This window comes from Lissotriton helveticus, chromosome 3_1, assembly GCF_964261635.1.
Source record: "Lissotriton helveticus chromosome 3_1, aLisHel1.1, whole genome shotgun sequence".
Taxonomy (NCBI): Eukaryota; Metazoa; Chordata; class Amphibia; order Caudata; family Salamandridae; genus Lissotriton; species Lissotriton helveticus.
Window position 1 is genome coordinate 871437950 of NC_136061.1, and position 72089 is coordinate 871510038.

The following is a 72089-nucleotide window of genomic DNA, read 5'->3' on the forward strand; positions in this document are numbered from 1 at the left end:
CTTTTTTGCATTGGTGTCTCTACCAGACTACTGTGCCTCCTAGATGTTGCTGGGCTAGAGGAGAGTGTGGGCGCTACCACTGCAGTGATGCTGCCAGTGGTACTGTGTGTACCAGAAAAAATGTCTCTTGGTTCTTCACCTCCCCCCTGCACGATCAGCTCCTCGTCATCAGATGCAATATCAATGGATACATTTGGATTTGTACTTTTGGCTTTCTGGATGTTACTTAGGTGCGCCTCCCACTGGATAATGTGGTGTTTTTTTAGATGACCTCTCTGGCCTCCCGTACCATAGTTGGTACCAAGCTTACCCCTAATAACTACTTGTTTACAAATCGAACAAATGACTAGGTTTTCTGCCTTTTTGCTAATACTAAAGAAGTCACAAACTGGGGACTGGAGATTTCTGGTGGTGGTGGAGGTGCTACTTTCAGTTTCAATGCCAGATGAAGGGGAGGATAGGCGTGGCGGAATTTGACTCTGTTGTGCACTTACAGCACCACTACTTGAGGTAATGGAGGTCAAGCTGGATGGAGGTCCCTGCCGGCCCTTCTGATGAGAAAATATGGAAGCTGTAGGTCGTGTTGGTGTAGTAGTTAGTGTTACCTGTGTTGATTGTGGTACCAGTGGTGCCGCGCCGCACACATCCTGCACAGCAGCATTTTTGGATAGGGTACAAATGTCTGCCTGCTGCATGCCCGCGAGGGCTGGAGTGACGACTGTGATGGCTGGGTCGTCATCGTCAGACTGTTCATCAGCAGCAGAATACACCACTTCTACTTCTTCTCCGTCGTCACCCGTAACTGAAAGCCTTGCGGGAACCTTCCTTTTACCTAGCTTTGTCGGCTCATGGTGTGCCTCCCTCTCAGACTGCATTGGTGGCTGCCAATCAAGATCTAGATCATCAGAAGGAAGGGGGCTTAAAGAAGAACTTGTACTAGCCCTCCTTGACCTTTTCCTTGCTGGGGATCTGGAAGACAATGGATCATCAGGAGGAGTGGCTTGCTTGGCTGATACCTCCGCATTAATCTTGATTTCCTGATGTGCTCCTACTTCTGGAGGAACAAGCATTGTGGCCAGTTGTGCCTCTCCATGTGCCTCTCCATGTGCCTCTCCTTGCACCTCTACTTGCGCCTCTACTTGCGCCTCTAATTGCGCCTCTCCTTGAGCCTCTCCTTGTTGCACCTGTGGTTGTCATTGCGGCTGCGGTTGAACACTCGTCAGATGAGTTACACCCTGCGTTGATTGGATGCTACTTTGCGATGAGTCAACGCCAACATCACTGGTCGATGGTGAAAGAGCAATTAAAGAGGCTGCCTCTTCGGCACTCATGGACTTGGGCATAACTTGTCGTGGTGCCACAGAGACCAATGAACCGTAGGTGCTGCTCCCCGCTTGGACCCCGGCAGACACCGCTGCTGCAGGTGTAGTTTTTTCCCCCAAAAAAGTGACTGTCGGCACACCAGTCTCCTTGGTAGATGGCGCCACTTGCTTCTTCTGCTCCTTCTTACTGGCAGTGGCACTGGCAACTTTCTTGGTAGAGGAGCTACAGCCACCTTTCTTTGGGCCCATTTTCTTCAGATGTCAGAACAGCAGGACACAGTTGTGCAAGTTGCAGAGTTGTCTGTGGCCACAACACGTGACGTCACGTGACGTTGTGCACACACCGCAGCAGGACTTCTTCCTGGCACTACAACAAGTGATGATGATGAGGATGATTCCTGGTTGTCAGTCTTTGAGCACCTAAAGCAAAGGAAGCCAGAGAAACATCAGTTAAATAACGGTTGCATATGTTTTGCTTCAATAATATTTGCAACTAGGCATTTATTATTATTAACACAACACACCCAAAAACAGAAAGACCCAAAATAAAAATTGCAATTCTTATCCAAAATGGATGTTTAAATAATTAGAAGAGAGATCACACAGAAAGAGTTGTTTCATGCACCACTGAGTACCCCTGGGCATAATGGATGAAAGCAAGGCAGACTGGGTGCAGGCCTATGGCACAAAGCACTCTGCCTGGCTTCAACATGGCCCCTAGACCCCCACCCACATGGCTAGGCCCTGGACCAGGCCTCAAAATGGCCCCCACCCACATGGCCAGGCCCTGGACCAGGCCCCAACAACACCCAAAAATCGAAATACACACAACAATCACCCTAATCCAATGGCATCCATGCCCTAAATGATGTTTAAAATCAAGAGAACACACAGAAAGAAATGGCCCATGCTCCACGAGTACCCCTGGGCATAATGGATGAAAGTAAGGCAGACTGTGTGCAGGCCTATGGCACAAAGCACACTGCCTGGCTTCAAAATGGCCCCTAGAACCCCACCCACATGGCCAGGCCCTGAACCAGGCCTCAAAATGGCTCCCACCCACATGGCTAAGCCCTGGACCAGGCCCCAACACCCAAAAATCGAAATATACACAAACATTACCCCAATCCAATGGCATCCATGCCCTAAATGATGTTTAAAATCAAGAGAACACACAGAAAGACTTGGCCCATGCACCACTGACTACCCCTTGGCATAATGGATGAAAGCAAGGCAGACTGGGTGCAGGCCTATGGCACCAAGCACACTGTCTGGCCTCAGAATGGCCCCTGGACCCCCACCCACATGGCCAGGCCCTGGACCAGGCCCCAACAACACACACAAATCAAAATACACACAAAAATCACCCCAATCCAATAGCATCCATGCCCTAAATGATGTTTAAAATCAAGAGAACACACAGAAAAACTTTGCCAATGCACCACTGACTACCCCTAGGCCTACTGGCAAGTGTGGCTTTAACACGCACCCCAAAATTACAAAAAACATCCACATAGATATAATAACAGTGAGCTATTCAATTCCATGCCATCCATGCCGTAAATGATATTTAAGTTCAACAAAACTCACAGAAACATTTGTATCATGAACCCATGACTAACCCTGGGCCTACTAGATACGGTTGCTACCCACAATATATTTTAATTATTTTTTTTAAAGTTGTGAAAAAGTTTATAAATTGTAGTTGCAGCAACTGCAATGCCCCAAACAAACAACACTAACTTACTTGTAAAATCTCAACTCCAAAAGTGATCCAAACAAAAAGTCCTCAAATACAAATATCGAGCAGCAACCACAAAGAGTAATCCTTCCAGCTCCAGATCCAAATGAAAAGTGACCAGGACATTGACAAAGCAGTGGGAGGAGCCTGCTGGACAGGAACAGGAAGTTGGAGACTCTGGGACACTTCTTTCCTCCCAACCCCCCAAAAATGCTCTCCTTGCACAAAAAATTGCAGCCAAATGTCAATCTGAGGAGTTATTCTGATCCAAATCATCAATTTCAGAAGGTTTATGCTACCAGCGATAGATTTCTTGTGCAGAATTGCAATTTTTGCTATTTCGGGAAAGCGAGATGTTCAAATCTCCCGCTGGATGTCAGCTGCGCGGCGAATCTACGTGTTCGTAATTGTTTACTCTCGTGATGTGTGATCGCAGGTCCTTATGACGTATTCGCGTTCTTAAAGTCTCACAGTACAAGATGGCGGGACGTTATGATGTACTCGCAGTTGAAAAGTCTTGCGCGATCACGCCATGACGTACTCGCAGTCGAAAAGTCTTCCTCAATCACGCAACAAGATCGAAAATGGCGCAGCGCATGCAAACTGGGAGGAAAACAACTCAGCGATCTCAGAATTATGGTAAGTCAACGCCGCGCGCGCGAGATTGTATTTTTGAAGCGCGACCATGCAAAAAAATCCTCCAACTCGCGAATTGCGAATTCTTTGACCATTTCGCGCGATTCGCGGACCGCGAAATTGCAAAAAATTTGCAAATTCCGCCAGCGGAACGGATATTCAGCCCTTGCTTACTCAGCAACAATTCATGCTCAACTTAAGGCTCAGTGGAGTCTGTCATCTAAAGGCTTTGTGACAAGTCATTGATGTCATGAGGCCATTGGTGATGTGCTATGCTTGCGATCTTATCAATTGTGTCATTTGTTCTCACTCTGTAAAATACTCAGTTCCAGTACTTACCAAGATATATGGGCAAGCTCACCTATGTTGTAGTTCCCATAAAATGTGTTTTCCCTATCAGAATACAACCCATTAGATGGTCTTCTACAAGACAATTGAGATTCTAATATTGACATACCAAACTATTGTGTCGAGAATGAAAACTGCCATCACTTTCAGAAGGCAATTATATGTAGGGAGGTATAAATGTAATATTCTTAACCTCACATACATGTACCTTGACAATATAATATCTTCAAGTACATAGATGTGAAGCAAAGAGTAAATCTAGACTAACGTACCTTCACAATATCCTAGCATTCAATATTTGGGCAACGGTATTTTAATAGGTCGATATGTATTCCCCGGATAGCCTGACATGCAACCTAATAACTCATGGGTTAGTAATTTGGAAAACCTCACTACAATCGTAGAATCTAATGGGTAGTCTATGTAATTTTTTTTGTTCACATATTTTATTAATTTAGCAAGATATAGACAAAATTTGCATTGGACACCAGTACAATTTTAAATATATCTGAATCGCACAGTAGCTATGTCATAAAGATAATTAACGCACTTTTAGCGTATAGGCTCCACAACTGAGTGAATATTTAATCATATCTGCTTTATCATTCTGGATGTCACAATCCCGTAAGCAGTGTTAATAATGATGTTAACGGTCCCTGCATTCAAGCTGTCAGAGGAGATCATACTTCATGTCGATGCTGTACGAAATGGGAAAAGGGGGAATGTCCGGAGTGGGGGTCCTAACCAGGTCAGCCACAAACCCATGTTACAGAATTAGTCAGTGTCTTCCCCTTGTGCTGTAAAGAGTTCTAGTATGGCATTGCATGCCGTAGCTATGGGCTGCTTGTGGAGCTCCTGGAATTCCTCACTGCACAGCAATAAGATCTCAGCAGTTCCACATTGCCAAAGCTCTTTGCGCCAACCATTCACTAAGGGCTCTGTGGAGGACTTTCAGTCACGCATTATCTGTCATTTGGCAAGGAGAAATGCTAGGTCCACAAAAGTATATTTCATTTTTCAAGGATTTGGGTGTAGGGTATAGTCCCAGGATGCAATTTTCAACTGTGTTCCAGTGTGTTTGTCCGGTAATGGACTTGCGAGATTCCCTAATTTTCTTTTTACCCAATAAGGGAGCAGAGGGGGACAGGTCCACAACATATGCAGTAAATCTGCACCTTCGATTCAGCAGTGGGGACATGAAGAAGGGATTGCAGGGAAGAACCGGTGCAATTTGGAGTGAATCAGGTATGCCCTATACAGCAGTGAGAACTAAATGAACTTGAATCACGTATTGCGGGGTGTTAAGCTGGGTTACTCTAGCAAGAAGCTCTATTCCTTGTCATGGAGTGCATGGCCAAGGTATGTTTCCTAGACCCTTAGTAGTGCAAGTGAGATGTGTAAGTGGGAGCATAAGCCCTTATAAAGCCATTTGACTAAATGTCTGCAAGTTCCCATGGTATGTGCTGCCTGAACAAATCCATGTGTGGGAGGCTCTGAACTTGACAGTGCCCAACGTATACAAATATAATGCATAATGTTGGCATGTGTGATGGAGAGAGCCCCTGGTAGCCAGTGAAGTAGCATTAAGTTCTGATGAGGTAGTAGCAGGCCATCTTCAAAAAGGTGACCAACTGTAGTAACCCCCAATGCCTCCAACGGTGTCATACTTGCAGACATGAGCCTGTCCAGTGGGGTAGGCAAACCATAAGGGGGCACAATAGGCATAAGGCGTGGTGTTGTGCATGGAACAGAATGCAATGGTCCAGTATAGTAGGGCGTTACGTAGGATTATAGAAAGGCTGGGAGGAGTAACAACTCCTTGCAGCAGTAGCTTATGTAAAGACCAATACGTAGCATGGGTTGTGTGTAACCAGTTTCCTGTAAATGTTTTCCTGCCAGCCTTTGGGAGAGCCATTATAGTTGGGCTGCAAAGCAACTAGATTGAAAATCAGGGTTTCCCACTCCACCATCTTTGGTCGGTAATTGTAGTTTCTAGAGGCTAACGCTTTATCTACCAGGGCCTCAGATAAGGTCAAGGAGGAGGAAATCTAGAATATTAAAGATCACCCTTGGGATAATTACTGGTTGATTGACAAAGTGATATAATAGTTTGGTTAGCATAACCATTTTTGAAAAGGCTAGTCAACCTCTTAAAGAGAGGGGCAGTGTGTCTCAGAATGTCATCTATGCCCGGAGTGCCGAAATGGCCATAAGTAGGTTCCTGTTTAACAGGTTAACTGGACCTTTAAAGACCTGAATGACGAAATATCGTGAATGTGTGTCATGGGTCTGCATACCTATGCTAATTGTATCTCTGGGTATGGCATCTCGCAAGGAGAAGGCACAGGTCTTGACATGATTTATTTGGAGGCCGGATGAGGCCCTGAATGAATGCCGTATGGTGGTGACCGGCGCAAGATCCATACCAAGACTCCAGGTGTAGATAAGCATGGCATCTGCATATACGGAGACTGCATAAGCCTGGGGACCCTTCTGGTAACACCAAACTGCCACTTCCTGTACCGGTTTTTGTGGCAGGGTCATCATTGACAGCACAAACAACAATTGTAACAACTGGCACCCCTGTTATGTGCTTCTACCTACCTTATACTTCATGGAAATGTTGGACCCGTTTTTGCCTTGGGCGTGGCAATGGCATATAATAGTTTAATTTATTTATTGAAGGCGGGGGTATATTTAATATTCACAGAACTGTAAACATATAATCCCAGTCTAAAGAATCAAAAGTCTGTTTTAGGTCTAATGACAGGCAACCAATCTCTGTTTCCATCACCTAATATTAGTGTCTAATGTTAAGTGAGTGGCTCTGACGTGGGACAAATCCACATTGATCACCATGGATCAGGCCAGAGAGCAAGGGGAGTAGTCTTTGGGCTAACACTTTAATAAGAAAAATATATTTAGTAGTTAGGAGGGAGAGTGGCCTATATGACAAAAGATCTTCAAAAGCCCGGCCTGGCTTAAGTAGTGAGGTGACTAAGGCTTGTTTGGTGGTCAAAGGCAATGTTCCTGCTCAAAGGGATACACTGTAAAAAATGTACAGTTGCGTGACCAGTGGGTAGGCAAAGGTAGAGTAAAATGTGATGGGCAAACCATCTATGTAGGTGTTTTATTGTGCGTCATCTCCTTTATGGCATAGCACAATTCCCCTAGTGTCAGCAGGGCTTCCAATGCCTCAAGCACCATTGGAGTGATCTGCAAAAGTCTCAGGTTACTCAGAAAAGTGTCCCTGTCTGAGAAGGGGATGGGTTGGGATTTATAGATCTCAGTGTAATAGGAGTGGAAGACCTCGCTATTGTCCACTTGCGTGGAGCACTGTATTCCACATGGTGATATCATTTTGAGGATTCGGGTGGGAGACATTGGCAGTCGTATCATTTGAACTAACAATGTTCCCACTCTATCAACTCCAGAGTGTATCTTCTGTATGTATGATCTATGTTCAATTAGTCTCAGCTGATCTAGGAGCTCGGCATGTTCTGTTCTAGTGTTTTGAAGGTCTTCCAGTTGTGTAGGGTCATGTGCTGATTCTTGTTAAGGTGTCCTAACAGTGTTTCTGTGAGTTGCAATTCCTGGAGAACAGTGTGTCTAATGCCCATTGTAGTAGCTATGGATACCAATCATATCACTACAGTGAACGCTTACAACCCAATAAGGGGCATAGAGGATGTTCCTTCATTATCTGCAAAGTATGAGTCTGTAGCAGTACCAAAGGTTTCACAGAATTCAATGTCCTCAAGCAGCGTGGGTTATATCTGCAATGGTGGAATATGCACTGGAACCTTCACCCATTCATGTCTGGACAATCTCCAGTGGATTATGGTCCAAAAAGATCTTCCCCAGATGTGTGGTACGAGTGAATTTTCCAACCATGTGTGATGTACATAACATACAGTCAAACCGTGTATGGAGGCCAGGTGGAGGGGTAAAGATGAAGTATTCTCACACGCCTCTATTGTGTTCCCTCCAAACATCGAGCAAGGACCAACTTGACACCCAACCCGCAAGGCCCTTAGCATGTTTGGTCGCTCCTGTATGTGGCGGGGTGGAAATGGTCAAGGTCAACATCCTGGACTGCATTAAAATCTCTCCCTATCAGCCAACTTAGAAGAGACCATTCCGCTAGAACTGAGGACATTCCCTGGAGGAAAAAGTCTTCATCGGCATTTGGCGTGTGTTGGACTTGGCCCTTTTGGCAGGTTCACCCCGACACATTTTGCATTCTCCCAGCTTTTTTCTGAAACCTGCTGTTAGTGATTTTAGGCCTCTAAGCACTGTAGCACAGTGTCTCAGTGTAAAGTGTGTGCACTCTCTGTGTACATGTGGTGAGATTGGCTTCGCCAGGAATGCATTGGGGATAAGTGTGTCCATTGTAATTCCTGTTATGAGAGGAGTGCAGGGTCGAGTTTGGTATGTATGAACTTGTGAGGATAAATGATGCACAATGGTGTGCGCAGATTTATGGTGACTGGTAGAGAAATGTCAATTTTTTGAGGTTGGCATTTCTGTGTGCTATGTTTCTGTACGCCTGATGTGAATTGCATGTCTGGCTTGTGAGTGACAGGGGGTGAGAGGTGCGAGTAGCTCCAGGAGGGGCAGGGTGAATCAGCGCTGAGCTGAATGGGACACCTGGGGGATGAGTGGTAGGAGAGGAAATCCCCTGATTCTGTATAGGATGGTGCTTCCCTAGTGAAAGCTGGCTCCGCCCCCCCTGTGGTGTCTCTGATGGCGAGCCCCCACTTGACAAAGGGGAACAGGAGCTTCGCAAAAAAAAGTGGTCCAAATCCCTCCTAAACCAGTTGTGATCGCTATCCCCAAGCCCTGTGCTGATACACAACGGGAAATGCTGATATAAATATAGGTACAAAAGGGGGTGGTGCTTGCGCAAGGGATTCACGTCTGAGCATACCATTTTGAGCAAGGGACTCACGTCTGAGCATACCTTTTTGAGCAACGGACTCACGTCTGAGCATACCATTTTGAGCAAGGGACTCACGTCTGAGCATACCATTTTGAGCAAGGGACTCACGTCTGGCATACCCTTGAGCAAGGGACTCACGTCTCAGCATACTTATTTCCGGGGCAGGGAAGGCATGGCTTGGCAGTTTGGGCTGGACTGTTCCCATGAGGCACAGGGTCAGACTGATTTGCATATGGCCATGTCTGAGCTGGGGCGGCAGAGTGGGCTAAAGAACGGTGATGGATTAAACCCAGATCTGTTGACTGGGTGTGAGTGTTTGATTGGTTCAGATGCTGCGTCCATCACCACCCCCTTTTGTACCGCTTTGGTTGCCATAAGTTGGCAGGGTATGCTCAGACGTGAGTCCCTTGCTCACTTTCTCACTGGATTCAAGCAAGCCTGGCTGAAGATGGCTGAAATGCCAGAAACCAGTCCTAGGAAGCTTGTTTCCGGTCCATGGAAGGCATGGCTTGGCAGTTCGGGCTGGACTGTTCCCATGAAGCACAGGGTCAGACTGATTTGCATATGGCCATGTCTGAACTATGGTGGCAGAGTGGGAAAAAGAACAGTGATGGATTAAACCCAGATCTGTTGACTGGGTGTGAGTGTTTGATTGGTTCAGATGCCCCGTCCATCACCACCCCCTTTTGTACCGCTTTGTTCGCCATAAGTTGGCAGGGTATGCTCAGACGTGAGTCCCTTGCTCACTTTTCCACTGGATTCAAGCAAGCCTGGCTGAAAACGGCTGCAATGCCAGAAACCGATCCTAGGAAGCTTGTTTCCGGTCCAGGGAAGGCATGGCTTGGCAGTTCGGGCTGCACTGTTCCCATGAAGCACAGGGTCAGACTGATTTGCATATGGCCATGTCTGAACTGGGGTGGCAGAGTGGGCTAAAGAACGGTGATGGATTAAACCCAGATCTGTTGACTGGGGGGGAGTGTTTGATTGGTTCAGATGCTCCGTCCATCACCACCCCCTTTTGTACCGCCATAAGTTCCCCCCCTTCCTATCTGCGGCCACCGAAATCATCTGCGGCGTTCCTCAAGGATCCTCGCTCAGCCCCACCCTTTTCAACGTCTACATGAGCCCCCTCGCAGCCATCGCACGCCAACACAACCTAAACATCATCTCCTACGCTGACGACACCCAGCTGATCCTCTCCCTCACCAACGACCCCGCCACCGCCAGAGCTAGCCTCCAGGAAGGAATGAAAGACATCGCGGAATGGATGAAGCTCAGCCGTCTGAAACTGAACTCAGACAAGACGGAAGTCCTCATCCTGGGACCATCCCCCTCTGCCTGGGATGACTCCTGGTGGCCCCCTGCACTGGGCACGGCCCCCAAGCCCACAGACCATGCACGCAACCTGGGCTTCACCCTGGACTCTTCCCTCACGATGACCAAACAAGTCAACACCGTCTCATCATCTTGTTTCAACACCCTACGCATGCTCCGAAAGATCTCCCGGTGGATCCCCACCGAAACCAGGAAGACGGTCACCCAGGCCCTCCTCACCAGCCGACTGGACTACGGGAACGCCCTCTACGCTGGAACCACAGCCAAACTACAGAAAAGGCTCCAGCGCATACAGAACACTTTTGCATGACTCATCCTGGACATCCCCCATCACAGCCACATCTCTGCCCATCTGAGAGACCTGCACTGGCTCCCCGTCAGCAAGAGGATCACGTTCAGACCACTCACCCACGCACACAAGGCTCTCCACGACAGGGGCCCCAAATACCTCAACAGCCGCCTCACATTCTAGGCACCCAGCAACCAGCTCCGATCTGCCAGCCTCGCCCTCGCCATCGTCCCACGCTTTCGCAGAGCCACCGCCGGAGGAAGATCCTTCTAATACCTGGCGGCCAAGACATGGAACTCCCTCCCCACCCACCTACGGCTGACCCAGGACCACCTCTCCTTCAGGAAACAACTCAAGACCTGGCTGTTCGAGCAGTAGCTGCTCCCCCCTCCCCCCAGCGTCTTGAGACCCTAGCGGGTGAGTTGCGTGGTCTACAAATGTTGTTGATAAGTTGGCAGGGTATGCTCAGACGTGAGTCCCTTGCTCACTTTGCCACTGGATTCAAGCAAGCCTGGCTGAAGATGGCTGAAATGCCAGAAACCGGTCCTAGGAAGCTTGTTTCCGGTCCAGGGAAGGCATGGCTTGGCAGTTCGGGCTGGACTGTTCCCATGAGGCACAGGGTCAGACTGATTTGCATATGGCCATGTCTGAACTTTGGTGGCGGAGTGGGCTAAAGAACGGTGATGGATTAAACCCAGATCTGTTAACTGGGTGTGAGTGTTTGATTGGTTCAGATGCTCCGTCCATCACTAGCCCCTTTCTTACCGCTTTGTTCGCCATAAGTTGGCAGGGTATGCTCAGACGTGAGTCCCTTTCTCACTTTGCCACTGGATTCAAGCAAGCCTGGCTGAAGACGGCTGAAATGCCCGAAACCGGTTCTAGGAAGCTTGTTTCCGGTCCAGGGAAGGCATGACTTGGCAGTTCAGACTGGACTGTTCCCATGAGGCACAGGGACAGACTGATTTGCATATGGCCATGTCTGAACTGGGGTGGCAGAGTGGGCTAAAGAACGGTGATGGATTAAACCCAGATCTGTTGACTGGGTGTGAGTGTTTGATTGGTTCAGATGCTCCATCCATCACCACCCCCTTTTGTAACGCTTTGTTCGCCATAAATTGGCAAGGTATGCTCAGACGTGAGTCCCTTGCTCACTTTGCCACTGGATTCTAGCAAGCCTGGCTGAAGACGGCTGAAATGCCAGAAACCGGTCCTAGGAAGCTTGTTTCTGGTCCAGGGAAGGCATGGCTTGGCAGTTCAGGCTGGACTGTTCCCATGAGGCACAGGGTCAGATTGATTTGCATATGGCCATGTCTGAACTGGGGTGGCAGAGTGGGCTAAAGAACGGTGATGGATTAAACCCAGATCTGTTGACTGGGTGTGAAAGTTTGATTGGTTCTGATGCTCCGTCCATCACCACCCCCTTATGTACCGTGATATAAATATAGGGGCTGTGACTCCATGAAAATGCTCTGTTTTTTATCACAGGGCGTGCTGCTGCGGGGGGCCTAGGGGGGGGCTGCCAGGAGGGCTTGCCTCCCTGGACCCTGCTTTGCCCCTTCACCTAAAGACTGGTGTTTTTGGCTGCAGGACTTTACTTCTAGCGCAGTGCCAGCACTTTATTTTACTTATTCTCCCAGCAAAGGAGCACAAGGGCTTTGGAGCTACAATCGTCCTGAGGGAATCCCGATGTGGGGAATCCCCCCCGGCTAGAGGAAAGAGCGGCGGGTGCCCACCACGCTTAATGTTATATTTAAATAGTCGGTTCCCACCCCACATGGCCGCCTTGTTAACTGATATTGCGGGTGCCCACCCCACGTTATCTTCCTTTGCCGGTTCCCACCCGGCATCTGAGCCGGAAAGAAGACTTCCGATTTTGCGAGGGAAGTCCAGCATACGCCGCACTGGTTAGAAGATGCCAGAGCGAAGTGGTGACGCGGGGCTCCCATGCATGAGGGAGAGCCCTGTGGTGGCAGTCAAGGAAATGAGAAGTCCTGGGCCCCAGGAGGGGGTCCAGGTGAAGGAGAGAGAGAGAGAGAATCCAGCGCAAGGGAGCCAGAAGAGCTGGTGAGTAACAGCTTGGCGTGTTAGTGCCTGTTGGGGGCACAGAGGCTGAGCGGCCTGACTGAGAGTGGGCCGCTCCAACGAGGGGGTCCAAGGCTGTCGAGGGCCCAGAGGTGCCCATGCCCCCCTACCTAGTTTCCTTCGTGAGTCAGAGAGCCCCAGAGGGCCACAGTTCTTTGGGGGCAGATTGAGGTGCATTGTTGGCGCCTGGGGGGTCCTGCAAGAGAGTGGGCCGTCTCAACAAGGGTGGCATGTCTTGAGAGCCCAGTGAGGCCCCCGGTGGCACAGTTGTGCCAGGGCCTAGCATTGAGTCACAGCTGCGCCGCACCAGCGCGGGCAGCTGCACCGTTTTGCATAATTGATTCAGGAGTCTCTGCGGGGGACAGTAGTGACACAGTGGTGCCAGGTCCTTCATTTGCTTCACAGCTGCCCAACAAGTATCGGGCAGCTGCAACATTTAGACCACAGTTCTTTGGGGGCATGTTTTGGGGAAAGGAAAGAGATGCACTCCTCGGCCTAGCGCAATGACACGCTTCTGGATATCGCTGCCTAGGCAGCAGCCCTGACATTCTGGACGCAGGGCAGTTGAGCCCCTTAGAAAAGGCCAGTTGACCAGGGGGTCAGTGATTTCTACGATGTTAGGAAATGTGATGCTTTACTGTGATTCATGCGTCTAAATGCATTGAGGGACAAGATTATGTGCGTAATGTGTTTATGCTAGTGAGATTATTTCCTAATGTGAGTTATGCTTAGGAGGTTAGGGTTTAATGCGTTTAGACTAATGAGAGGATTGCATAATGAGTTTATGCTGGTGAGGTTGGTGCAGAATGTGATTCTCGCCTAATGTGATACTGTGCATAATGTGGTTTATATTACAGGCTGCGTACAGTGGTTACCTGTGATTACTGGTTGTACGTTTATGATATGTTTTACTTTTACTAAGTTCACTCTGTAAAGGTTCTGACAGTGGTCCAGTGAGACCTGTCAGGTGTATATATTCCCTTCTAAATATGAACTAGTGCCAGGTTTGTAGCCCAATCGTTTGTGTCTTGCAAGGGGCCGTCCCGCGTTTCGGTGCTGGGCTAGCAAGTAGCCATCACCTTCCTCAGGGCACTTAAAATGTAAATCTATGAAAAGAGCATTAGGGTGGGGAAGACTAGGCAACAATGGGTGTTTTCACTGATGTTGTCTGGATATAGCCTGGATCCAAAATCTACATAATTCATGTACAGCAGCTCCGAACACACTATAAAGCAAGAATAACACAATTAGAAACATGCTCCCCTACGCATCAATACATTTTTAAAAACACACAGTTTTCAAAACCAACCTCACCTGGAAAAGATAGTGCACATAAAAAGATACATGGTTGATAGGTTCCAAAATACCAGAGAACTCCGAAAAACAAAAAAAGTGCCCTTAGATGGAACAAGAAATGTTTAGGAAGAAACCAAAAAAGACCCAAACGGTCAAAAGAGATCCTTTATTGCTATAAAGGCTAGACCAAAGTAAATCTACCCGCATAGCTGTGCTTCATATATATTATGTGTGTAAGGATTATTGGTGAAGTAGAAACAGGCAGTGAATAGCTGATATAAGCCACAAGATGGAGAACAGGCCCCAGGCTTGTAGACACAGACTACCATCATTGGGCCACCTCCTGTGTCTCCCCTCAGGCTAGCTATGAGAGATATAGAAAAGTTTGGGAAAAGGGGAGATACAAACAATGAAAGGGGGGAGGAGCACAGTAGAGGAGTTATCTGAACCAGCTGCCAGGCAAAGCAGTGGGAACAACAAGACAAGCTGAATCTACAACAGGGTCAGTCCAATATATCAGCAGTTTGTGGTGTCACAGTGGGGAAAAGTGCCAGCTTGCATTTGATTCTGAGTCCAAGTCAGCACTGACTGGGGAGCTGGAAGACGGTCATTGATACTGTGAACCCATTGAGGACATTGTTGCCAGGACATCCCTCTTGCCTTCCAAGGCTTGCTGCGGGGATGGTGCCACTATGGAGGTTGCCTTGTGTGTCGATTCACGTCTAGGATAGTGAGAAGGTGCATGTGGTTTCCTCTGAAGACGTTCCGTGGGAGGAGGCTGTTTCATGTTTGAATAATGCTGCTCCAGCCAGTCCATTGTAGCATTTGGAGAATCAAAGAATATGGATTTCTGGTTATGCAGGACTTTCAATTGCGCCAGATACATCAAAGCGAAGGTGAGACCCTCAATGCGAACTATCTTTTGAATGCCATGAAGGAAGCGCTGTGTCTTTGCACTTCCAAGGTATAATCTGGAACCAATAACCCTGTGGCATTAGCCATCATTATCGGTGCCCTGTAAATTAAGAATCTGCACAATCATGGGGTGCGGCGGTGACTCAGGAAGAGGCGCCTGGTCGGCATGCTCCATAGCAAACAAGGTAAAAGAGCCCCTGGGGAGCCATTGATGTCTGGAGTCATTGTTAAATGAATAACATTGTGCTAAAGCTCTCCACACCCTCTGGCATGCCTATGATATGCACATTATTGTGATGTGCGTGGCCTTCCGCAACCTCAGCCCCCTTATCTAGGACAATGAGCTGCTTTTGAATTTCAGAGATTGTTGTGAAATGCAAAGCTTGCAGTGGGGACAATGTAGACAGCGTGGTTTCAGCTGCTGTCACTTTTTCTGAAAGGTTGCAATGATCATCACTTAGAATTCTAAAATCTGCAGACAAGGCGCCAATGCAGTGTTTAAATGCAGATCTGAAGTCGTGAATTTCCTGGAATATCGCATCTAGTTTGTCCGATGAGGGTGCTAAGTGTTTAGGAAGGACACATTTCTCAACAGTATAGGTGGAAGAGCCATCAGATTGGCTATGTTGAGACAGTTCCCCACCTTGTTGAGAAGCCAGATTGGTCGATTTAGTGAGTGCCATGTTAGTGTCTTTAGGAGAGTTGCGTTGTGATCAGTGGTGCTAGAGGAGGTAGGCCTGACGGTCAAGTTCGAGTATATTGATTCAAAAAGCAGGCCACACTGCCCAGAGGCAGCATTCAGCTAAAGACCGCAGCGCCATGATTTAACAGTCAGAGAGCACAATGTGCCGATTGATCTAGGCATCTTGCATGGGCTTAAACACGCACCTGATGAGGGCGCTGGTGCAAGTCCAGCACCTGGTGTGTGGGAAGATAACTGTTTTGTCAACCTTCCATGCCAGATGTGGGAAGGGAGGACGCGAGCAGCACTTCGGGTCAAGATGTGGCCCATTGCCAGTGAGTGTAGTTCCGTAGCAATTAGGCTAGGTCTTGAGCAGAACTCTGATTCTTAAGGGAGTGGGGTGATGGCTAGCTCCAACTCCCAGGATCACACCCCACCCAGCTGTCCTCGTATCCTGGTCACTGACGGATCAGGAGAGGTGAACAGTTAGGCATGAGGGTGGATTGTCGGTCCTGCAGCCCATGGGCCCCAGCAGCGTAGTCAGTGCGGGGCACTCCATGTAGATCACAATGTCTGGAACGATACTTGGGCACCCATCTATTGCATCATGACTGCCCTAGCCGGGATCCCGTGTAGAGACCCCTCGGACTCCAGCAGTCCTCATCCTGGTGGTCTGACCCCTAAGATCATTGCCAGAGTCCGTCAAGATATATCCTGAGGCCTGGGGGTAGGAAGGATGATGGACTGGTGATTCTTCCCAATTGCTGCCTCCATATGCTGTGGATGGGCCTCAAACGCGAGGATGCCAGTTCCCCTGTGCCTGCTGCTCCTAACCTCTTGTGTGCCACTATGCGTCCTCCAGCTGCATGGCTAACAACAGCCACCTTGGCTTGCACCCCCATGGCTGGTGGTGCTGGCTGGCAGCATAAGCTCTGCACCACCACCCATGTGCCCCTGGGCCACAGAGTTCGACACCTCCACCTCCTCAGCCCGGAGGAGCACAGGGGTTTCCAGGGAAATTTTCATGGCTACTGGGGGGGACCTCCATCAAGTCAGCTGCTCCGCGATCAGGCAGACACTCCCAGCTGAGCAAGAGAGAATGCCATCTGAGTGCACGGTCTACAGTAGTTAGGCTGCTGCGAACCAATCCAGCATGTCAGGATGATCTGCGCGACATCCACTCAGGCGGATTTCCTAGCAGGTACCTCAGTGGTTGACGGATAAATTGCCCTTAATTTTGAGGTTTAGGGGTTCATGATTGTGTAGGCTTAGAGGCGGATCAGGTTACACAGGCGCGTCCATTGGGGCGTGGGGGCGTAGCCCAACCGCCCGCAGCTCCCTCGGCGTCTTTGAACTTAAGTAAACTGAATCCGTTTACTTAAGTTCAAAGACACTGAGGGAGAACTGACAATCATGTCAGTCAGCATGAACGCCCACCCCCTTCAGAGTCTGAAGGGGTGGGCGGTCTGGCATCATGTTGACTGACATGATTGTCAGACCAGTGGGGGGAAACAGGCAGCAGCACAACACAAGTGCACATGAGTGGGGACGGAGGGCAAATTTTTTGCCCGTGCCCAGTCATGAGCACTTGTGTTTTCACTTGTTTGCGCATGCCCAGTAGGAGCCTTTCGGTATCCTAATGGGCAGGCAGCGGGCAAAGAATAACCGTGCCTAAGCCAATCCTGGCTCTGCTGGCAGCGCCAGGATTGGCTGAGAGGGGCTGCCAGTCCATTCCAGTGCTGACGTGAAGGCGCCAAGGGGATCAGAGGTGGCGCGGACCGGCTGTGAGGTTAGTACATTTTCCTTTTTATATTTAACACCCTGCTCCCCCCCACGCGCCGTGACTGTAGCACGGAAAGGGGGACTCGCCTCAAATCCACTGAAAGTTTCACAAAGAACACTGGCTTAGCATGGGAAACTCTGAGCCATATGTCATCCACACTGGTATGCCCCCACCGCCTGCAACAGCTGATACCAGCTGATGCAACGTTTAGCTGCTCCTGATAATCTGACTTAACTTCAATGCAACTGTTGCACACATATCTGGAGTCAGAAGTCTGTCCATACATGTCAACAGCTAAGTCTCCTGTAAATAGGGGCAGTGAGGGCATCGTTGGAGGGCTAGTCTGAAAATCAACCAAAAGGCCTCGCTGTTTCCCGGGCCTAGACCCTCCTTTTTTGCTTGCCGTTGGTGTCTGCTGCTGCCATGTTTTTGGTTGTTGATGCATTGGGGTGCAGGAGCCACCATCCGCCAATGAAATGCTTTCAAATATGACAAGAATGTGCCTCCTGCCCTGGACGTGATGTACCCGGGCTCGTGGAGAAACCAGCGGCCATTTTAAGTGTACTGCACTGGTATTGTCTTGGGGTATTTTACCAGATAAACTGTTTGTATGATTTGACATTTCTCTTTTCAAATGGGATTGGAGTTCCCGCCTCATAGTATTGAAAGCCTTCAGCATAGTAGCCCAGGTTTAAGGTTCGGGTGAATAGAGGAATATAGATTTAAATACCAGCATTTTGTCTAGTAAAACTGGTGTAATCAAATGTCCTGACGCATATAGAACATTCACTCCACATTTTATCTCCTCGCTTGGTAACATTTGTTTTATATATTGCACTTTTGCCATCTCCCGAGTGTGTGAGGGCATTGTCTCCTCAGTGCGCCTAGCGCTGTCAGAGTGGCCCCTTTTGTTAGTGTGCATGCGGTCAGTGACTGTCCTTACTGTTTGTGTTGCTGTAGGTGGACGATTAAGGCTGCAGGCTACGGACTGCGAGGTATGTGAATGTGTGTTTTCTGAATAGATGTGAGTTATGAATGAGTGAGTGTGTTTATAAATAGGTGTGAGTTAGCTTGGTCTCGGGTGTGCATGTGACTTTTATTAATTGGTTGTGTGTAGGCATGTGCATGATTGTTTTATGACTCAGAGGGTATGGGGAACTGGTAGGAGATTATCTGCAAGACAGTGAAACCTTCTTAACGCTATCTGTGGCAGAATACACTTATGTGCAAGTTGTCTAATTAGGTTCGAGGGTGTTTACAGGTGCTTTGTGACAAGTGAAGGGACCGTGGCTATCAGTGGAAACAAAGCCAGCAAGTAGAGAATTGGGTGATGTTTAGTCATGTTATGCACGAGGCAGGCCCTAAATGTGATAACTGCTCATGGAGGCCTGGGTAACTCAAATGTGTTGTAAAATGCACCAACTGGCACTTATTTTGAAGTTTGCGTTCCCTCAAAGGCGAAAACACTCCTGGACCCTCTGAAAGTAAGGTGTCTTGCACTTTTGCTCGGTCTAATTTGAGGAGGAAAATTATGCTCCACCTCTTTCAAAGTTCAGCAGCTGCTAGCAGGACAAATGAAAACTGGTTGAGGTGGATCTCTTCACTTCCAGCGCCAAAGTGAATCATATTTCTATCAGTTATCTGAGTGGTACTGTGACTACGTAAGCAGAGTGTACTTTCTCAAGGACAGAGCAACTGTCCCAGTCTGAATACCATACTATGTTACTAGGCTATCTGGTTTTAGGTTTAAACCTATAATAACTGATAAAAACCCACCGAAAGGAAAATAGCCATCACCGGTGTAAACATATAAACACTGAAAAAACACCTTTGCAACCACAAACTAAGTGTCATTCAAAGAAAGGCAAAGGTGAGTGAAAGAATCATTTCTATGTCTTCCTGAAGAGGACAATACAATGTAATTTTGTTATACAAGGTAGCATCAAAAAACACTGTTCTAACATTATTCTGCTTGAGTTTTCTTGTTTGGGGTTGTCACTAAAACATTGTCTCTTCTTCATTCTGCTTTTTTCAGGTTTGTGGTCTTAGGTCTAAAGACGCAGTGTTTAGAAGCATGTTTTAGGACTTATTTAGTTATTTTATTAACTGTAGAGAATCTGGATATATCGAAATCATATTTGATATTTTGGCTACATTTGGTTTCACTGATAGGTAAAAAGGCTGGTTTCATAAGAAACTTTCCTAATATGTACCATCACATTTACCCACAGACAGAGAATGGGTGAAATCCTTTGATACATCAGCCCCTTTTTCTAGCGAGTCAGTGTTGATTGCAAGTGAGCTGTCACACACCCCAATCTTTAAACATTCAATGCAAGATGTAGTGACAGGTATATTTGAAAAGAATGTTGTCACCAAGCAACTGAGATAGTGGTGAAAACATGACACCAGACTTTTGGTAAAAAATCAACGCAGTGCCGCTTAGAATGCTGCTGAAAAAAATTCCGACCAAGTTCAATAAAGTTTGGAGTGATATTGTTTGTATTTGCAGTAATTCAGCTATGTATAAGAAAAAGCTGTATGCTGGTCTGTCTAAATCAATACCTGAGCTAAAGTGCTTCCCTGTAAGAGATCCTTGTCACTTGCTAGAGGGTGTGCTGGAAGCATCTTTACAATCTTCAGAGTTAATGAAGAATGCTATTGACTTTGTAATCCGTTCTGGTGCAGTAAAAATTTATTTGGATCTCCCATACCTCATCAGTGCAGAAAGCAAGCAATAATTCCAATTAAATTAAAATTCCATAAACACTGGAAAAACACTGTTTCTGTTGTTTTCAATGGCGCGAAAATATGTAACCACTGATAACCACTGTTTTTTAAGGTATTGAAAAAACTGATAAAACCCCACCAGAATTTACCAAAAATGGAAACTGAAAACAGGAAAGCCTATATGTAACATTTCATGTACTGAGCGTAGATGAGCGAATACTTGAACTCTATGCATTTGAATATTGAGAAAATTATCTAATATATTTTGTTAACAATTGTTGCTCTTTGCCTTATTGCCATTGATTATGAGCATGTGAAACATGTGCTATAATGTAGTAAATGTATGAAGCTTCTGTCTAAAGGCCTATAAAAAGGAGAGATTTCTCTACGTTAGGAGGAGACCATTCACCACTCTGTGAAGGCTAATCTATGCTAAACATTGATTAGAACTCTACTGATGTTTGCTGTACTATATATTGAATATCATGCCTATTGATTTAACATTGATGGCCCAGCTTGTGCATTTCTGTATTTTAATTCTTGAAGTAAATCTTAAAATGAAGATCCTTGTTTGTCATTCTTTACCAGAAATGCGTTGGTCTTTCCTTGAGTACTTTTGTCACTTAGTTTACTGAAATTGAGAGACAGGTCCAGTGGGGAGCACTAAAGCTCAGTAGGGGCTACACAGCTCCTGCTCCGGTGCCAGCATGCCAGGGGGAAATTTACGCATGGGTTTGCGCATTGACAATAGTCAGTTGTAATCAAAGTAAAGCACAGAGAATGGTAAGTTGAAACACACAAAAATTATCTTTATCTCACCATTTAAAAGCACATAAAGAGACAACCACAACATTTTGCTGCATTTGCAGCCATTTAGCGATTTTAATATCAGAGTAAGAGGGTAGTGCCTTTCAATATCTGCTGCCAACCTGCTTTGCAAATATTAACAACGATGTATGTAGTCATGTAGAAAAAGCAATAATATAAATGCTATGTCACACATAAAAACATCAACATACTTTTAAGGCCTACCCTATATGAATTAAACCCTAAGGTTATCACAGGGGAATGTTACGAAGAAACAAAATATTTGTGTGAGGTGAGCATCCTTATTAAGCATATGGCTGATCTGTCAAATGATGCTTTAATTCGCATTATATGCCGAAAAACTATAATCGCACAATGGATACATCCTAATAACAGAAAGAGTTAAAAGTCTCTCCACTGTACACAAAGCATTAAATAAAGAATAATTGTGATACTTTTCCAAAATATCCTATCCATATATATCATCAATCTAAGGTAGCTCTCCACAGAAAACTATCCACAAAAAAAGGCTCATTTGAAAGCATTTTGAGCAAGTTTTTGCAAATCAGAGGCATAACTGACTAGAACTATCTTGTGCTTCTGCTAAGTCACAACGGCCCAAATTACAAATCAGATAATGCGAAATACGGAGCAATACAGAACACTGCGGCCAATTTTACCAATCAGAAAATCAAGATGGTAACATTGCATCGGGATTGGGGAAAGGCTGTGGGAATAAGTGAAGGGTGAGGGGAGCAACTCTAGCTGTTGCCTTGCTCCATCCTGCCCCGCCAACTGCTACCCTCTCTATCCTCAACCCCTTCCTCTCACCCCACACCAGCTCCCTGCTACCATTTACCTCCTGCTCAGTGCAGGTGGCAAGTAGAAGCGTGAATCCTGACACAATAGGGAATTATGTGCATAACCTGATTCCCCCCCAAAAATGGGTCTGCATGGGTGTTTCCCATGGTGATTAACTTATAATAGAATGTAATGGCAAGATGTTATAGCATTGTACTGGTGTTTAGAGGTGAGGAGTATGCATCACATTAGAAACTTGCAGCTCATAATGAGGGAATATGAATCACCTGGTGTTTTCCCGTAATACCACCCAAAGCCCTAATTTCAATCAATCAATCAATTTCAATCAATCATTTGTAAAGCGCACTACATACCCGCGAGGGTCTCAAGGAGCTGGGGGGGGCGCTACTGATCGAACAGCCAGGTCTTGAGTATCCTCCTGTAGGTCAGCAGGTCTTAGGTCTGTCGTAGGCTCAGTGAGAGGGTGTTCCATGTCTTGGCGGCGAGGTGGGAGAAGGATCTCCCCCTGGAGGTTGTTCTTCGGATGCACGGGACTGTGGCGAGTGAGAGGTCGGCGGAGCATAGCTGGCGGTTGGGGATGTAGAAGAAGAGCCATCTATTGAGATAGGCTGGGCCGGTCTTGTGGAGTGCCTTGTATGCATGGGTGAGGAGCTTGAAGGATATCCTCTTGTTGATGGGGAGCCAGTGCAGGTTTCTCAGGTGGGGGGGTGATTTGGCGGTTGCGTGGTTCCTTCGAGGATCATTCGTGCCGAGGCGTTTTGGATGCGTTGTAGTCGTTTGATGAGCTTAATCGGGGCTCCCGCGTAGAGGGCATTTCCGTAGTCGAGTCTGCTGCTGACAAGGGCCTGGGTGACTGTCTTTCTTGTATCTGTCGGGATCCCTCTATAGATCTTGCGGAGCATACGGAGGGTGTTCAAGCAGGAGGAGGAGACGGCGTTGACTTGCTTGGTCATTGAGAGCATTGCGTTGAGGATGATTCCCAGGTTGGGTGCATGGTCGGTGGGTGTCGGGGATGCCCCCGGTGCCATCGGCCACCAGGAATCGTCCCAGGCTGAAGGGTTTGAGCCGAGGATGAGAACCTCCATCTTGTCCGAGTTCAGCTTCAGGCGGCTGGTCTTCATCCAGTCTGCGACGGCCTTCATTCCTTCGTGGAGGCTGGCTTTGGCGGTGATTGGATCCTTAGTGAGGGAGAGGGTCAGATGAGTGTCGTTGGCGTAGGAGATTATGTTGAGGTCGTGCTGTCGGGCTACGTGTGGGGCCATGTAAATGTTGAACAGCGTCGGGCTGAGGGAGGAACCCAGGGGTATGCCGCAGATGATCTCGGAGGCTTTGGAACGGAATGGGGGGCGGACGCTCTGGGTTCTGCTGGAGAGGAAGGAGGTGTCCAATCCAGAGCCTTGCCTCGGATCTCTGCGGCGTGGAGGAGTGCGCGTAGTGTGCGGTGGCAGACGGTGTCGAAGGTGTCAGAGAGGTCTAGGAGGATGAGTGCTGCGGTCTCGCCATTGTCCAGCAGGGTCCGGATGTCATTGGTGGTGGCAATGGGGGCAATCTCGGTGCTGTGGTTGCTGCAGAACCCTAACTGGGAACAGTCCAGGATTCTGTTTACTTTGAGGTATCGGGTTAGCTGTCTGTTGACGGTTTTCTCGATGACCGTGGCCAGGAAGGGGAGCAGAGAGATGGACCAGAAGTTCTTGAGGTCTCTTGGGTCTGCCTTAGGTTTTTTGAGTAGGGCGTTGATCTCAGCGTGTTTCCAGATCTCTGGGTAGGTCGTGGTCTCGAGGGAGAGATTGATGACGTTGAGCACGTGGGGTGCGATGGAGCTGCTTGCTCTGTTGAAGACGTGGTGCGAGAATGGGTCTGACGGAGAGTCAGAGTGGATTGTGCACATAGTCTTGATGGTGTCATCGATGCTCACGCTGGCCCAGGCAAGCAAGGGGTTGGGGTCGATGGTGGGTGTAGAGTCTCTTGTGTTGCTGTCTGTTGGGGCTGTCTGGGTGTTGAAGCTCTCATGGATATCTGTTATCTTGCGGTGGAAGAAGGTGGCGAGGGAGTCGTACAGGGCTTGCGACGGCGGGATGTCGTTGGTGTTGGAGCTGGGGTTGGAGAGTTCCTTCACGATGTTGAACTGCTCCTTGCTATTGTGTGCTTTGTGGTCGAGGCGGTCTTTGAAGGAGATCCTCTTGGCCACCCTGATGAGGTGGTGGTGGTTGCAGATGGCGTCCTTGTGTGCTGTGTGGCTGTCCGGAGTTTGTTCACTGTGCCATTTCTTCTCTAGTTTCCGGCAGGCTTGCTTGGAAGCTAGGAGGTCTGGGGTGAACCAGCTGGCCCTCTTGCTGGTGTCTCTGTGGGGGGGTTCTTCAGCGGGGCGAGGGTGTTGGCGCAGTCCTCGAACCAGTGGTCTGAGGCTGTGGGCAGCATCGTCGGTGTTGGAGGGTTCGGTGGGTGGGCTGAGAGCGAGGTTTGCATGTAGTTGGTCTTCAGTGATTTTCCTACAGCAGCGACGAGGGATCTGTTGGGTGCGGTGGTGTGTGGTGGGCTTCTGGAAGGCGAAGTAGATGCATTGGTGGTTAGTCCAGAGGAGTTCGGTGGTGTGACTGATGGAGACGTGCGGGCTTGCGGAGAAGACGGGTCGAGAGTGTGGCCGGCGGAGTGGGTGGGCGTTGTGACGAGTTGTTTCAGTCAGAGGTTGGCGAGGTTATCGATCAGGGTTGTGGAGTTATTGTCGTTGTTGTTCTAATTAACCAAAGGTTTAAATTACAGATACAACCCTGCCGCACCATTTTCATGTAACTTTCTCCTTCTTTACAGACCATCCCCTAGCAATTCTACTTTCCCAAACATTTTATAAAAACAGTCTCAAGCTCTATTACACAATATTCAAGTCAATGTATCCTAGGAAAATGGAACTCATAGGTTGACAAACATAATATGCCGCACCCCAGGAAAGATCCTCACTGGCCTAGACACACTCAACTTACAGAAGCAAATTCACCCACCACACACATTGCAGGACACACCGTAGATGTTATTTTCTGCAACCCAGTCCTTCTCATGTTCCAAAGCACTATTTTGGTTGCCTTCCAACACAAGATGACACAACTCATCCCAGCTAAATTCATGTTGGACTTGGCCCAGGGTAAAGTGTGTGCATGTAGTGAGGTTGGCCTGCCCTCCCATAGGAATGCATGGGGAATGTATGTGTCCCTGGTAGTTCCTGATGCATGGGGAGAGCAGGTGCGAGTTTGGTATGTGCAATGATGCGTGCGGCGTTATTGTGTCTAGTGTGGAAGTGCCACTTCTAGAATTTGGCATGTCTGTGTAATTTATGGCTTGTGATTGGCTGGAGCTGCCTGGTGAGCCTGGCTCCAGGAGTCAGGATGGGTCTGTCCCGGTGGTGAGTGGAGAGATCTGCATGAGTGATGTGAGGGAGGAGTGCACCTGGGACCTGAATAGGGCTGGGCTTTCCCCACACAATGCTGGCTCCGTCCCCTGTGGTGCGACTGATGACCCTAGCCTGACTGGTGAATGAAGAGAGGGGCTGAGCACATCAGAGTGCTCCAAAACCAGCTGCGACTGATTTTCCCCCAACCCTGCAGACATAGACAAAGGAGTTAGGTGTATAAAAAGGAGCTGTGACCCCTTACCAAATGTTCTCTCTCTTCCTGATCCTAACTTGGAGGGGGCCTGCTGCTGCTGGGCGCAAGGAGGACCGCCACTGGGACTGCCTCCCTGCCTGGAGGACCCTGTGAGCTGGCCTCTGGGCCCAGCCTCGCCCCCCCGCCTTACTAAGGAGACCTTCCCTGGATTTTGGACTTTCCAGCGCCTGGAAGCACTGGGCTACCTTTCTTAGGTTGTTCCCCCAGGAAAGTGTGAGCTGCGCAGCGTTGAGGCTGCAGCCCTGTGGAGAGGGATCCCCCTGCCTGAGGATCCACCCCTCCGTGTGTAACTAGCAGGTGCCACCCTGCATTCTGGCCGTTATTTGTCCTCCTTTTTAAACGGGAGCCTAACCCGTGTTTTATTCTCTCGCGGGTGCCTACCCCGCGGGGTATATTTAAAGCGGAGGGAGCCTACCCCTTGTGTGCCTTCCTGTGTCACCGCCGCAGCCCAGGAGTGTCGGGGACAGCCCGGACCTGAAGTCAGGCACTCCTGCCCGGGATGTGGGTGGAGACTGAAATCAGTCCGGAAGAGGAGGCAGCAGCTTGGAGCCTCGCCGGCTCCACACGTAAGGCCAGCTGTCCACGCCGCCTGCCGAGAGAGTCCTGAGTGCAACCCAACAGCCAAGAGAAGAGCCTCCTGCCACCTGACGACAGACCCGGGAAGTGGGGCCTGGGTTCCTTGGCAAAGAGGGGGGCGTCAGGGCACATTGCAGGTGCCCCCCCCCCAGTAGTACTAGCCTCGTTTTTGGGGGCACATTGTTTTAGAGTCCCCCGAGCTGGACTCCAACGTCTGGGCATGCATTTCTTAGAGCCCACGAGAGGCTCCGGGGCACATTGTTGTTGAGAGCCCACGAGAGGCTCCGGGGCACATTGTTTTTTTTTTAAATAATTCTTTATTGAGGTAACTGTAACTGTAACTGTACAGGAATTTATATAGCGCAAATCACCGAGCGGTTTCTAAGCGCTTGCTTAGGGAACCCGTCCTGGTATTCCCCTGTGAGATAACCCCGGCAGGGTATCCGCAAGGTGAAAGCCAGGCATCCCACTGCGAGGGGCCATTGTGGAGATTAAGCAAGCTATTGCCCAGAGTCGCAGAGTGTGAACCCGTGAATCGAGTAGGCACCGGAGCGAGAATTGTGGAGTCCATGGACATTTTTTTAGGACTCAAGACCCCGCCGAGCCGAGAATTGAACCCTGGTCCCGGGCTGACCTCTGCTTCCAGGTCTGCCTCCTCTAACTAGTGAGCCACACTTCTCCAGTGAGCCACACTTCTCTTTTAGGTCTTTTTACAACAACAAAACGTCCCTCCTCCTCGACCCCTCCCCCCTACCACCCACCCATCCGGTCACATTTTTCAAATTATATTTGAGAAAAAAGAAAAAGAGAATACATCTTCTAGATAAATAGTCAGGTATCACCAACATATTACCTCATATTGCAGTCACATCCAATATCATTTCAGAGATAAGACATTATACTTTATGATTCATGGTGTTGCAACCACTGTATAAGGGGATCCCAAATTTCAAAGCCCTTTTTTTTCCTTTTTAATCCTTTCCTCCTATATATAGCTATCTCTAAGGTATATGTGGCTAGGAGTCTTGCCCACCATTGCTGGAAGGTCGGAGGGTTTGCGTCCAACCTCCTAGATGCTAAACAAATTCTGTAAACAGCCATGGAAATGAAGATGAGTTTCTGAAATACCCCCGCCAACTCCTAGCATTATTTCCCCTATTGAGATTTCAATTCTTGAATTTCAGATTCCTGATAGAAAGGTAGAGATTTCACATCTAATGAGACTTAGCATGTCACATGTGGCGAATATATGTATTATATCAGCCTCCTGTAATGAACATCTAGAACACTGGGTACCTTTGCCAGTACTCCATTTAGCTATTTAATATGGTATATAATATAATTGAAAAAAGGTTTTATAATATTGTACTTGTAGTTTGGGTGACATTAGTAGCGATTGCGAGAGCAGGAATGCCCGCTGAATTATATCCTCATTTATATTTAATTTATTTTGCCATTTTAGGGTGTGTTTATCCATATAATCTGGCAGTGTAGAAACTAAATTATTATATATTTCCCCAATTTTGACTGTGCTGTTTCGGTTGATTGCATCGATTGTCTGAATTTTCTGAAACTCTGCTCTCCCCTCCCCCCCTTTTTTCATTAAAAAGTCTCCGATTTGCAGATATTCGAAGAAATCTCTGTGTTCTAACCCATACTAATTATTTAATTCTTCGAATGACTTGAAGCCTGTAGGTGAAAAGAAGGCACCACATCGGGTGATCCCTGAGTTAGCCCATCTTTTCAAACATATGTCATTGAATATCTCTGGTAGGTTGTTGTTTCTACAGAGGCTCGTGTAATAGGAATACCTTCCAATTCCGAACAGTTTGTGAATATGTTTCCAGGCATTGTAGATGCCGGCTAGTGTTTTGAAACCGACTTTTTTGAAGTGATTATCGTAGGTCAGTCGCCACAAATGTTCGCCTGCTTCGGTTCCAAGAATAAGTTCTGGTGGAGTTGGAACTCCCCCCCTCTTGTGCCAGATTCCTATTTGGGGCCAGTAGGACCTTACTATATTTCAGTAGTGAAGCCCACCAGTAGACCTTGAGATTAGGGACAGCCAAACCCCCTCTATCTCTCGGGAGTGAGATATATTTGTAGGCTCTGCTCGATCTTTCATATCCCCAAATAAAGCGAGAGAATATATTATCTACTTCCTTGAATATTTGTTGGTCAAAATTTAGGCATTTAGTTCTAAAAAAATATAAACATTTCGGAAAAAAGATCATTTTAATAACATTACATCTACCTATTAAGGTTAGATGTAGATTATGTAATTTACTAAGATTCCTCGTTGTTTGTTTCAAGAGTGGGTCTATATTATTTTCACTAGTTGATCTAAATTGGAGGTAATATCGACACCCAGATATACAGCGTTTTCTACTATCCTTTCATCTTTGTAGTTTGTTTTATTATTTATAATTATCTGAGTTTTGCACTGATTTAATTTGTACCCAGAGATCTCTCCAAAGCTTCTAGACTCTTCTTCCATTATTCTGACGGCTTCGTTGGAGTTACTTGTGGCGATCGCGATGTCATCCGCGTATGCAAAAGTCTTGGTAATTCCATTTGGGGTTTTAATGGGTGCTATATTCTGATTGGTCTCAAGCTTGCGAATAAATGGATCGATAAATATCGCAAACAATAAGGGGGAGCACGGACACCCCTGCCTCGTCCCTTTGGTCACATCAATCTTGCCCAACATACCGCTGTTTATCATGACAACCGCTTCTGGGTTATGATATAAGCTACGTATGGCGTTTAGGAATTGTTCCCCTATTTCACTCTTTGACATAGCTGTCTATAGATATTGCCAGGAGACCCTATCGAAAGCCTTTTACGCATTCAAGAGTATAAGTGCCATAGGGTCTCCTGTTACTTCTGCTATGTCAAAGAGTGTAATTACCCTTTGTACATGATCTGTCGTGGATCTGCCGGGAACAAATCCATGTTGTCGGACTGATATGATCTTGTGTATAATTGGAGCTAATTGACTAGCTAGAAGTTTAGCGTAGATTTTAAAGTTGCAATTAATTAATGTAATTGGGCGATAGGATCCCAATTCTGTTGGGTCCTTGGTTTTCTTTGGAAAGACCACGATTTTGGCTCGTGCCCATGATTTTGGTGGTTTCCCCCTAGGAAGATTTGTATCATTAGGTCCGTTAAAATTCCTTTTAGTAGTTTGTGGAATTTAACATAGAATTCTGCAGGTATTCCATCCATCCCAGCTGCTTTCCCAGGGGCTAAACTGTTAATGGATAATAAGATTTCTACCCACCGAGGTGTTGCCGCTAGATTATCCTGGTCTATTTGTGGAAGTTGGGTCATTATAACTTGATCTAGATATTCCTTGATTAATTCTTGATCCTTATTGGTCTCTTTATACAAATCTTAATAATATTTCTGAAATTCTAACCTAATCTCTTCTGGGTCTTGCCTAAGAATATTATTATGATCTTTAATCTCTTTGATTGTATTTGCAGTGTTTTGTTGTCTGGTGCGGATAGCAAGATGATGCCCTATTTGCTCGCTTAATTCGTATGCTATCTCTTTATACATTGTGGCTTTACATATTGCTTTTTCCGCGACTATTTCTGTTAGTCTATTTCTTGCGATGGTCACCTGTCGCGATGCCACTTCTGTATTTATACCCCCCTTGACTGCTCTTATAAGCCCTTCCTCTGCTTCTGCCAGTTTTCCCTGTAGTTCTCTTATTTTTTGTTTCGACTCTTGATTGTTCCTTATTGAAAATCAAAGTGTTTCGCCCCTGATTCCGGCTTTGAGTGCATCCCACACTATTTCTAGAGGTGCACTACCCAGGTTGTCTTCCAGAAATTCCGGTATCCTCTTCTCCATAAGTTGACAATATTTCTCATTTAATAATAGAGCCCTTGCAAATGTCCAGCTGTTTTGATCTTGTTGAATTTTATCTATGTCGATACTTAAGATTAGTGGGTTGTGGTCTGACAGAACCCTGGGTAGCTTATCTATGTGGCACTTGGTTATGATGGGGTGGATGACCATTACATAGTCTAATCTCGCTAATTTCACATGAGGGTGGGAAAAGAACGTAAACCCTGATTTTTGGGGGTACTTAGATTGCCAACAATCGGTTAGCCCATGTGTATTGCAAAGTGCCTGAAAATGCCCTAAAAACTTTTGGCTTCCTCCCCTGGTATTTAAAGTTGGGTCCAAGGGACCAATCTGAGGGTAGGTTAAGATTGAAATCACCACATATTACTATTGGGAGTGGCCAGTGTGTTAGTTCACTAGATACAAATTCTAGCAAATCAGGATCATCCGTGACGCATCCATAGATGGAGCTAATCTCTTTCCAACGCCATATTGGCATTCCGTGATCGCCCATCTCCCGAACTTATCGGCTGCAGATTGAATGGATTGGAGCCCCCCACCTGTTGCCAAGATAGCTACCCCGCCTGTCTTAGTTGCTTGTGTTGTGGCAGTGATCAGTTTATACCCAAGTGTTTGCAGAAGGTGTCGCTGTGTTCCCTCCACATGAGTCTCTTGGAGACAAACATTGTTAGCCCCCATTGATCTGAGACCTATTGCGGTGTTCTGTCTTTTTTTATAGTCATTTAAGCCACAAATATTGATGGAAAGTATTTTTAGCTTGGCCATGAATATTTTTATTTCCCTACTTTTGTGTTGTACCTGTTGTTGCGTAACTATAGTGTTGCTCCTGACTTTTTTTCCCCTTTCCCTGTTTTGGTATTGTATCTGTTGTAGAGTAACTATAGTGTTACTCCTGATTATGGTTCGCTCTTGGAGACAAACAATGTTAGCCCCCGTTGATCTGAGACCTATTGCGGTGTTCTGTCTTTTTTTATAGTCATTTAAGCCACAAATATTGATGGAAAGTATTTTTAGCTTGGCCATGAATATTTTTATTTCCCTACTTTTGTGTTGTACCTGTTGTTGCGTAACTATAGTGTTGCTCCTGACTTTTTTTTCCCCTTTCCCTGTTTTGGTATTGTATCTGTTGTAGAGTAACTATAGTGTTACTCCTGAATATGGTTCGCTCTTTTTTGCTTCCTGTAGACCGAATTTCCCGCCCACCCCTTCCTCCACCCCCACCTCTCCTTTCACCACACCCCAGCACCCCCTGTGACCCCCTGCCCCCCTCACCCCCCACCCACTGAGACTTCCTGGGTCATGGGGCACCCAGGTGTGGGTGTCCGTGAAGTCAGTGCGCCTCAGCTCGCCCCGTGGCCTAGCCATGAGTGAGTACAAAAAAATAGGATGAAAAAAGGGTGGATCATATATGTAAATAAAATGTTCTATTTGCCATCAGGCTTACCCTTATATTAAAGCATATTGGGATACGATTTTTAACATTTCCCCTCTACTCATCCCGTTCTAGTTGTGCCCCCTAGATCTAGACAGCTGGCGGTATTGTTCGTTTTTGTCTTTTATTCCTTCTTTTTCTTTTTCCTGAGTTTTATACATTTTGCTATTTTCCCGTGCTTCGCTTGGCGATCTCTGAGATTTTTTTTAAGTAGGACTCTGCCTGGATTACGCTTATAAAGCTTTTTGTTGTTCCCTTGTAGATTACTTTCAGACGCGCTGGGTTTTGCAAGAACACAATTGCTCCGATTTGCTCAAATGGGCTGAATAATTGTCTCATTCTCCACCTTCGTTCTACCGTAGCATGGGCGAAGTCTGGACGTGCGAAGAAGGTGAAGCCTTTGTATTCTCTCTTGTTTGTAGGTCTGGCAATGTCATAAATAGCCTCTCGTAGAATGAAATTCTCGATATTAACCAGCATGACCCTTGGGTATTGAGGTGTCTTGTGAGTGCGTTTAGGAAGTGTTAAGGGGAAGCGGTAAAAGCATTGAATTTCCCTTTCCATCTCCCAGGATTGTAGTTCGGGGAAGGCTGCTTTTAGAAGATTTGACATGAAGCCCCTTGGATCGTTTCCCTCTGCGCCTTCAGGAATTTCAAGAAAACACACGTTGTTTCTTCTGCCTCTATTTTCTAGGTCTTCGACTTTTAGTATTAAGTCTTTAATGAGTCCCTCCTGCTCTTTTTCTTGGGTTTGGAGCTTAGTGACATCAGATTCAAGATTTTATGTACGTGTTTTGACAGAGGCCATTCTGTCTGAGATCTCAGAGTAGGTGTTGTCCACTTTTTGGATAGCTCCCTGCAGTTTTTGTATGGCTGCGTGGTTCCTTTGACTGTCCATCTTAACATCTTTGTGGAAGTGCTTGATGGAGCTTAGCACTTCACTCAGTGATGGCTCTGTTGATTTTCCCATGCCGCCGCTATCTCCATGTTGCTGTTGGACACCCCCTTCAGTATCCCCTATGATATGCCAATTAGGATCGGGTTCTCTTGTAGTTTTTGGGGTTGAGCTTTTCCGTGTATGATTAGTTCTTTCTTTTATTCGATCCGTGTTGCTCCCGGGATCGGTGGTATCATCATATGTTGATTTACATTGCCTTTTGTGCCTTGTTCTCTTTTTTTCCAGCCTTTTCTTTGGGGTGGTGTCTTGGCCGGATATACTTAGTTTCCTTAGGACTGTGGGGTCGGAAACCTCTGGGGTTGTTGCAGCTGATTTTTGGTCTTTGCTTGTTTCGCTTGCCTCACTTGCCTCACTTGTCTCGCTGGAGATGGAGACTCCTGTTTCATAAATGCCTGAATCAGATTCCTTGGAGAGTTCTTCGATCTCTGATTGTAGCTTTCTTCCCGTGGTGGAGGAAGTTTGTACCATAGGAGAGGAGTGGTCATGTCTCGGGGACTCCCTTGGATAAATAGGCACATATTTGCTTTGGTCGGGTATGATTGTAGCTGAGCTAGCACTTTCTTCTCCCGGGATTATATCTGGGGACTGATTTCCTGGAGCGGGTCCTGAAGCAGTTTTTATACCCACGACGGACTGCTCCATATCAGTAACAGGTTCAACATGGGTGATTCTGCTCATTTCATCATTTTGCTCTTTATCGTCATCTGTGATGGTCCGTTGCTGTTTTTCTTTTTTTGATGTTGGTTTGCTCAGCCCTTCCTTGGGCAATGGGCTAAATATGTTAGCGATTCGAGGCAAATAGTCTGCCGGTTGCCCAGTGGCTTTAGCGGCCGCCTTCAGATTTTTGATAGTTTGTAGTCTCTTTGCTTTCTGAGCCATTAGCTCCAGATTATCGTTGACTTCAATATCCTCCTCAGTCTTCTTCTCCTTCTTCTCCTTCCCATTTTCCTTCTCCTTTCCTTTCACTTTATCCATCTCTTTCTCCGATTTCTTATCTGTGTTTTTATTTTTAATTTTGTCTTTGTCTTTGGGTCTCTCGTTACCCTCATTTCTCTCTTCACTGTTTTCTTTGGCTTTCGACCCTCTGGTTTCAGGCCGCCTCTGCGAGCTCTTCGTTTTCTGCATGTTGTTTGAATCTTGCACTTCTGGAGCTTCTTTTTGAGATTCTTGGGGTGTTTCTTGGTCAAATGGAGGTTGTGTTTGCTCAAATATTTGCTCCCCGGGTCCGGCGAGGCCTGCCATTTCCTGTGTCAGTACCTGTATCTGTACCTGTACCTGTAACTGTCTTTGTCTTTGTCTTTGATTTTGTTTGGTTGTAGCAGCTGCAGTAGTGTGTAGTTTAGATAATCTTAACTCCCCTGCTGCTGGAGTAGCCTTCGTATTTGTTTGTATCGCAGTCTGGGTTCCTTTGGCAGTTCTTTTGATGAGCTCTCTATGGCACCGAGAAATGAGTTTAGCGTGTGAGTATGTACCATGGACGTTGGCAGTGGGTGCATGAAGTTTAATTATGACAAAGACCTGAACATCCTCTGTCGGTGCTTTTACTATTGCCCCCAGCTTCATGGTGGCCAGCTGCCAGCCTCACTCATAAAGCCTGTATTACTCTGTAATAGTTAGCTCAGGGTTGCTTGTCTCAACCGTTTCTGCCACTGTTTCTCTCGAGTCTCTGCCGTTCCTTGCACCTGCTCCCTTGTTAACCGCGAGCTTCCTTAGCAACAACCAGCAGCGTGGGCCTTTAAACACAGAGTCCTGGAGTGTGCAGATGACGAGGATGACGCCTGGTGTGGAGCCGGCCGAGTAACTGATCGGCAGTGGAAAATGGCCGAGGCACAGGAGAGCAGAGCAGAGCAGAGAGCAGAAAGCACGGAGCAAGGGAAAATGAGTCGCCGAACGTTGGTTAAGTTGCAGGTTACAGGTTTGCAGGTTGCGGATTACAGGTCAGTGGTTAATGGTTAACGGTGTGTGGCTACGGCGGAATTGTGCTATACTGGGCTGCAGGCTCAGCCGCACGCACTCTGGGCTTGTGGCTCCCAGGACAGTCAACCGCTAATCTGTCCCCTGATGCGCCAATCGCACCCATCACCATCAGCCAACCTGACCCCGTCTACCTCTTTCCGTCACGGCCTTCCGCACATGGGCTGAGAGGAGGATTGAGAGCAGATTCTCAGATTTTCTTATTTTCTCTCCAAAATAGAAGATAGAAGCGGGGAGGTGCTAGAGGCGTAAGCGGGGTGCATGCGGGAAAGACAGGGCAGAATGGTCAGATGCAGATGCAGACGCTATACTTACAGTTGTCCGACGAAGACCAAGTCCTTTGGGGCACATTGTTGTTGAGAGCCCACGAGAGGCTCCGGGGCACATTGTTTTATTGAGAGCCCCAGAGAGGCTCCGGGGTATTTACTGATTCCGAGTCCCCCGAGTGGGACTCCAACGATTTTGGGGGCCATTGTTCTTTGAGCCCCCAGAACGGGACTCCCACATAATTTAGGGGGTGGTTTTTGGTGGTAGAGCGGCCCCGGCTGGCAGCGGGCCGCTTGCCCAACGCGAGTGTGTTGGACCCGGCCTCGTGGCGTGGTCCTACCCCTCCCGCATGGCGGGCCCCGGACGACATCGGCCCTCCATCCAGCCCGGGTCGGCCTCGGGCACACCTCTGCACGCCCTCCAAACCACCAGATCCGCCACCCGGCGGCCCACAACCACTGACACGGCACCCTCGGGCCGCCCCAGCATTACCGGTCCGGTGCCCACCCCGGACCCTCATTCCAGGCCCGACGCCATCTTGGGCCCATCACGTCACAGACACGTGGTCCCGGACCAGCCGCGGCCACGGCCCCAGCGAGCCCGCCATCGAGGCACCAAGAATCCTCCGGGTGGTAGAGTGGCCACTCAACCAGAGACAAGGAGAGGGGAGTTTCGATGGCTCTCCAACCGTGCCCGGAGGCCTGGTTTCGATCGGCCTCCGGCCTCCCTGAGCGCTGGCCCCACCCCCTGCTGGGTGTCTGGACACCATCATCCCGGCCCCTCTGACCCCCAGGCGAGAGGGTCCGGACATCCAAGGACTCCAGACCTATATCTGGGCCAGCCCCGGAGTGGGACGGCAGTTGTATCCCGGAGTCGAGAAGCCCTGCGGACGCTGTCGCGGCTGACCCTGAGACGAACTCCCCCTTGCTGCTCTACCTGGAACCTGCTGGCGCTGCCGCGGTCCATCTTCGCTGTAACCACCTTGGAGCCTGCTGGCGCTGCCGCGGTCCATCTTCGCTGAATCATCTTGGAACCTGCTGGCGCTGCCGCGGTCCACACTCGCTGAACCATCTTGGAGCCTGCTGGCGCTGCCGCGGTCCACACTCGCTGAACCATCTTGGAACCTGCTGGCGCTGCCGCGGTCCACACTCGCTGAATCATCTTGGAACCTGCTGGCGCTGCCGCGGTCCACACTCGCTGAACCATCTTGGAGCCTGCTGGCGCTGCCGTGGTCCACACTCGCTGAACCATCTGGGAACCTACTGGCGCTGCCGCGGTCCACACTCGCTGAATCATCTTGGAACCTGCTGGCGCTGCCGCGGTCCACACTCACTGAACCATCTTGGAGCCTGCTGGCGCTGCCGTGGTCCACACTCGCTGAACCATCTGGGAACCTGCTGGCGCTGCCGCGGTCCACACTCGCTGAACCATCTGGGGACCGGCCGGGGCAGCCGCGGTCCACACTCGCTGAACCATCTTGGAGCCTGCTGGCGCTGCCGCGGCCCAACCTTCCGGAACACCCCAGCTCGAGGATTGAGAGCTGTGCGTAGAGTCTCCTTGTAACCGACCATCTATAAGACTGTCCCGCTACCTTGCCCCTTGCCACGAGACTTTCCAGATCTCGGGATCTGCTGTATATATTGAAACGATACTTATTGCCCGATAAAGATTGAAAACTCTATCTACGTGTGGTGTATATTTGTAGTGGTGTGGTTACTCTGCTGTACGATTCTAGGAGAGGGCCCTCCCGTCGGAGGCCTCTCGACATCGCTCGGTCCCTTCTCTGAAGGAGGAGTAGACCTAGGGGTGGTCAGTCAGACACCTTCTGCCTCCCCCGGGTTCGCCTTTCTAACATTGGAGGCAATCGCTGCGATCCGAGCCAACGCAAAATCGTACAGAGAGTGATCTACCCGCTACGACGGAAAAACACACAGAGACCATGACGACCCAAGGAACCAACCTACCTGCCGAATTCCAGAAAGAGAAGATAGAAGAATACAGCCACAAAGAACTAAAACAATTCTGTAAAGACATGGGTATCGCTACCACTGGCCTGAGCACAAAAGAGGACTTCAAATCGGCCCTACAAGCCTGGGTGGAAACCCGAGACAGACCACCCCAAGAGGAGAATGGCCCGAACGGGCAACAGGAAACCAGCGCACCCCCGATGGGGGAAAGAACCGCAACACTAAACGCGGACCTCATCTATGAAGACGCTCGAGAACGAGAGAGCAACCGGCTACACGAAGTGGAGCTTGCACGACTCCGGCTAGACGGAGAACTCCAGCTAGCAGAGAAAAAGATAGCCCTCAAGCAACTACGGCTGGAGGGGGATCTAGAAGAGAAACGGAGACAACGTGACCTCGAAGAAAAACGACTAGCATATGAACACGAACGAGGCCTGAGAGAACTAGAAATCAAGGCCAAGATCAACGAAGATAGTGCGGCCGGGGCCAAGACCTCGGCCCCTCCTGTGGACACCAAGGTTCACCTACCGAAAGATGCAGTCAAAGAATACTACAAGAACGATGATATCCAACAATGGTTCAAAGCCTACGAGGTGGCCATGACCGCCCATCGGGTGCCCCTGAAGGATTGGGGCGCCGGCCTGTGGGGGAAAGTTCATCAACGAAGGGAGGGACGCCCTGATGGAACTCCCTGACACCGAAATGAACACATGAAAACGGCCCTACTCACGCGCTACGGACTCACCCCCGAAATGTACCGGCAGAGGTTCCGAGACTGTAAAAAAATCCCTGGTACCACTTGGGTAGAATATGTGAACTTTTTTAGCAGAGCCTTCGAGAGGTGGGTCAAAGGCAGTCAGGTCACTACCTACCAGCAGTTGGTCGACCTTATGTTATGGGAGCACCTCTCCAACAACTGCTTCATTGAACTACGACAGCACCTCCTCGACAGCAAGTTGACCGAGCCGCGAAAGCTAGCGGTCGAAGCAGATCGGTGGGCGAGCAACCGCGTCCACCGGAACACCACAGGAGAATACGGACGAGGGTCCCCGGGGAACCACCGGCCGCGAGGTGGCGGGTCTGGCATCAGCTGAGGCCAAGACCTCCCGCCGGGGTCTTTGCCCGCCTCCTCTACACCAGCCTCCAGCCCGAGGGTGGCCCATCCAGCCCGACCGGGGCCACGCCCCAACGTTACGTGCCACAGATGCCAGCGGCTGGGTCACTATGCCAATGATCCTCTCTGCCCCATGAACCAGCGGCCCGGCACCACCGGGCCCCCCAGTCGACAAATCACTGCAGCTGCTCTGAGCGAAGAAAAGGATGAAGAAGAAGAGGTCCCTATGGAACCAGAAGAATGGGAGTCCGCGGCCATGTGCCTCGCCTCCCTGGGCGACAAAGACATGATCCCCCGAGACCAGATTCCGATCAACACCCAGAAGTACCGCCAGTGGGTCACCATCAACGGACGCCGGGCCGAGGCTCTCCGTGACACGGGGGCCAGCATAACCGCCGTCCGCTGCCATCTGGTGACCCCAGAACAAATCTTGCCCCACTTTCTGTGCCCTGTCCGGTCAGCGGACAATTCCGAGAGCCTGTGCCAGATGGCTCGCATCCCCTTCGAGTGGGGAGGAGTGTCCGGCATGCTGAAAGTCACCGTCCGAGACGATGCCCCGGTGGACTGCCTCCTAGGGAACGACCTGGAAAGTTCCCCCTGGGCACAGATCGAGCGAAGAGAGCATCTGGGGATGCTAGGCCTTCCTGAATGGGTTTGCGTAACGACCCGATCCATGTCCAACCGGGACGCCGTCCCAACCGAAGAAAATCTGCCCGAAGAACCTGAATGGCTGGCACCTCCGCCACCCGCCACTGCCACGGCCGAACCCGAACTGGGGCCGCAGGGCACCAGCCATGAAGAACTTCCCGAGCTCGGGCCCCTTCCCGAACAAGCCCAGTGGCGCCAACAAGGGGGCCCCACCCGCGAGCAGTTCCGTCGGGAACAAAAGACATGTCCTTCCCTTGAGGGACTCCGACAACAAGCCGCCACGCAAGCCACAGGAGACTCCTCGGGGTCCCACTGGATCTATTGGGACCAGGACCTCCTGTACAGTGGACAAAAGATCGCAGAGCTGGGGGCCGGGCGAGTGCTAGTCGTCCCCCTCCACTTCAGAGACTTTCTCTTAAACCTGGCACATGATTTGCCCCTCGCCGGGCACCTGGGGCAGGACAAAACCTACAGCCGCCTGGTGACCCACTTTTATTGGCCGAAGATGCGCCGCGATGTGTACAACCACTGCCGAACCTGTCCGACCTGCCAAGCCAGCGGAAAGAGTGGGGGGAAAATCAAGGGCCCACTCCAACCGTATCCCGTGGTGACCACTCCCTTCGAGCGAGTAGGGATCGACATCGTGGGGCCCCTGGATCCTCCGACCTCTCAGGGGCACCACTTCATCCTCGTCCTGGTGGACCATGCCACCCGCTACCCAGAAGCTATCCCCCTCCGGACTATCACAGCCCCCGTAGTGGGTCGGGCGCTAATGGGGATCTTCTCCAGAGTCGGCTTCCCCCGAGAGGTCATCAGTGATCGGGGCACAAACTTTATATCGAAATATATGCGGTCCCTGTGGCAACAGTGCGGGGTCGCGTATAAGTTCACCACCCCGTATCACCCTCAAGGGAATGGACTAGTGGAGCGATTTATTAGGACCCTGAAAGGAATGATCAAGGGCCTAGAAGAGCCCCTCCGGCGCAAATGGGATGTTCTGCTGCCATGCCTCCTGTTCGCCTACCGGGAGGTACCCCAGAAGTCCCTGGGGTTCAGCCCCTTTGAACTATTATATGGACACCCGGTGCGAGGCCCCCTCAGCCTGGTCAAGGAAGGCTGGGAGCTGGCCGCCTCCGATACTCCGCCCGATGTTTTCCGATACCTCTTGACTCTCCGCAACCAGACTCGGAAGTTCCGGGAACTGGCCGAAACCAACTTGAAGGCCAGTCAAGAGGAGATGAAGCGCTGGTATGATGAAAATGCCTCATCCATTGAATTCGAGCCGGGCCAGCAGGTCTGGGTCATGTCCCCGGTCGACCCCGGCGCCCTCCAGGACAAATGGACCGGGCCCTTCAACGTGGTGGAGCGCAAGAGCCCCGTCACCTACCTAGTGGACATGGAGTCCCCCCGGAACCCCCTCCGGGTCCTACACGCCAATCGGCTCAAGCCCCACCGAACTGAGCCTGTTGTTGGCTACCGATGACGGAGCAGAGGACGACTCCGAGCCTCTACCAGACCTCCTGAGCACCTCCGCGAAAGATGGCTCCGTCGAGGGAGTCTCCCTCTCTCCCACGCTGATACCCAAACAGCGCTAGGACTGCCAGAAACTGCTGGGTCAATTTGCGAACTTATTTTCCCTCACCCCCGGAGTCACCCAGTGGTGTGTTCATGACGTCGACACCGGAGACAGTCCGTTCGTGCGGCACCGAGCCTACCGAGTCCCCGACCGAGTCCAGGCCTGCATCCAAGCCGAAGTTTCCAAGATGCTAGCCCTAGGGGTAGTCGAGTCCTCAGACAGTCCATGGGCCCGTCCCGTCATCCTGGTCCCTAAGGCCGCCGCCCCCGGGGTGCCCCCGGAGCTGCGGTTCTGTGTCGACTACCGGGGACTGAATGCCGTCACCAGGACCGACGCCCATCCCATTCTCCGAGCGGATGAACTGATCGATCGCCTGGGAGCCGCCAGGTACCTCAGCACCTTCGACCTCACGGCCGGATACTGGCAAATCGGCCTCACGCCAGGGGCACAAGAACGATCCGCTTTCTCGACCCCCGATGGCCACTTCCACTTCAACGTGATGCCCTTCGGCATGAAGAATGCTCCGGCCTCCTTCCAGAGACTAGTGAATCGGGTGCTGGCAGGGCTGGAAGAGTTCAGTGCCGCCTATCTGGACGATATTGCGGTGTACAGCCTCTGTTGGGACGAGCACCTGACCCACCTCTGGAAGGTCCTGACGGCCCTCCAATGGGCCGGACTAACAATAAAAGCCAGCAAGTGCCAGATCGGTCAAGGGTCCGTGACCTATCTGGGACACCAAGTGGGGAGCGGCCAAGTGGCTCCCCTTCAACCCAAGATCAACGCCATCCAGGCCTGGGAGCCCCCCGTCACCCAGACCGCCGTCCGAGCCTTCCTGAGGCTCACTGGATACTATCGGCGGTTCATAAAGGACTATGGGAGCATTGTGGGGCCCCTCACAGAACTAACCTCCAAGAGACTACCCCCGAAGGTGCACTGGACCCCCGAGTGCCAAATAGCCTTTGAGACACTAAAGACTGCCATGTGCACCGCCCCGGTGCTCCAGGCCCCCGACTACAGCCGAGAGTTCATCGTCCAAACTGACGCCTCGGAACACGGCATTGGGGCCGTACTGTCCCAAATGAACTCTGACGGAGTTGACCTTCCTGTGGCCTTCATCAGCCAGCGCCTGCTGGCCCGAGAACAACGATGGAGCACCATCGAGAGGGAAGCATTCGCCGTCGTATGGGCCCTAAAGAAGCTCCGGCCCTACCTCTTCGGCACCCACTTCCGAGTACAGACCGACCACCGGCCCCTGCGGTGGTTGATGCAGATGCGGGGCGAGAACCCGAAGTTGCTACGTTGGTCCATCTCCCTCCAAGGGATGAACTTCACCGTGGAGCATCGCCCTGGCAACGACCACGCCAACGCTGACGGCCTCTCCAGATTCTTCCGCCTTGGCGAGGAGAATCCCCAAGAAGATGGGTGACTCTCCCCTGCCTTCAGCTGGAGGGGACGTGTGTTGGACCCGGCCTCGTGGTGTGGTCCTACCCCTCCCGCATGGCGGGCCCCGGACGACATCGGCCCTCCATCCAGCCCGGGTCGGCCTCGGGCACACCTCTGCATGCCCTCCAAACCACCAGATCCGCCACCCGGCGGCCCACAACCACTGACACGGCACCCTCAAGCCGCCCCAGAATTACCGGTCCGGTGCCCACCCCGGACCCTCATTCCAGGCCCGACGCCATCTTGGGCCCATCACGTCACAGACACGTGGTCCCGTACCAGCCGCGGCCACGGCCCCAGCGAGCCCACCATCGAGGCACCAAGAACCCTCCGGGTGGTAGAGTGGCCACTCAACCAGAGACAAGGAGAGGGGAGTTTCGATGGCTCTCCAACCGTCACCGGAGGCCTGGTTACGATCGACCTCCGGCCTCCCTGAGCGCTGGTCCCACCCCCTGCTGGGTGTCTGGACACCATCATCCCGGCCCCTCTGACCCCCAGGCGAGAGGGTCCGGACATCAAAGGACTCCAGACCTATATCTGGGCCAGCCCCGGAGTAGGACGGCAGTTGTATCCCGGAGTCGAGAAGCCCTGCGGACGCTGTCGCGGCTGACCCTGAGACGAACTCCCCCTTGCTGCTCTACTTGGAACCTGCTGGCACTGCCGCGGTCCATCTTCGCTGTAACCACCTTGGAGCCTGCTGGCGCTGCCGGGGTCCATCTTCGCTGAATCATCTTGGAACCTGCTGGCGCTGCCGCGGTCCACACTCGCTGAACCATCTTGGAGCCTGCTGGCGCTGCCGCGGTCCACACTCGCTGAACCATCTTGGAACCTGCTGGCGCTGCCGCGGTCCACACTCGCTAAATCATCTTGGAACCTGCTGGCGCTGCGGCGGTCCACACTCGCTGAACCATCTTGGAGCCTGCTGGCGCTGCCGTGGTCCACACTCGCTGAACCATCTGGGAACCTGCTGGCGCTGCCGCGGTCCACACTCGCTGAATCATCTTGGAACCTGCTGGCACTGCCGCGGTCCACACTCACTGAACCATCAGGGGACCGGCCGGCGCTGCCGCGGTCCACACTCGCTGAACCATCTTGGAGCCTGCTGGCGCTGCCGCGGCCCAACCTTCCGGAACACCCCAGCTCGAGGATTGAGAGCTGTGCGTAGAGTCTCCTTGCAACCGACCATCTATAAGACTGTCCCGCTACCTTGCCCCTTGCCACGAGACTTTCCAGATCTCGGGATCTGCTGTATATATTGAAACGATACTTATTGCCCGATAAAGGTTGAAAACTCTATCTACGTGTGGTGTATATTTGTAGTGGTGTGGTTACTCTGCTGTACGATTCTAGGAGAGGGCCCTCCCGTCGGAGGCCTCTCGACATCGCTCGGTCCCTTCTCTGAAGGAGGGGTAGACCTAGGGGTGGTCAGTCAGACACCTTCTGCCTCCCCCGGGTTCGCCTTTCTAATTGTTTATTTAGAGTCACGAGGCTCCAGGGCACACAGTTCGCTTGAACCCCGAGGCTCCCACATGTTCTTTGGCCCTATTGTTTCCCTTGGCCCCAGTTGTTTCTTCAGTGCCCACGAGGCTCCAGGGCACACAGTTCTCTCGAGCCCACGAGGCTCCCACATTGGTTTTTGGCCCCATTGGTTACTCAGTGCCCCAAAGAGTGCCAGGAGGCCCGCTGGTGCCAGGCTCCCTGCTACAGCTGCCCAGCACTTAGTGGGCATCTGCTTCGTTTAGGCTTGCCTCCCTTGCGCAACTCCTTTGGCTGTCTGCGCAGTCTGCCCTGACTTTTGTGGACCCAGGGCGTTTCCGCCCCTGAGAGGCCAGGTGGCCTGGGGACCTTTTCATGTGTAATGTCTTCTTACCTACACCGCTGAATGTGTTTTTATGCATCATGTACAAAGCTGCTTGCCTATACCTCTGAATGTGTTTTTATGCATCATGTGTGAAGCTTCTGGCCTATACCTCTGAATGTATTGTTATGCTTAGGAGGTTGTTTTTCCTAGTATAGTTATGCTAGTGAGCTCATGGTTCCCTGCGTGATATTTTCCAAAGGTGTTTAGGATTGCGTAGGTGGTACTTACCTTTTACCAATGGTTACTGGTTGTGTGCTACATTTACTATTTGGTGCTACAGTTATGATATGTTCTATGTGCTAAGTGTTATTGCTACAAGTATTCTATTTCTACAAAGAGCTAGTTCTACCAAGTTCTTATTCCTGACAGCGGTCAATGTGGCCCTGTCCCATGTATATAATCCCCTGTAAGTTCTGCCCGTGCCTATGCCACATTGTAAAGTGTGTGTATATTATCTAATGTGTTTGGTATAATACAAAGGGTATTTTTATATATAACCTTGTGTGGAGTTTCCTTTGTGGTGGGCCTTTGGTGTTGTTGCTGGGTGCGCGTGCAAATGCTTAACTTACAAAGCCTCCGGGATTAGCCTTACTGCTCGTGTCATGTTACCAAGGGGGTGAGCAGGGGTTATCTTGGTGTGTAACTCCCTTGCCCTGATGTAGAGTGGTGGTGTCTGCCTGGTTTTGGCGCAAGCCTTAGCCAACCAGAGATCCCATTTCTAACAATTCAGCTTACCCACAACTACATATCGACCTTGGAAAAAGCTGAATTTGGAGGACGTAGAAACCCAGCTTACTTCTAACACATATCTGAACACACTAAACTCTATAGATGGCTCCATTAAGCCATCCATGGCTTAATTCCACAGGCCAAAGAAAACAAGCTATTTGAATTATTGGAGACATTAGAAGATAAAACAACAAATTGCTAAACATTACCTGGCTCAGACCAAACAACCTCAAGACATAATATGCCTACTCGGAATAGTAATTGGATTTATATATCGCCTACTACCCCTCATGAGGCGTTGAAGTGCTTTACAGCGAGAAGCATGCTGCTCTGGAACGGTTAGAGGTAGGTGTAGTTGCTGGGTGTTGTGATTAGTAACATGCTTTCAAGAAAAATTGCATCCATGTACTCCAGTTACTTTGTGATATATTAATGCTAGGTAGGTGTGATCATTAGCAGAAGCTCGGTGGTTTCATGTGAATGGTTGGTGAGGTAGATAGGCTGGTGGTGGAGATTAATTCATGTTAGATTACAGGGATAGTTAGATTACAGGGATAGAGATTGAAAGAGGAGAGCTTGTGATCTATGAAATGAGGTACCAGCCAATTGAAAAGAATTACAATAAGAAGGATTGAGGCAGAAACAATAAGAGTGAGAGGAGGCTAAACTGAGAAATAGAAAGCATAAGGAGGATGGAAGATAGGAATAGGGTCACTGAAGAAAGAACAAGGAGGAATCAAGTGGGAGTAAATCAATGTCTTTTTTCATGCAGTGTTTAGGAGAATAGTGGGAGAAGGTTTTCTGAGTTAGCAAATAGTCGGAGAATGTAAGCTGTAGAGTGTAGAATGTTCATAGACTCCATATCCAGGGCAAATGTGATACCAGGCAAATACATCATTTAACATTAAGAGCCCTAGATATTGCATAAAAGTGTGATGCTCATTAAAGCGCTCCAGTGCACCTCAACTAACTCACCTTATATAAAACTACAAAAATGAAATCAGTATGCTGTGTAATGCTCTCTTTCGTTCATGCTTAGAGAGGGTGTAACATTAGGGTCAGAGCTGCTGAATCAAGAGCTGGGGACCAAAGTGTCGACCCAACATCCTGTGACTCAGGGCAAATCAATCTATCTCCCCGTGCCTACAAAAACTGATGTCCCTTTGTGCAATGCAACCAGTGCTCATGGAAAGCGCCCCAATGCTATGGGCGTGTGTGCATAGCCCTACCATTAAATTATAAGAGGGCTGGTATGAAAGTCAAAGGGAGGCTAAACAGGCTATGCAGATGCGGGGCCGGAGACTTGCTGATTAAGAGGCTGATAGAGAGGCCTTTTGTTGGGCTGTCCTAGTGGGTGGGGGGGAGGGCGTGAGTTGGAGCCTGAGTTGAATAGTCCCTTCCTCCCTCCGGTCTGATCCTGGCTCAACCACCCTTTCCCAAGTGTGGAGGAGGCCTTGACACCCATTGTAAAGAAACAGGGAAATACGTGGGGACAAGAAGAGTGGGCAACACACCCATGAATGTAGCATATTCATAGCCTCGAGAGTCATGGGGGGTCATTACTCCTTGCCAAATGGATCTGAGCCCCCCAGGCATTGATCTAAAGCCTCACCTCCCTGCACTGGGCCTAGGCCACCCCCCTCTGTCTACTGTCCTAACATCACAGGGTTGGAGTGTATTACACAAATGACCTCAACCCCAAAGTTAATGCCTAGTATCCCTTATTTGCCATATAGCCCTCAAGCCCCCTTCCTCAAATGGAGTCCGACAACCTACACTTCTATTTCATCCACAGCATACCTGTCAACGTTTGTAAACAAATAAGAGAGTGATTTAGAGACAAACTCAGGGTAAAATAATTACCCCTTTAACTTGTATTTTGGTTGGGGCAGGGGACTGAAGGAATTAAGTAAAATCACTCACTTTTTAGGTAACACAATTCGCAGTCTCCTGCCTAAATTGAATAGTACCACGTACGGGAGAGGATGTAGTATTAAGGCCACGGCCATGTGTTGAAGGCAGCACCAGTGTGCACTTCCCTCACACAGAAGAACAGGTAACACACATACAGCAGAATGGCAACCTTCACTTGTACATGATGGACAGGTGCTGCTTGGGCAGCAAAGGATGCGGGTATGCAGCACTGACAGATAATATTGGTAATGAAGGTGCATGTTTTAACATCGTAGAGAAGGATCTCATGTTTTGTACACTGAAAAGATGTACTCAAAGTACTCCTTAGGCCAAAGACTGAGGCTTCTATGAGAGTAGGAGGACATGCCCATCTGTCTGCCTAAAAGAGTCACGCTCTTCAAAATACCAGCTAGTTTGATGCATTGGATTCCATCTCAGAGTCTGATTTTCTTACCATTTTAATCCTAAAACGGCTGCTGCAAAGCTTTATAAGGCAAACTTTCGTTAATACTGAATCAGGCATTTTTGTCCTTCACCCCTCTTCCTTCCAAATGGATTAATAAGATAAATACACATTTCCTGAATTCTGAAAAATTGTTTCAGCAATTGGTGATGTTCATAATCATACAAGAATGCAACGCAACGGCAATTCACATTTGATTTTCTCCAGTGCTTGCCATTCTTGTTTTCCTCAAGCATTGCCAATTCAGGAGATGGAACACAGCTCCAGCACAACCAGAAACAACAACCATCACCACCCAAATGCAAAAAGAAAACTAGCACTCACAAAGGATGTCGTGGAGTTCATTCTCTATTCTATCCGGGGAGACAGCCAGGATTCCACTATCACTCACAGCATAATCCCGCCTTCTCATCAGTATGCCCGAGATCAGCCACATATCAGGCCGAGGCAGTTTTTGGAGGCTTGACTTGAGAGTAAAGTGTACACTACACAATCTGCACGTAAGGGTCGGGCAGACGTTACTAGTTGGAAATGTCAAGTAATGTAGGTAACTGGCATAAATTAATATCGTCAAACAAAATGTCCTTCTGCTGATGCGCGCACAGGGAAGTGAAAGCGGGATGCCTGTCCTTACTAACGTTATATGAATACTCTCATCAGAGGACGGGGGTGTTACCATCAGAAGCCAGCACACGTTCAACAGTATAATGTGCACATCTGCAGCTATCGAAAAGAGATGCCTATGTTTTTTTTAAGTCAGACCGTCGATATTTAAAAAATCTTTAATTGCATTCTTCTATGTTATTAAACTTTGAAAGATGCCCAGCGCCAAGCATGTCAGTAAAGCAATTAAACCAGCCCAACTTCTAAAGCAGAGGTCTTCAAACTTTTGTAGGTTGAGCCCCCCAGCTGTATTTTTAGATGTTGGACCACTCCCCACGTGTCAGAAATTTCTGGAATCTGGTACACTACATACTCAACCGCCACACGCATATTCCGGGCATATCCAGCATATTAATGTTCAATACAATAAGAGTGTTCAGTAAACTGCAGGTTTGTGAGTGGGTGTGGCGAAATGACAGATGCTTATTCCACAGCTCAAAACACCATTTCCAAAGCTAAAATGAGCGCAAATTGTTTATACCAGGATGTTTTGTTTTACACAAGATTTAGATTGATAATAACACCAACAACATAAATGTGACAGGTGTGCCTGTTTTTTGCCACAGAGACGGTCAATCTGTGGATGGATTTTTGCTACTGTCATCCTCAGTCTTGAACGGTACTTAGGGCCCCATTAGGATGAAAGGTGGAAAACCACCCCGACCGCCATGGAGGCGGGAAACAACCGCCGCCGGGAACGTGCAGAAACCGGCTGACAAATTAGGAACTACCGCCCAAAAACACAGACTGAGGTGGTAGCGGGCTAACCAAAACCGCCCGACGTGGGCGGTGACGTCCAAAAACCAACCGCGGTGGTCAGAAACGCAGCGAAAAATCTACAACCCGCCGCAAGCATAGCGGAGACTCCGCACGGGAAATTAGTATATCCCCGATGCTCCCGCAGTACGATCCACTGTTTTCGCCCACCACGGTCGCATACAGGAGTGATTGTGAGAGACAGCGGAAGAGCTGCAGCATAGCTACCACAGCGGACGATACATGAAAAACATGGTGGTCCGAAGCGAAAACACCGCCACAATGCCACTAAATTGCACAAACCAAAGTAGCCATGCCCCCCAAATACACAAAACACAACCAAATGAAAAGGAAAAATTCCAAACAGAAACATACAATTCCCAGGACAACCCCCACAACACATCTGACAGCAAAATCCCATGTGGACACACCCACACACTGTGTATAAAACCAGCACCTTCACTGACCACAATCCCATGCAATTCTGCAGAAGAGAAGGGCATCCACCAGATCTGACAGAAGAGGCAAGAGTACACAGCACACCCACCACCACCATTACACCAGCACCAACAATCCCCCAACACATAACACACCTCACACAAAAACACCACACCCCCCACCCACACCCCTGCACCCCTGCACCCTCAAACACTTCAAACACCACACACAATGGCATCACAGAAAATGCCCAAATTCACAGAGAGTGAGTTGACAGTCATGGTAAATGAGATAGTCAGAGTGGAACCACAACTGTTAGCCTGGTCCGACAGACACCATTAGCCACAAGGACTCAAATGTGGGAAAGGATAGTACAAATGGTCAATGCAGTAGGGTCCGTCCCGCGATCCAAGAAGGAGATCATGAAGTGGTGACATGATCTCAAAAGAGTTGTCAAAGAGAGGAGGAGCAAGAACTGGGAGCAGGCTAACAGGACTGGCAGTGGCCCTCCTATCCCACAGAAAACATTCACACCATGGGAGGGGAAGGTGCTTGCCATACTGCATCCTGAGAGTCTCACAGGAGTAGCCGGGGGAGTGAATGCTGGTAAGTATAAAGAAATGTCAACCAACACACTGATATGTACTGTTTTGCACATCCAAAAACACACAGCACACCAGACAAATCACATCCATCTGCACCACACACCCACAAAAACCTGTCTCACAGATCCAATAGACACCCACTCCCATGTACCTTAAATGTAGCAAGCAATATAACCATGGGAGCATGACCACAGTCAGCCTGCACTACTACTCCCACAATGCCCCCTGTCCCACACCCCAGCAGCATGGAGCACTCCCTCCCTCCCACAATCACTGTGTAGCCATTACATTGTTCACCAAACAAACTTACAGGTAGGTAGCCATCTTCATTGGGAGGCCTCTATGTGGGACTGAGGCCTGCACTACTACTCCCACCATGCCTACTATCCCACACCCCAGCAAGATGAAGCGCTCCCCCACACCACCCAGGAGCACCTGGAAGCCATTGCATTGTTCACCACACAAACTAACAGGTAGGTAGCCATATTCCCTGGGATGCCTGTATGTGGGAGGGAGGCCTGTACTACAACTCCCACAATGCCCCCTATCCCACACCCCAGCAAGATGGAGCCCTCCCCACACCACCCAGGAATACCTGGAAGCCATTGCATTCTACACCCCCACCTTACAGGTAGGTAGCCATCTTCCCTGGGAGGCCTGTATGTGGGAGGGAGGCCTGCACTACTACTCCCACCATGCCCCCTTTCCCACACCCCAGCAGCATGGAGCACTCCCTCCCTCCCACAAGCACTGTGAAGCCATTGCAGTACACCAAACAAACTAACAGGTAGGTAGCCATCTTCACTGGGAGGCCTGTATGTGGGAGGGAGGTCTGTACTCCAACTCCCACCATGCCCCCTGTTCTACACCCCAGCAGCATGGAGTACTCCCTTCCTCCCACAAGCACTGTAAAACCATTGCAGTACACCAAACAACCTAACAGGTAGGTAGCCATCTTTACTGAGAGGCCTGTATGTGGGAGGGAGGTCTGTACTCCAACTCCCACCATGCCCCCTGTCCCACACCCCAGTAAGATGGCGCCCTCCCCACACCACCCAGGAGCACCTGTAAGCAATTGCATTCTACACCCTCACCTTACAGGTAGGTAGCCATCTTGCTTGGGAGGCCTGAATGTGAGATGGAGGTCTGTACTCCAACTCCCACCATGCCCCCTGTCCCACACCCCAGCAAGATGGAACCCTCCCTCCCTCCCACAAGCACTGTGAAGCCATTGCATTGTTCACCAAACAAACTTACAGGTAGGTAGCCATCTTCACGTGGAGGCCTGTATGTGGGAGGGAGGCCTGTACTCCAATTGTCACCATGCCCCCTGTCCCACACCCCAGCAGCATGGAGCACTCCCTTCCTCCCACAAGCACTGTGAAGCCATTGCACTGTTCTCCAACAAACTAACAGGTAGGTAGCCATCTTTACAGGGAGGCCTCTATGTGGGAGGGAGGCCTGCACTACTACTCCCACCATGCCCCCTGTTCCACACCCCAGCAGGATGGAGCCCTCCTCACACCAGCCAGGAGCACCTGGAAGCCATTTCAGTACACCAAACTAACAGGTAGGTAGCCATCTTGCCTGGGAGGCCTGTATGTGGGAGGGAGGCCAGCACTACTACTCCCACCATGCCCCCTGTCCCACACCCCAGTAGCATGGAGCACTCCCTCCCTCCCACATGCACTGTGAAGCCATTGCATTGTTCAACAAACAAGCTTACAGGTAGGTAGCCATCTTCACTGGGAGGCCTGTATGTGAGAGGGAGGCCTGTACTCCCAACTCCCACCATGCCCCCTGTCCCACACCCCAGCAAAATGGAGTCCTCCCCACACCACCCAGGAGCACCTGGAAGCCATTGTATTCTACACCGTCACCTTACAGGTAGGTAGCCATCTTCCCTGGGAGGCCTGAATGTGGGAGGGAGGCCTGTACTCAAACTCCGACCTTGCCCCCTGTCCCACACCCCAGCAAGATGGAGCCCTCCTCACACCACCCAGGATCCCCTGGAAGCCATTGCATTGTTCACCAAACAAACAAAGAGGTAGGTAGCCATCTTCCCTGGGCTGGCTGTTTGTGGGTGGGATACCTGCATCACTACACACAACACCAATTGCATGCAATGAATCAATACCTGACACAAATGAGTAATTTATGTACCTCTGCATCATGTAATGAGGCACAGTATTGCACTTACAAAAAATAGTGATGAACTGTCAATTGTGTAGTGTACAGACAGTGGATGACACACAGCTAACAGAATTCTTGCACAGTGCACAACACTGAATATTCCCCATCTAATCCACAGGTTACCAAGAACTCACTGCTGAGGACGACAACAACGACCAGCAGAGCCAATCTCCACCCCCGGTACATGGACTCTCGGATGTAGACTCCCAGGATTCTCTGGATGATGAGCACCAGGCCGGCCCATCTGGTGTGCCAGGGAGCAACAGGTCCCAGGCCCCCATCGCCCCCTCCACCAAGTCTTCTGCAACAACAACTACACAGCAGACCCCTGCAGTTACGGCCTGTGCATCTACCACCACCACCTCCACCATCACCACCAGTGCTACCTGCAGCACTCTCCCTGTCCCAGGGGATGACCAGCCCACACCAACAACTGTGGACGGCAGAGAGAGTGTGCATGGACCCACAGTGGCGAGGCAACAGGTCCATGGCAGCAGGGCAGGTGGGAGGGCCAGGGTCTCCCCCAGACCTCAGGAGGTTAGGACACCATCCCTGGACCACTTCACAAGAGTCATCAGGACCAACGAACAAGTCCAAAGACAAAGTGGCCGGTCTGAAGAACTATTACGCAAGCTCATCCTGCTGATGAGGTCCATTGACACTCGCATGGGACAAATGGTGGACCTCATTGGCCAGCAAGTGGTGTTAGTGAGGGACAGGCCTGCGTCCCAAACAACACCTCCACCCCCCTCTGTTGTGCTGCAGGATGACAGTGCACCATCCTCCCCTGCGGCCAAAGAGAGGGGTGAGTCCTCAGACGCTGCTGGCCATGCAGCAGGGTCCCCCGCCCAAGCAATCAACAGGGCGTCCAAAGAAGAGCCTGGGAGTCTCTAGAGGCAAAGCACCAGCCAAACGCCAGTCACGGAGCCAGCCCTGATGGCAGCCCTCTTCCCCACTGCATTGACTGTTTGGACTGTCCTTCCCCACACTGCCTTGTGAGGGTCACCTGTCTGTTGGACTGGGTCATTACATCGATGTGGTGTCTACTCTTACATCTCATTTACCATGACTGTCAACTCACTACTACATCACCACCTTCATGTAAATCTGCCCGCACCCCTCTCATGTCAACTTTGTAAATAAATACCTTACACACTTCAATTGGTTCAGCTTCATCTTTAGTTCAATATTTAGTGTTCAAAATGTCCATAATGTATCCAAAAGATGTACAGTATGTAGGCATGGATAATTTCAAGGCACCTAGGGAGACACAACAGAACAACAATCACTGGTGTGAGTGTGGCATCACAGACAGTACACTACATCAACCATCTACAAGAGTCAACAGGCAGACAACACAATGTGCAACAAGTGTCAACAAACTGAGTCCCGTATATGTTCACAGATGACATGCCACTGTCACATTTCCAAACAAAGGTGACTTTACATGTGCCTATCTGTACCACCCGCACATAGTCCTTCACAACCACAGCAATCACACCATACATAGTACAAGTTGTACCTCGTCACCCACCTTCAAGTAAAGTAGCGAGTGATGAGCTGTTGATGCATGTCAACTCCTTCCTCCTCTCCACTGTCCTCATCACTGGACTCAGGTCCTTGGGCAGGTGGGGGCCTTGGGTCCTCATCATCATCCAGGAGCAGGGGAATCCCCTTGTGAATGGCCATTTTGTGGAGCATACAGCATGCCACGATTTTACAGACCTTCCCAGGCGAGCATGACAGTGCACCTCCAGTCCTGTCAAGGCAGCGGAATCTTAACTTGAGCAGGCCAAAAGTCCGCTCAATGACACAACGGGTCCTGCCATGGGCCTCAGTGTACCTGATATCAGCCGGGGTCCTGGGATTACGTAATGGGCTCAGCAGCCATGGACGGTTGGGATATGCAGAATCACCTAGGAATGACAAACACACATTGCAATGTTGCACAGGCAGAGGGCAGCAGGTCACACACACAGCATAGCATATTACTAGGCACACTCACCCACAATCCAAGCACGCTCGGGAAGCAGATGTGCCATTATCCGGGGCACAATGCTGTTCCTCAGGATGTACGAGTCATGGGACGAGCCGGGGAATCTGGCACACACATGCAAAATGGTCATGTCTGCCAGGCACACCACCTGCACATTGATCGAGTGATAGTGTTTACGATTGCGAAAAATGTGCTCACTCGCCTGTGGTGGCACCAGACCGACATGTGTGCAATCAATGGCACCAACAACATGGGGGATGTTCCCAAGCGGATAGAAGTCTCTCTTCACAACGGCCAATTCTGCTCCCCTGGGCAAATGTATGTATCTGTCCTTTATAGATCATCATGGCTGCAAGAACATCCCTCAGCACCAGGCTGAACATGGACTGAGACATCCCTGCAGTGCTGGCCACGGTCTCCTGGAAGGAACCAGTTGCAAAAAAATGGAGGGCTGCCATCACTTTGTACGTTGGTGTGAAAGCTGTTGGGTAGTGGCGACGAGGCTGCAGGTGGGGCTCCAACAGATCACAAAGGGTCTTCAGAGTGGGTCTGTCGCGGTGGAATTTGTGAATGATCGTAACATCCTCCATGTCCTCCAGCAGTGTCAAGTGACGTAGGAGATTAGGCCTCCTCCTAGTTGAGATGAAAATGGACACATGTCAATGACAACCATCATGAGATGGCCACAGCACATCCCGTTAAGGATGTCACAACAAAACAAAGACTGCCCTGAGAAATGCCTGACACACCAGGTTACATGGGTGGACGTTTGAGCCACACAGAGGGCACACCTCTCAATTTACCATACACACATGCCTCAAACAACACATAGGTCGATGTGAATGCACACAAACTAAACCCCACATTTCACATATGCATGCCTTGCAGTTTACCATCCAGCCAATGTGTGTAAAAGGAACATGACTGTCTCATACTCATCTGCTGTACCTGTCACACCTCAATGCATCGTGTAAACTTGGCACACATCCACAACACAATGATCGCAGTATTCCGCGAACTGTTAATTGTGTGTATGAGCAGATATAAAAGCACAAGTAAGTAACAACATCATACAGTGAGACAAGCCTTGCCATGGTCATTACTGACCCACAACACTTTGATTAGTGCACACATTGTTGAGTCCACTTCAGCACTGTCACGCATCATCAACTTTCAAATGCATAATTGACATGGCAGGGACTATAAACCAATATACATCACACATACCCAACCATGGCACGTGTCGGCACCTGTGGATTCAATAGAATAATGGCATTGTGCGGACGATGTGCCCTTCATCATGTTGCCACTGTGTACGTTTTCAACTGTTCCTGATGGACTTTGCCATTGCATGCAACCCTACTAGTGGTAGCTACCGCCTGCCCATGGCGGTGTGTCACCAGCACCACCCCTTACATAAGTGCGGTAGTCATTGGCATGGAGACATGCCCAAATGGAGGTGGGCATGTTCTGTCACCCTACTTGCGGTAGCTAACGCCTGGCTCTGGCGGTGTGTCACCAGCACCACCCCTTGCACAAGTGTGGTAGTCATTGGCATGGAGACATGGGAAAATGGCTGTGGGTATGCTCCGCCACCCTACTCACGGGAACTACCGCCTGCCCACGGCGGTGTGTCACCAGCACCACCCCTTACACAAGTGTGGTAGTCATTGGCATGGAGACATGCCCAAATGGCGGTGGGCATGCTCTGCCACCCTACTCGTAGTAGCTACCACCTGTCCCCGGCGGTGTCTCACCAGCCCCACCCTTTACACATGTGCGGTAGTCATTGGCATGGAGACATGGGAAGATGGCGGTAGGCATGCTCCGCCACCCTACTCGCGGTAGCTAGCGCCAGGTTCCGGCTGTGTGTCACCAGCACCCCCCCTTACACAAGTGCGGTAGTCATTGGCATGGAGACATGCCTAAATGGCAGTGGGCATGCTCTGCCACCCTACTTGCAGCAGCTACCACCGTCCCCAGGGGTGTGTCACCAGCACCACCCTCTACACAAGTGCGGTAGTCATGAGCATGGAGACAAGGGAAGATGGTGGTGGGCATGCTCCACCACCCTACTCACGGTAGCTACTATCTGGCCCCGTGAGGTAATTATTGGCATGGAGACATGGGAAGATGGCGGTGGGTATGCTCCACCACTCGACTCGCGGTAGCGCACCCAGGGCCCCTGCGTGCATTACCGCCATGGAGCATTGCCTTTAGCCAATGAGAGCAATGATTCTGTGGCATGATGCAGTTTTGAAAATCGCGGAAGGGTGCTCAACCACCGCGGAGGCGGTCATTGGATGCTTGTGAAAGAGGCAGACCTGGACAACCAATTGTTGCAGCTTGGCACCTAATAAACGACCCCAGGGGGCTATACATCTGTGAAAATGAGCCTCACATTTCCACTGCTCACAGAGGCTGCTGCCTGGGACCCTCTCCTGCTGCTGTCTACAGAGCCTGCTGCCTGGTACCCTCTTCTGCTGCTGCCTACAGAGCCTGCTGCCTGGGACCCTCTCCTGCTGCTGCCTACCGAGCCTGCTGCCTGGGACCCTCTCCTGCTGCTGCCTACAGAGCCTGCTCCCTGGGACCCCTTACCACCCACTTCCACCACCGGTGTTCCATGTCCACAGGGATGGCAAGGACAGAGAAGATCCGTGCCAGTCCATTCACAAGCGAGGAGCTGGAGGTCCTGGTGGACGAGGTGCTCACACAGTACCCAAGGCTGTATGGTGCCCCCAATGTTGTGGTAAGCCATCGTAAATAGGGCAGGTGGGGCAGACATGTAGTTGTACTGCTGCAGTGTATGCCTGAGAGTGTGAGGTTGTGTCATACACTGAGAAATATGCTGTCTCCAGGGCGAAGGAGTGTGTGTGTCCCAATGTCACGGTTTTCCCTGCCTGCAGTTGTATGTCTGAGTGGAGTGTGTTACATTGTCAGCCATACAAAGCCACAGGTGCCAGGACAGTAATTGCTCGGCTGATTGCCTCTGTGTGTCCCTGTTGTCTGACTCAGTGTCAACCCAGAGCCTATGCCCAGTGCCCGCACACCAAGACGAGATCACATCACTGCACTTACTGTACCCTTACTCTTGTTCATTCACACTGAAATAGAAATATGCACCATCTCAGCCCTGTATAATTGCACACAACCACACTTGTGTAAATGGATATTATTTTGGTGAGTGCATGTATCCCGATGCCACACACATAACATTCATATATGTACACAGGACATGCTCATTGAATGCTGCCCAGTCATGCACACAGTCATTCTATGCACAGACACAGGTCGATATGTGATGTATGTAGTGGCCAGACATGCATAGGACTGGAGATGTGTGCAAGCCACAGAGGGGGTTCAGGACAGTCATCCTGCATGTGTGTGAGATTATCAGGGACCCTGTACACCCTCATAAATGCATGCAATTACATCTGCTTGGCCCATGCAGAGTGCCCTTGAGATGTGTACCCCAGTGTGGGATGGAAGGATATTACATTTGGTAATGAGTCTGTGTCTTGCTACTGTACTGATAGATGTTGGTACATGACACTGTGTCACTGATCATTTCCCCTTCTTTTCTCCCATGCCTGCAGCTCAAGTTACACAGTGTGGAGGGACATTGCAGCAAAGGTGCGAGCCCTCGGGGTATCTAACCGATGACGCACCCACTGCCACAAGAGGTGGGGCGATATCAGCCGGCTGGCAAAGAACTTGGCAGAGACGACCTTGGGGCTGCTACCATGCACTGGGCGTTTGGCACAGCGCAGCATGACACCACTGATGGGCCACACCTTGGCTGTGACTCATCCTGAGCTGGATGCACGTCTGAAGGAGCATCTGCAGCAAGGCAGGGGTGAGTATTTGGTAAGCATGGGCGGATTTTGCGGATTGGCAATCCGCGAACTTGCGTATTTACGGATTCGCAATCCGCGAAGATCCGCGAACTCTAGCGGATTTGCGGATTTTTCCGTTTTTTGTGTTGGCGCGTGTTCGCGCCGATTTTGGGACAAGTTCGCAATTGCGAACTTACTTTTCGGCTTGCAACGGCCGCGACTATGTTGTTTCTACGTCTGGTTTATCATCACAGGTTCACAGCACCCTCTGTTTCACCACTGCCACCCTCTGGGACACCCATGCCACCCTCTAGTACATCCTCACTGGCACCTATTAGGTTTATTTATCACTGTAGATTATGGTGGTTGAAAAAAGCTAGCACACCTGCCCTTCTTCAACTGCCATCAATTAATTTGTGTTTCATTAATGTGTCAGTAATTTTGAAAGTTCCAGTCTGGCTGGCACCTGCTTCCTTCCTTATCTGTAATTTGCTTTTTGTTGCAGTGAAATTTTTTTTTTACAGGACCTTTATGGTGCTATTCTATGAGCCTGCTGTTTGGGTCATAGCAGGGTCATAGAATTGTTGCAAACTCTGGAGGGGCCCATCAGGAAGCACTACCTTGAATGTTACTAATGTTAAGTTTGAACTTTTGCACCTGCTCATTGCTTTCATTTTAGCTAAAATCGTTTTTTTTGCAATTTCGCGCGTTATTTGGGGCGCGAATCCGTGCGAGATCGATTTCGGAAGCCGCGAATACGTGCGAATACAAAATTGTTTTTTGTTGCGACGTGTATGTTCGCGTGATCTTGCGCGTGTTCGCGAGGCGCTTCTAGCTATTCGTTTGCCAAGTTACCCTATCGGTCGTACACGGGCGCGGCCATCTTGTTGGCGTGACGTAATTCCGTTTCCGCCCGCTATGTGTAATCTCGCAAAGTGTGCTGCTCGCTAGTACAATTTCGCGCGTACTCGCAAGGAAAATCTCGCGCGAACTTACCCACGCGGTCGTGAACGGGCGCGGCCATCTTGTTTCTCATTCATTGCTATGGTTCTGGGCATGCTTTCTGTATCCTCTCTCAATCTCTGCCATCCTTTGCTTGTTTGAAGTTTTTTTGATCTAATTTTACTTATTATCTAACCCTCTATTTTTCTAGCTCTATATTTTTGTGTTTTCTGCAGCTTTTATTTACTTTTAAACTACTTTTTTAAACTCTTTTCTTTTCTTCTTCACTATTCTATTTCTTCTTTATCATTTAAGTTTATTTCTGCCCAGACCATGGTAAAGGGAGCCGGGAAGCACCCTGAGAAGGGGAAGGGTCCCGCACCCCGTGCCCGGCTCCCGTGCGGGCGTTTAAGGGGGGAGCAAGTGGTCCCGAGGGAGATCTTCAGCGCGGAGGAAGTGGCGGCACTGATCTTCCATGTCCAGCGCCGCCTCCCCAAGACGATCCTGGGAGGCGGCAAGATCGCGACCGGCTATGGCATCCGGGAGCGCCGCCAGCGGTGGGAGAAGGTGTGCCGGGCCATGTACAAGATCTCTGGGGTCCGGCGCACATATAACCAGGCCACCCACCGCTGGACCGATGTCATGGACCGGGAGCGGGACTTGCTGGACGCGCTCGGCGTAGAGGTCCCCGGGCTTGGTGAGTAGTAGTAGTAGTACATTTACTACTCTGTTTTATCCTGCTCTGTTATTTGCAAATCTTTGTTCTTTACCAAGAGCAATAATGCTGCCGATTACATTGAGGTAAATTATATTTCAAAATCTTCTATGCATTTCATTTTCAGGTGCACTGCTCTCCTTCTCAGTAGCCTTGCTTGCTACTATGCTTCTTTGTTTTGTATGTTGTGTTCAGAAGCATTTCATTGGCCTGAGAAATTATGTATGAGTGTACTGTAAAGAAAAGAACTGCGTAATGCTAGACAGTAAGGGTCATATTTTCAATTACCGGCGCATCCCTGCAAAGTAGCAGGGATGCGGCAGTAATTGTGTGCCATGCCACCACCACCCATTGGCCCAAAACGTCACAGAAGCCTTACGCATCTGTGCCGTAAAGGCAGCGCATTGCTGGAGTTGCGTGCCAACGATGGCGCAGCTCCAGCAATGCTCTGGGGTACCCTATCTCCCCAATGCTGCATCAAGCCGTACGTCGGCTTCAAGCGCGCAGGGTTTGAGTCATGCATCATTGTCCTAAAAATGACTGATTGACATCTTGTAGATTTCCCTCAGCCACTTTTAGGATTCGTTCCTGCGCAGGTACGCCCTCCCTTGCGCCGGAACGCCCCCTGATGGCGCAGGGCTTTACAACGTGATGCATCGCCCATATGCCCATATGTGTTTTTTTTTTTAATATATACGCCGCACCAACACCATGGCGAGTCTTTTGTTCTTCCGCTGCGTCAGAAAAGGCACGCAACAATGGAGGAAAATCAGCCGCAACTTCCGCAAGGGACTTATAAATCAGCCCCAACAGACTGAAGTCCAGTCCTTCCTTTAGACAGTCACATGGCTATCAGAAGAAATAGTGGCGGTGGTGGCGGGTGGATTGATAGTTTGAGTATTCACTGATCTGCAAGCAGGATGGACTTTGTCTGTCACGTGTTGCGCACTGCTGCCTGCAGTGCCAGGCCTAGGCAAACCTCTTTAGTAGTCTGTTTATTGAGTTACATAGGAACTTTCTAAGTCAACGTTCCGCAAATCAGGCAATACGAATAACGTAGTATACCACATGAGATAGATCCCGTGGAATAGTTGTCTATCTATTTGCTATTTTTCCAAAATATGTTGTTATTGTTCTTTTGAAATGTTTGATTTGGTTGAAAAATCTCATCCATGTTTTCTGGTTTTTCTTTCTTTCATGTTGTACATCAGCTCCCCCCAAGGGCAAGAGGACACAGGAGGAGGGTGCTGAGGATGCAGGCCAGGATCGGGCAGGCGAGGGCTCCTTTGCTGGCCCCAGTAAGTTTACATTTTAATAAACAGTACCTATTTTTTCCTAGCGTTCCTCATTCGATTTTTTCTAAATCGTCTTTGATCTTCTTGTAGACTGGATATAAATTCTTATCCTGCCTCGAATATGACTCCCTGTGGTATTACTAGACTATTCTTATTAGTCTGTCTGTGTAGCTAACTAAGATTGGACATTTGGCAATTCCATTGGACTCCCATTATATTCAGCAATACCTCTATGCACTGTCTCCTTACTGACTAGATAGTGTGGCAGAGTCATTCAGCTCCCGAAGTCACCGATTATAGATCCCCAATGATCTCTAGATTATCGTACGCAGGACAAGAGAGTAGTACGGAGTCACAGCACAGTCAAGAAGTGTCAGAGGCACTCATGCTTGCAAAAATTCCAAAACCTTTAGCTCATCCACTCTAGTCTAGAGGAACAAAAACCACAGAGTCTATTTAAGTGTAAAAGCTTTATTAAAAGTAAACACATTTATTAAAATCTACTTTGTCATAAAACTATTTAACTGTAAACGGAAAAGTGGTTAGTGCTGACGATTAATTGGACACATTTCTTGTGGTCGAGCCGAACTCTCACCTAGTTTGAACTTGATCCTGGTCGTGTTCTTAGGACTCAGGAGTCAAGCTTCTGTCTGTTAGGAGAAAAAGTGGTGCGTGTTAAAAATCAAAAGCAAGCATTCATCAGTTGTGCATAAAAGTGCAGCAAGACAACAGCCTTCCCTGGAAAATGGGACATTTTTACTATGGAGTAGACAGTCACAAATTATTACATTGTATTCTGTTTTTTTAACATTTCTCCTAGACCAAATATTATATAGTAGTGAGTGGTGTATTCTAACATTCTTAAATGTACTTTGTAGGTGTAACATCTGGTGACGGGGCCAGCGCGGAGGTGGCTGTGTTGGACTTGGACTCGGAGGCCTCTGGGGAGGAGGCGGCGTTAGAAGAGCTGGTGGCCGTTCCTGTGGGGGATCAAACGGTGGTGGCGGAAACAGGTAAGCTATATATTCCTTACTTATTGAGATTGAAGACTGCATAGTGTGCTTTCTGCACGGGTGTATTACAATTACAAATCAACCAGGTAGTAGCCTCCTCGAAATGTACTTCGACTTAGCTGTGAAGTTTTTGGTGAGAAGAATCCCAATAAGTTCTTAGACGAACGTGATGGATGGGATGAACGAAAAGCGAAAGAAGGGTGTAAGTAAGTGGGACGCGAACTTGTATGATGGCTGGCAAAGAAGAACGATATGTGTTTGCTTGGACCCAGAGGTGGCTGGGAAGGAAAGAATATGGTATGGTGCATGGCTGGGTCAATGATGAAGCAAGGATGGGTGGAAGGACAGCAGCCTGGGTGGGTGAAACAGAAACTGTATGTGTGCGTATACTTTGACTGAATGGATGCCTGGAGCATGGTATTCTCTGACTCTTACATAGCACATGTGTATCTAGAGAGAGTAGATGGTCGCCAGGTGAAGTAAGTGTTACCTTGAAGAGCATGTACCACCGCACCCGCACGTCCGTCCCAGTGCAGGGAAGGCAAGGAAAAGAAATTGTAAATGTGTCCAATACTACCATGAATAGTAGCAGTACTTTGTATTGCGTTTGCATTCACAGCATATATCTGGTTATTACGGTGGACACTCCGTACCTCTCTTAATAACTTTAGTTTACTTGTAGTACGTCATTCATGTGTGGGTGTATCACTGTTCACTCAATATTAAGCAAAGCACCTAAAGTCATCTCATCTGTCATTAAATACGTCCCATGTGAAGTGATAGATAATCAAATTAGTTAGCTTCTTCAGTTTCCTTTTCTAGTACTCATTTGCACTGTAGGGTGAAAGGTAAATTAATTAAGCAGTAGCCCTTGTAACAGAGTATTCTCAGTGCCACCCGTAATAGAAAAGTAATAGCTTCACCACCTGCATGTACTGGACCGGTACAGTAACGCAAGTCTGTCTCCATCATCATGGTGTGCAACTTTTTTTCTCGGGTGCAACTTCACTGTGCTGTGTCCATGTCATTCTGCCGGCTTGCATAAGATAACGTACCCATTTCCCTAAACAAGAGAGAAGAAGAAGAAGAAGACTGGTGTACTGTCATAGTCGACTGTAATGGAAGTCCATAGTGGTCGTAGAATTAGTTCATTAAACTACCACTACTGTTAGAGCAAGGATGCAGAAGTGGGAGGTTACATAGATACTGTCCTCAATAGTTATGTACTGTGCTTTCAATTTGCTACTTGTACTCTGTGACCCAACTTTCGGCTCAATCACTTTGTGTTATTAATAAGGAGCATTGGTTACAGACTATGTCTTTCTTTCTTCATATAGTTGCTCCTTCCAAATCAACAACAAGGAGGGAGCAGGCTAGATTGGCCCGGCAACGGAGGCTGGAGGCCACAGTCGCCGAGTATCGGCGGCTGGTGGCCCTGGAGGAGGAGGAGGACACGCAGTCGAGCGGGGCAACATCTTCGACTGTGACCACTGCATCCTCCTCCGTGACTAAGCCAGCGGGACCGAGCCGGGCTAAGAAAGCCGACCGCCACCGCCAAGCAACCAAAATACCAGCTGCCCCCCACAGGAGCTGCAAGGAACGCCAACGCCGCCTACGAGTCCGCATGTCCAACCTGGAGCAGGAGGTCCTGAGGTATAAGACCTTGGTTAAGGGCCTCCGCTCCGAGCTTGCCACCCTCCGCAAGGAGTATGATGCCCATGCCGCATCATGCACCAGCACCAGCACCCTCCAGTAGTGGAGTGTCCCTTGCCCTTTTTTTATAGACTTTTGGGGGGTGGGATTTGGGAGTTGGGATCGTTTTGGGACGTTTCAGAGACAATCGTTGGGGTTAGGGTGGGTGAGGGAGATTATTTTGTTAGGGATAAATAAATATATTTTTCAACTTTATCTGACCATACCTGTTTTTTACTGCTTTTCAGTCTGGTGGGTGGGGGGCGGGGGTGTAACAGTAACTTTGTTTTCCTGAACAGTCGTAGGACTTTAGTAGTACAACCGTCAATCTCTTGTCTACTCCGAAATAATACTCCATTATACTACCTCCCACCAAACGCTTATCTTACCTGTAATTTGTGTTAGAAATTAGGGCTAGGCCCAGGGCTGGCTCCAGGTGAAATGGGGATTAACGTTGTCATTCCTGGGCGGGTGACATTTCCTCATTGCGGTGGTACTAGTGGTGTGACACAGTGGCAGTTGCATGCCTATGGAAAAAAAGAAAACGAAACCTTGTTTGTACTCCTTACTGTAGCATTACAACGGTTACGGTACGATCGAGAAAATAGCAGGTGACAGTACACTAGAACAGTGCCATAATGTAGCCTAACAAATGGTAAAGTATTGCAAGTATAACTAGTACTTGCGTTGAATTTATTTGACATTGGCTACTACTACTAGAAGATATAGTACTGAAGCTGAGTAAGTCTAGAAGATATCCTCGTATTCCTTCACCAGCCTGTTGCTGCTATCACCTTATCCTCCCCAGCAAGTGTGTGGAATTATTGATGTCATTTTAGTCAGACATCAAGCAAAACAACACAGCCCGGGGGAAGAGGGTTAGGGTTTGTAAAATGGATGGGAATGGGGGTTTCTTTTTGGGTAGGTTTTGTTGAGAGAAGAAAAAAAAAGCAGAGCATGGACAAACAATAATTGAAGATACAGAGTTTACAGACAATCTTTGGTTACAAACTAAAGGTAAGCACATGCAGTCACACTCATAGAATAAAAGACAACAATGGATACTGTATCTGTATTGCGTATGTTGTTGGAGTTGTCCTGTTGAAATTGGTAAGTAAGTTGCATGCAGCAAACAATTCCTCTTATTGGCGGCACTCCTCCATTCCAGCTGACGCTTCGTCCATCAATGTGGTGGTGACCACTGACAGAAGAGACACCCTGTCCACTGCCTGCCTGGCGGATGTTGACTGAAACCCGGCCTGTAATTATTGAACGGAAAACAGGAAGTGCTATTACAATACCACTGATAAATAAATAAAAGGTATGTACGCTGTGTGGTTCAAAAAGTGACACTTTGATTTCCCTAATAGACAGTACAATATTTTTGAAATTGCGTGCTCTGTCTGAGTCACCTTTTTAAGGATCAATAAGTATGGCCAAAATATTATAGCGGATCTTTCCCCTCAAGGTGGGTGTACTACTGTGTTTTAGAACAAAATTTGACCTTCCCAGCAATGCTCCCACCAAGACCCTTACTAAAGCCAGTCGCAAAAATGTAGAAGAACCCAATCATATCTCCAAAAACGATGCCTAGCAGAAAAATGGTTACAAAACGTACTTTGAAAGTAACAGTAGACCCAAATACAGACCGTGGATTGTATTCAAACCACTTGCCTGCAAGCAAAAGTATCCATAGCCAGCATCGCTCCAACAGTGCTCTACAACAACAGAACCGCGTTGCAATAGAACCCCCCTAAACACATGCAATCCTGCTGCTAGGGCTAACCCTAACGAACCCTAACTTACAAAAAGTGCCAAAACTGGTGTTTCCTTATGGATTTTGTCCAACAAACTTCTAGCCGGTATTAGACCTTCCCAGGAATGCCCCAGCCAAGACCCGCCAACCCACCCGCAAAAAAACACGCGGCAACACCCCCAAACAGCGAAAAAGCTAAATCTCATACTTACAATATCTCTCGGCCTTCGGTCCAAAGTAACGCGCTGTGCAGCTAGGTCATCATCAATCATCATAACTCCTGTTTTCCACCACGGATTTCCTGAAAAGCAAATGCAATCAAGATTAGACTTTCGCAGCAGTGCTTCGACAGAGACCCCGGCCGCAACCCACCCACGAACAGCAGGAAGCCCCCCAAAACGCTACATTGAGCAAGATGTCTGAAGAAATGGCAAAAAAAAGGCTTTTCCTTAAGGATTTTGTCCAAAACACTTCTATCCGGCATTAGACCTTCCCAGGAATGCCCCAGCCAAGACCCGCCAACCCACCCGCAAAAAAACACGCGGCAACACCCCCAAACAGCGAAAAAGCTAAATCTCATACTTACAATATCTCTCGGCCTTCGGTCCAAAGTAACGCGCTGTGCAGCTAGGTCATCATCAATCATCATAACTCCTGTTTTCCACCACGGATTTCCTGAAAAGCAAATGCAATCAAGATTAGACTGTCGCAGCAGTGCTTCGACAGAGACCCCGGCCGCAACCCACCCACGAACAGCAGGAAGCCCCCCAAAACGCTACATTGAGCAAGATGTCTGAAGAAATGGCAAAAAAAAGGCTGTTCCTTATGGATTTTGTCCAAAACACTTGTATCCGGTATTAGACCTTCCCAGGAATGCCCCAGGCAAGACCCGCCAACCCACCCGCAAAAAAACCCCCGACACAACACCCCCAAACAGCGGAAAAGCTAAATCTCATACTTACAATGTCTCTCGGCCTTCGGTCCAAACGCGGCGCTGTGCAGCTAGGTCGTCATCATCATCAATCATCATAACTCCTGTTTTCCACCACGGATTTCCTGAAAAGCAAATGCAATCAAGATTAGACTGTCGCAGCAGTGCTTCGACAGACACCAAAAATTACACACAAACCCCCGGAACCCCGCCAAAGAGCACCTCAAAGGCAAGCAAGTCAGCAAAAACGGCAAGAAATTTCCACCTCATATTTGGTCCAAAACACTTTTGTCCATTATTAGAGCTTCACAGCAATGGGCCCAAAACCGTCAACTCACCCGCAAAGAAGTACAACACCCCCACAAGTGCTGAGTCTTTCTTCATTGTGCGTAATCCAGCACTCTGCTTGGAGGGAAATCGCAGTCTGGAGGAGGAGGATAGAGGAGCATGTTCTTCAGAACTTGTGAACCTGAGGAATGTAGACTGCGGCACCTTCAAATCAATAAGCAAACAAGTGAAGACAGTTCTGATGATGGTCTTGTTTTTGGGATTAGGTGATTAAAGTTTGAATTAAATTAACTGTGCAAAACAAAGAAAGAGAGACACAAAGCACACAGGAATAAAAGTGAATAAGGACGAAAAAGAAAGTTCTTGATTGATTGTCTCATTTTCAGGGCTCGGTGTCAGGGAATAAGAACAAGATTTCGTCATCATACTCTGCGAATTCAGGCTGGATGAGGTCAGTGGCACCGAACAGAGAAAAAATCCCCTCATCTACGTTGCTGTCCTCCTCGTCTTCATGCGGCGTGCTTTCTCGTACTTTGTAATCTGGTGGTATGAGGTGCTGATTCATCTTGATCATTGTCAGCCGCTCCACATTTTTGGGCGAGAGGCGGCTCCGTTTGGGAGTTACAATGCCACCAGCAGCACTGAAAACACGTTCAGAAGACACACTTGCGAGTGGGCAAGACAAATAGTTTATAGCCAGGTTGTAGAGCTGTGGCCACAATTGTTTTTTGCCATGCCAATACTGCAATGGCTCCTCATTAAGAAAGACCACTGTTGAGTCATTCAGATAGTCCTGCACCATCGACTCAAGGTCATCAACTGTTCCTCCACTTTGCTTACTTTTTGCTGTGCTGGCTGTGACATTTTTTCGAGAACCATACCCCATCAAACTTAGCCAATCCTCCTCCCCAGCCACTGTTAGTGTTGTCATTGTGTGTGGTGCAGATGATCCAGTTGCCGGTGTCTTTAACGGCTGAGAGGTCACTTGTGCCCCAGCCACAGGTGCAGAAGTGGATTCTTGTGACTGCGGATGGCCTGCTGATGCTGATGCTGATGTACTGGCTTCTCCTTCAATAACCTGCCGTTCTTTTTCAAACCTCTTGGCTGACCAGGCTAACCAATGTTTGTACTTTTGAACATCTGCATCAGCGAAAGGAAAGAATGCGTTGTCTGCCAGCGCCTTTTTGTAGCGTGGATCCAGAATAGTAGCACAAATGTAATGCTGATCTGAGTTGATGTTTTTAAGACGTTCATCACCACGTAGGCGATGTAATAATTTCTCAGACAAAATGAAATGTTTTTTTTTTTTTTCATCTTTTTGAAACTCAGAAGAAACCGCCATCAGTTGGTGCTCCAGTATGCACAACAATGGGATAGCTTTTCCCAAATTACAGTCCTCCTGGCTGACTGCACGCGTGAAGAACTCAAAAGGACGAAGCATGTCTGTCAGGCTTTTAACTATGGCCCATTGCGCCTTACTCATCCGCAGGTCCTCCTTCTGAGATGTAGCCTCTGTCAAGAAATAGTGATCGAGTACCGTATACTGCTCATACAGACGCTCAAGCATGTAGAAGGTTGAGTTCCAACGTGTTGCCACCTCCTGGATGAGTGCTTTCACTGGCATTCCACGTTCAAGTAGCAGTCTCCGCAGATGCTTCCGGGCCTTAAAAGAATGGCTGAAATGGTTGCACATTTTGCGGCAGGTGGCCATTACCTCGAACGCTGGACTCTCTTTATCACTCAAGAATTTTTGAACTACCAGGTTGATACAGTGCGCCAAACACGGCACTCTAACATGGTCACCCTTCGACATGGCCTTAACTACATTGGCGCCATTATCCGTGGAAACATAACCAATCTTGCGTTTTAGGGGGGATAGCATTGTCAAGACCTTTTTGTCAAACTCTTCCAAAAGGTTTTCTGCTGTGTGACTTTTCTCCAAGCCAAACATGGCTAGTGTTGCATGTTTCCGAGCAGCTTTGAAAACTTGGTCCGGGTCAACACCTGCGTTTAGCTTTGCTATAACACCTGAAAAAGAGACCCAGTGTGCAGTGATGCACATGTAATCATCGCCTGGGCCACTGGTCCACATGTCTGTTGTCAGATGTATTGTGTGAACAGCACTCTTCTGCAAAGCTGCCCCAATCGCCTGCAGCACATCTTCATGTAGTGCTGGAACCGCAACTCTGGCAAAATAGAACCGGCTCGGAACCTTCCATTTAGGGCAGAGCGTTGCAACTAATTCAAGAAAACCTACCGCTTCTACAAAAGAAAAAGGTAGAAGGTCCACAGCTAGCATTTTAGCCAGCTTAGTGTTATACAGACGCGTCAGTGGGTGGTTGCGTTCATATGGCACGTCTGAAGTAAGCATTGTTCTAATGTTGGCCTGGACCAAGCATTTACGGGCTGATAATGACTTCGTTGACCCAATTTTGCTCGCTGGTGAACTTTTGTGCGTTGGTGTCTCACTCGCTCCAACACTCTTAGTGTGCCTCACATTGGGTGTGCTGCTGACAGGGGTACTGGGTGTAAGGGAAGTGTTTGACACGTCTTCTTCCTGCTCGTCAACATCAGATGAAACATCAACGTTTCCTTGATTTTGGCCTTTCTTGATCGCAGCTAGGTGCGCAAACCATTGGACAGCGTGCTTTCTCTCAAGATGACCACTCTGGCCGCCGGTACCATAGTTGGTACCTGACTTACCACGACTAACTGCAAGCTTACAAAGGGTACAAATGGCAAACTTTGGATTTTTGGGACAAACAGTAAAGAAGTCCCAAACTGGGGACTTGAAGTGTCTGTGGGACCTGGAGGAGGCGGCGATACTGGTGGTGGTGGTCATGAAGCTAATGCCAGATGAAGTGGAGGATCTGGATTGCCCAACTTTTGTACGTTTTCCACTTTCACCGCCACTAATTAAGGTCGAGGTTGACGCAGGTCTCTTCTTGCCAGAAAGAAATATGGAAGCGGGACGAGTTGGTGTACTACTTAACTCCAATGATTGTGGTGTTTCCACTGCCTCCTCATCGACAACATCATCATCATCATCATCACGCGCAGCAGCTCTTCGGGCTAGGGTCAAAATGTCTGTTTGCTGCATGCCCGCTGGGGCTGCAGTGACCTTTATGATGACTGGGTCGTCGTTGGCAGAGTCTTCATCAGCAGCAGTATCCGCCACTTCTTGTTGAGCCTCATCACACTCCATAAGTCTGAGACTTTGGACGAGCTTCCTTTTACGCGTAAGTACCTTTGTTGGATCATGGTGTGCCTCACTCTCAGACGGCTGTGGTGCTGGTTCCCAAGTTTGATCCGTATCATCAGAAGGAGGTGTGCTTGAAGAGGATGTAGACACCACCCTTGATCTCTTCCTTGCTAGGGTTGTGGAAGACAATGAAGGATCAGCAGGAGGAGTGGCTTCCTCAAATGATACCTCGCCTTGATTGTCGATTTCCTGATGTGCCCCTACTTCGGGAGGAACAACTATTGTGGGCACTTGTGACCCTCCATGCACCTCTGCTTGCGCATCTCCTTGCGCTGCCTCTCCTTCCACATGTACTTGGGCTTGTACTTGCACATGTGATTGTTGTTGCGGCTGTGGTTGTTCAACACTCGTCAGATGAGCTACAACAACCTGTGTTGATTGAGGGACATTGCTGCTGCTTTCTTGCGATGAGCCAACATCACTGGTCGATGGTAATTGAACAACTATACTGGCTGCCTCTGCAGCACTCAAGGGCTTGGACTTAAGTTGGCGTGGTGGTGGTGGTGGCACTGAGCCCAATGGAGCGGGGGTGCTGCTGCCAGCTTGGTCCCCAGCAGATCCCGCTGCTGCTGCTGCAGGCATACTTTTTTTTTTACTCCCAAAAAAAGGGGCGGGCGGCACACCAGTCTCCTTGGTAACTTGCTTCTTCTGCTCCTTACTGGCACCTTTCTTGCTAGAGGAGCTACGGGTTACTTTTTTTGGGGCCATCCTCTTCAGAGCAGGTCAGCAGGCAGCAGTTGCACGAGTTGCAGAGGGTTCTGTGTCCAGACATGACGTCGCGTGACGTTATGCTGCACACACCGCTGCAGGACTTCTTCCTGGCACTGGTGGTTCTCTTGAGTCTTCTTGTGCACCTAAAAGCAATGGAAGACAGAGGAACATCAGTTCAGTTATACACCCCAAAAAATCGACAAAACACAGAAAAATGAGCACAATCCCATGCCCTCCTTGATGTTTACATTGAAGACACCCCACAGAAAGACTACGGACATGCAAGTATGCAACACTCACTACCCCTGGGCATAATGGATGAAAAGTAGGCAAAATAAGTGCAGGCCTCAGACACTGCCTCTCCTCAAAATGGCCCACTTACACCCCAAGCACATGTTGCCTGTACCAGCCAGCACTCAAGATGGCCACCACCACCACCCACATGGCCAGTCCACATCAACAGTACACCCCCAAAAAACAGAAAAACAGCCAGAAATCACCACAATCCAATGCCATCCATGATGTTTACATCAAAGAGAGTGAGACCACACCACAGGCACACTCAGTCCATGCACCACCACCACCCCTGGGCAAGCAAAAGGCCACACCAGCAGCCCCCCAAAAACGACAAAAAACAATAAAATAAGCACAATCCCAGCCCATCCATGGCCTCAATTATGTTTAAATTCAAGAAGACACCCCACAGAAAGACTAGGCCCATGCAACACTCACCACCCCTGGGCAAAGGGCCACACCAGCAGGCCCAAAAAAACGATAAAAAACAATAAAATCTGCACAATCCCAGCCCATCCATGGCCTCAATAGAGTTTAAATTCAAGAAGACACCCCTCAGAAACACTAGGCCCATGCAACACTCACTACCCCTGGGCATAAGGGATGAAAAGTAGGCAAAATAAGTGCAGGCCTCAGACACTGCCTCTCCTCAAAATGGCCCCCTTACACCCCAAGCACATGTTGCCTGTACCAGCCAGCACTCAAGATGGCCACCACCACCACCCACATGGCCAGTCCACATCAACAGTACACCCCCAAAAAACAGAAAAACAGCCAGAAATCACCACAATCCAATGCCATCCATGATGTTTACATCAAAGAGAGTGAGACCACACCACAGGCACACTCAGTCCATGCACCACCACCACCCCTGGGCAAGCAAAAGGCCACACCAGCAGCCCCCCAAAAACGACAAAAAACAATAAAATAAGCACAATCCCAGCCCATCCATGGCCTCAATTATGTTTAAATTCAAGAAGACACCCCACAGAAAGACTAGGCCCATGCAACACTCACCACCCCTGGGCAAAGGGCCACACCAGCAGGCCCAAAAAAACGACAAAAAACAATAAAATCTGCACAATCCCAGCCCATCCATGGCCTCAATGGTGTTTAAATTCAAGAAGACACCCCTCAGAAACACTAGGCCCATGCAACACTCACTACCCCTGGGCATAAGGGATGAAAAGTAGGCAAAATAAGTGCAGGCCTCAGACACTGCCTCTCCTCAAAATGGCCCCCTTACACCCCAAGCACATGTTGCCTGTACCAGCCAGCACTCAAGATGGCCACCACCACCACCCACATGGCCAGTCCACATCAACAGTACACCCCCAAAAAACAGAAAAACAGCCAGAAATCACCACAATCCAATGCCATCCATGATGTTTACATCAAAGAGAGTGAGACCACACCACAGGCACACTCAGTCCATGCACCACCATCACCCCTGGGCAAGCAAAAGGCCACACCAGCAGCCCCCCAAAAACGACAAAAAACAATAAAATAAGCACAATCCCAGCCCATCCATGGCCTCAATTATGTTTAAATTCAAGAAGACACCCCACAGAAAGACTAGGCCCATGCAACACTCACCACCCCTGGGCAAAGGGCCACACCAGCAGGCCCAAAAAAACGACAAAAAACAATAAAATCTGCACAATCCCAGCCCATCCATGGCCTCAATGGTGTTTAAATTCAAGAAGACACCCCTCAGAAACACTAGGCCCATGCAACACTCACTACCCCTGGGCATAAGGGATGAAAAGTAGGCAAAATAAGTGCAGGCCTCAGACACTGCCTCTCCTCAAAATGGCCCCCTTACACCCCAAGCACATGTTGCCTGTACCAGCCAGCACTCAAGATGGCCACCACCACCACCCACATGGCCAGTCCACATCAACAGTACACCCCCAAAAAACAGAAAAACAGCCAGAAATCACCACAATCCAATGCCATCCATGATGTTTACATCAAAGAGAGTGAGACCACACCACAGGCACACTCAGTCCATGCACCACCATCACCCCTGGGCAAGCAAAAGGCCACACCAGCAGCCCCCCAAAAACGACAAAAAACAATAAAATAAGCACAATCCCAGCCCATCCATGGCCTCAATTATGTTTAAATTCAAGAAGACACCCCACAGAAAGACTAGGCCCATGCAACACTCACCACCCCTGGGCAAAGGGCCACAGCAGCAGGCCCAAAAAAACGACAAAAAACAATAAAATCTGCACAATCCCAGCCCATCCATGGCCTCAATGGTGTTTAAATTCAAGAAGACACCCCTCAGAAACACTAGGCCCATGCAACACTCACTACCCCTGGGCATAAGGGATGAAAAGTAGGCAAAATAAGTGCAGGCCTCAGACACTGCCTCTCCTCAAAATGGCCCCCTTACACCCCAAGCACATGTTGCCTGTACCAGCCAGCACTCAAGATGGCCACCACCACCACCCACATGGCCAGTCCACATCAAAAGTACACCCCCAAAAAACAGAAAAACAGCCAGAAATC